The sequence below is a fragment of the Meriones unguiculatus genome, chromosome 7 (genome assembly GCF_030254825.1).
Source record: "Meriones unguiculatus strain TT.TT164.6M chromosome 7, Bangor_MerUng_6.1, whole genome shotgun sequence".
Taxonomy (NCBI): Eukaryota; Metazoa; Chordata; class Mammalia; order Rodentia; family Muridae; genus Meriones; species Meriones unguiculatus.
This window is the reverse complement of record NC_083355.1, coordinates 78,739,735-78,811,823: the sequence shown is the minus strand read 5'-3', so window position 1 is coordinate 78,811,823 and position 72,089 is coordinate 78,739,735.

Here is a 72,089-nt window from a genome sequence, read left to right as displayed (position 1 = left end):
CCTTTGCAACAACAAAACTCAAACATATTTATGCAAGCAGTCCAATTCATATCAAAACAAGAAGAGGCCAACGCAGCTGGGCTAGTTAACACGAATGAAGCAGTGAGCCAGTAACATCTGCCAAGCAAATGTGGAGAGGACTCCAGAGGCCATAAACCGAGAAGGCCAAGGGGAAGCACATAAGAAAGACAGAAAGAGGAAGTGAAATTTAGACGTGAGAGTGAAGACAGAAGGGTCTGCAGGTGGAATAGTAAGAAACTAACAAACACAAGGGGAGCACTAGCAAGAGATACATAGCCCAGGAAATAAGCATCAGATGAATGAATACATATTGTAAGAGTGGGAATTCAGACAAAGACCTGGAGGAGACAGGAGCTCCACGAGGAGAGCAACAGAACCAAAAATCTGGGCACAGGGGTCTTTTCTGAGACTGATACTCCAACCAAGGACCATGCATGGTGATAACCTAGAACCCCTGCAGAGATGTAGCCCATGGAAGCTCAGTCTCCAGTGGGTTCCCTAGTAAGGGGAACAGGAGCTGCTTCTAATATGAACTCAGTGACTGGCTCTTTGATCACCTCCCTCTGATGGGGGAGCAGCCTTACCAGGCCACAGAGAAAGACAATGCAGCCAGTCCTGATGAGACCTGATAGGCTAGGGTCAGAGGTAAGGGGAGGAGGACCTCTCTTATCAGTGGACTGGGGGAGGGACATGGGAGGAAAAGAGGGGGGAAGGTGGGGTTGGGAGGACTTGAGAAGGGTACTACAGCTGGGATACAAAATGAATAAATTGTAATTAATAAAAACAATTTAAAGCTTGAAATTAAAAAAGGGGGTGGGGTTCTTTATTTGAAGACCAGGCCTATGGCCTGGGAAGGTGCTGGCTGCCAGCCTCACTGTTCAGTCTGGCATGTGCCCATGGATGAACTGGTTCACTCAGATCCAGGTTCTGGCCTTCAGACTTCCAGGCTCAAAGGCTAAATTGAACCAACTATGGGATGGTGTCCAGAACTTAGGCTCACAAAGACAGATAAAACCAGGATATCATTTTGTATACACGACAAGCTTTCTTCCTGCAGGCAGTCTTTGAAAGTAAGCAGAACGAAGTCATGGAGAAAGGAATTAAACTACCAGACTACGGGGCATATGGCTTTGACATTTGCTAGCTGTGTGGCCTTGAGCAAGTGATTTAATCTGTGTCTATTAAATGGAGCATCCCGAGATCTACTCCTACGTAAGAGATCACCGCAAAATTAAGCAGCTTAGGAGGACTGTCATTTATTTTGTTCACATATCTGCTATCCTATACTACATGTGGTGTTAGCTGAAATGATCAAATAGGGACTGGATGACCTATGCACCTGATGTTATGTGGACGTTCAGCCAAAGCTGAGGGCCAGGATTCACTTACTCGCCATGGGCTTGTCTAGAGGCCTCTGGGTGCTCTTTAAGCCACGATGGCTGGAGTCCAAAAGCAAGCATCCCTGGAAACAGAAAGTAAAGGCTGCCAGCTTCTTACTCTTGGACCAGAGGTTGAAACTTGTCCTATTCTATTGTCCAAGCAGCTACAGGTTCAAGAGGAGAAGAGAATGTCACCCATACCTCTCCAAACCTCTGCTATGCTGATGGCACAAACCAATGAGAGTGTAAAAGTGTACTCTTCTTTAAATGTTTGTGATTTGTGCTGGTTATATTGCTTGTGATCCACACTGCTTTAGGGGACAGAAGAACACAAGATGCATGACATTCCCAAGCTATAGTAACATGTATCTATATGTGCCATGCTAACACAAATGCACATGTATATGATAAACATACTCAGACATACTGAACATGCTATTCTTATCTTTCCTAAATTAAAAGGAGGAAGAAAACTGAGTGTGGGAGTTCACACTTGTCTTCCTAATCCTGGGGAGGATGAGGCAGGAGGACCCTAAGTTCAAGACCAACCTTGGCACATAACAAGATTATACATGAAAAGAAATAAAAATTTAAAAGATAGCATTTTTTAAAAAAAGAAAGACAAGAGTGCAAGAATGAAATTTTTTCTTAAATATAAAGGAAAGGAAGACCAAGTCACACAAATACGACATACTAGAACATGAGGCTGTCATTCTTTGTGAGGGCTAATTTAAACTGGCCACTGTTGACACCCTCTCGGCCCCTCTGTCATCTGCCCATAGCTGCTCGGAGGACCAACTAGCATGCCGCAGCTGTCTCTTTCCAATAGAGCAAATGTTTGTCATTGAGCCCAGACTCCTTCTGTGTGATTGGACCCCCTTCCTCCAAACTCAGCTCCAGCTTTTGTAACCACATGATCCGCGGAGAAGCTAATGTGATAGACAGCCGTGTGGCTTCCAATGGTTTGGGCAGCTGGACCTCATACTCACATAACCAGCCCCAATTCTTTGTCCTTTTGTTGTCCATTGAATTATGTCCTTTCTCTAGAAATGCTGAAATTCTAATTCCAAGGACTCTCTGGAACCCCAAGGATCTGCGAATGTGACCTTCCTTCAGAAACGGGGTCTTTGGAGATGTAATCAAGTTAAGACGATGCCATATTAGATTACTGAAGCATTAAATCTAATCGCTGGTGTCTTTTCAAGAAGAGACACTGAAATTCACACACAGGCAGAGAACACCAAACGGGGTGAAGGCAGAGTTGGGGGGGGGCTGCAGCTACACACTGAGAAACTCTAAACATTACTGGTCAACACCGGAAGCTAGAAAGAAACAAAAACGGACTCTTGCTAAGGACCTTCAGTAGCAGGGTACTTGATGCCACACTTTCAACCTCCCAAACTCCGAAAAAAATAATTGTTTATTCTTCTACGCAACAAGTCCTGACAGTTAGAACATAAGGTGGAAAGAATGTAAAATATCATTAAAAAAATAATAGAGAAGATGAACCAAAAGAAGCATAGATGGAGAAGGCCAAGAAGTAAACCCAATTATCAAATATAACTCTGGAAGGTCACAGAAATGAATGATGACATCAGCCAACAGCAGGACCCTGCCTCTAAGAGCACACAATATATCCAGGCATTGTGTTGTGTTCTTTTCTTCATTTCCTCCAATATTCATAACAGTGCAAGGGTGGGTTTTCTCATCACCAAGATGAGAAAATCATCTGGGAGACGCTGTGTAGTTTACTAAGGGTGACATGACATTGGACAGTGAATGACACAGCTAGCCTCCAATCAGAGCTGTTTTGCTCAAAAGCCTTCATCTCTCCCAGGGTACCACAGGGCTTCCGATAACACAAATGTTAATGTATGCCAGGAGAGGAGGAGGACAAAACAAATGGATAATTTTAGGACAGTATATGAATAAGAAAAAGAAAAACCTAGAGAAAGAGTTTCATCATTCAAGCCAATGCAGAAAGAGAAGACAATGGCAGCTGTCTTCTTCTCCTCCTCCTTCTCCTTCTCCTCCTTCTTTCTTTCCTTGTTTTCTTATCTTAAACATATTTGGATGAACTGAGAAGCAGAAGAACAAACATTCCCAACTCACTTCTTTTATGGTGCTACATGCAGCATCACTGAGAAAGAGCTTCAGAGGAGTTCTGGAAAAGGTAGGCTTCAGGAAATAAATCAAAGTGACTACCAAGTCCAAACATTTAGCATCCCTCAATAAGAAGAGATAACTGAAAAGTTACTTATTTGACACATGTGCTAAAAGTCTCTGTGAATGGCACTGAGCCAAGAAGGCTTAAGAGCTGTAAAAGGAATAAAGCTACTTTGTTAGTAAAAAGGAAATAACTGATACTGACTTATCAAAATGAAGGATGCTTTGCTGAGGTCTATGTCGTTTAACAGAATTTTCTTCCATTAAGAAGAAATACATATATGAGAAGAATGATAGAATTGTTGAAAGCTCTTCTGGCTTTGGAAGGTTATGAGAATAGTGTGGCGTGTTTAAAAACTGATACAAAGAAAACTCAAAGGAAGGGAGGAAGCCAAAGTCTCTATTTTTAAAAAAAGTTAAATAAATGCTCCCAGCTGTGGTAATATTAAAATACTCTGAGAAATGGGGGAAAGAGGACTGAAGCCAGCACACGACAAATGAGAAATGTTTGAGGTAATGTCAGGCAATGAGAAGAAAAGGGAGTCCAGGAAGAAGGGAATTTCTTCCTGCAGTTGCTTACTGTTCAAGCCCAGAGAAAGTGCGAGAGCTCAAGAGAGACAGTGAAGACTAGAACGCAAGGCTGCATGCAAAACGTGAGCTGGAGAGCAGGAAAGAGCACTGGCTGCTCTCCTAGAGGGCAGTTCCGACCCATCTTTCTCACCAGACCCTCCACACTCGCTTGTAACTGCAGCTCCAGGCGCTCTAGCGACCTTTTCTGGCCTCTATGGGCACTGACAGGCATGTTTGTGCATGATATGTATCAAACACACACACACACACACACACACACACACACACACAAACGCACGCACAAATATAGAAGTAATAAATCTTTGAATGTTAGACATGTTTCCATCCCTGCTCCAAGTTTTGGGCTTTCTCTCTCTCTCTCTCTTTTTTTTAATTAAAATTTTATGGGCTTTCTTATAGTTCAATGTTCTTTCCTTTTCCTACTCTCATCTGTGCGTACCTCCCTCCCTCCTTTTCTTCCATTTTCTTTTTTCCATTTCTACATTTTACACAGCTCTCTTACCTCCGTCATGGCTCGGTTTCTCTCTAAGTGTAAAATGAAAGAAAAGGAAGACTTTCATGCCGTCTCTCCTTCTCTCAACTGGATGTCCTTGCAGGACACATCAGTGGCATATGGTAAGTTTTAATTTGATCCCTGGCTCATGGGGAAGGATCTAAACGTTCATGCTCATGACTGATTGTGTAAAATAACCTTGGGAGATAGAGACCAGATAGCCCTGAAAGAGAAACTGCCGACAGTATACAGGATGTGTCTGAAGAACTGTTTCAAAGCCGGGGGTGGGGGAGAAATGCCAGAAAGAGGTGGGCTAGTGCCGAGACATAAAAGAAAAAGAAATGACTCTTAATCTATTGAGTAAATTCAACTCAGAGAAAGGTCTCTTGGGTAGAGCAGAGTCAACTTTGGGGTCCCAGTGAAGACAATGCAGCCTGTCTGGGATGCAACCTTCAGTGGCACGGGAGAGAGGCTGTAATGAGTGCCACAATGAAATAATGAAACTTAATGACAGCTGACTGAGGGCAGAGGAAACACGGGGACAACCTGAGGTCACATCCTAAATGTACATCTATGAAGGATAGTTCAATTACAGTACGTCTATATCCTAGACCACGGCTAAAAGGAATGGAATGGCTGTGTACGCGCTGACAAGGAAGAGGCCTTCGCATGGCGTTCAATGACAAAGTGCAGAACACCACACAGATTAAATTACTCTACTTTATGAAAACATTTTATATGATTACATGTGCATAACTGCACCAGATACAGGAGTCTAGAAAATGAAGGTTGAGGGATAACTTATCTAGTGGAAGGAAAATGTATTTTTTTCTAATCTTGTGTTGGGGCTTCAGAGACTTTGTTCAAGCAAGCAGAGTGCATGTTTGGCATATACATAAGGCCCTGGGTTAAATGCCAATACAAAGAAAGAAAGAAAGAAAGAAAGAAAGAAAGAAAGAAAGAAAGAAAGAAAGAAAGAAAGACCATCAATGAAGATAAAGAGTAGCAATTAAAAAAAAAAAAGCAGGCTTGACAGGTCAACCACTTAAGTAAATACCTTGAACAGATACTCTAGTGCCTCAGTTTACCCTTCTATAAAATGAACGATAACCTAACATGCCCGTGAGGAGGCAGCATGTAGTTATGAACAGCACACATACATGACACTGGGTTCTGGGGCTTGTTCTCTAGAACTCCCCAAGTCTGTGGTCTCACAGGTCCGTGATGTTCGCAAGGCTTTGAAGCACAACCAGGAGTCATTTCTGAGAATTAAAAAACCCAAGCGAAGGACAGAGCCCATAAATTTGTCAAAATGAAGAGAACTTTCCTGGAATTCTTTCACACTGGTTTCCCCGAGACAAACTCGGAACCATTTTGAGAAGTTCCCAAAGTTCAGTAGGCAGCTTAACTGTCACTCTGTTTGCTTTCTGGATTTCTTACAGACAGCTTCATGTTGCCGAACCTTCTGATCCCAAATCAACGTATGCCTTCAGGTTTTGCTTGAGTTCTCAACCCAATTAAATTTAAAATGTGTGTGTGTGTGTGTGTGTGTGTGTGTGTGCACCTGCTTGTTTCTTGCTGAGTTATATCTGAAAGTTTTTGATTACTGTTATAAATGGAGTGTTTTTACCATTACATTTTAAGCCTGATCTTCTTTGCATACAAAGAGGCTGTGAGGATGAATCCCACCAGATAGAAAAGTGTTATCCATGAGCCAGGCATGGTGGTGCACACCTTAAATCCCAGCACTAAGGGGGCAGAGGCAGGAAATGCACTGTGAGTTTGAGGACAGCCTGGTCTACAAAGCTAGTCCAGGACACCCAAGGCTACACAGAGAAACCTTATCTCAAAAAATAAATAAATAAATAAATAAATAAATAAATAAATAATAAAAAGTTATCCATGAAGCGACAAAAATTAGAAATAGTTTGTTAAAGAAAAAAAAAATGAGAAGATTAAAGTATAGACTAGAGAATATAAAAATAACTCTAATTTATATGAGGATTCAGTATGTTATAATCAGAAGGGAAATTAATTAATCTGTAAATTACAATACAAAAATAGTTATCAGTTTAGAGAAATATAGATTCCCATCCGTTGACTTCACAGCAAGTTAATCTAGATTAATTAGGAACTCTAACAAAATTATTAAATCAGATTAAGTGGTGACTTAAAAACTAAAGCTATTACAGAAAGAGATGAAATTTTAAATTCATTTATTTTAAGTCATGGTAAGAAAAATGGATTCTTCTTAAAATCTAGACTCTATAAAGGAAAGTTAAATATTTACGTAGCTAAATCCATCAAAGCATCTGCTTAGAAAAAGTGTGTCATAAAGTCAAATGATAATAGACTGGGCTCATCATTGTAGCACATATAAAAATGGCAATTTTCTTTAGATTACAAAGGATTTACCCTAATAAATTAGGAGAAAATTTTGTCAGCTGACTGAAAACTGAATCATTAACACAGTTTGTACAGATGAAGTTTGAACAGCCAAAAAGTATCAGAAATAAAAGCAGGAAGAGCACAGTTCCTGCTGGCTGTGGAGAGCTCAGGGAATGCCAAACACTGCCTCCCCCATCCACAGAGCACGGTGGGTGGCGGACAGCTGCCCATCAACTGTAACGTCATTTTGTGGTTTCTTTTCTGAGATGGTGATTTGGAACAGCTTTTCTAGCGTTCTGATATAACACGATAAACTCTGCCTTCCTGCGCTCTTCTGTTGACAAGCGCTGCGTGCCATCAGCACAGAGGTCACTGCCAGGGTGCGGCTAGTTGTCTGGAAACATCTTCAGTTCCCCTGAACGGCCGCTTTCTCGGTCCTGGCACTCTTCCTTGGGTGATGTATACATTGCCTCTGACGTCGCCGTAAGTGGGATTTCTTAACTCTTTTCTGGATCATAGTCCTTCATGAAACTTTGTGGCATCTCTGTCCCAGTGCCCTTTCCATGTAGGGCCCTGCTTTGTATTTGAAACTTCTCTCTCAAAAGGTTCTTACACACACACACACACAAGTGCATACACACCACCGTAATCAAATAACAAAATACTTCAGTCCTGGTTTGCTTTTCTGGTATTGTACCAAAACACTGGACTAAACCAGCTTAGGGAGGAAAGGGTTTGTTAGCTTACAGGTTACAGCCCTTCATCGAAGGAAGCCAAATGTAGGAGCTAAATAAAGGTAGAAACCTGAAGAAATGAACTGAAGCAGAGACCACAGAGGAACAGGCTTACTGCCTCCCTGACTCGCTCAGCTACCTTTCTTAGCCCAAGCCTAGCTGTCCAGGGAAGGCCCAAGTTCAGTGTCTGGGGCCTCCTGCATCAATTAGCAACCAAGAAAATGCCTCACAGGTGTTCCCATAGGCCAATGGGATGGAGGCAATTCTTCAACTGAGATTCTCCCTTCTTTGGTATATGTAGGTTTGTGTCTCATTGACATAAACAATGCACCTTCCTACAAGGATCCATTTATTTTTCCCGTGATGAAAGTAATTCACTGGTCAATGTTAAAAAACTTGACACAGAAATATGTTATGTGGTGTTACTATTCATCTCATATGTAATTATATAAATCCATAAAATACACACACAGATGCCTCTCAACCTATAATAAGGCTACTTCCAAATAAGCCCATCATAACGTGGAAATATGTAAAAAGTGCATTTAGCAGACCTGACCTACTGAACCCCGTGCCTTGGCAGCTGTAGAGAGTCAAGTATTTCTGTGTGATCTCTCGGCTGAGTGGGGGCTGTGGCTGCTGCCACCTGGCCCCCCAAGAGAAGAGTGCAGCGAGCGTCACTTGCTTTCTACTGAATTCGTGTCACTTTTCAAATCACTATAGAGTTAGCAAAATCTCCAAGTTGAACTATCTGAATATAGAGCCGTCCATGAAATGTACAGGCCAGGTAGTAAATAAATATGCGTTTTGTGTATGTTTTAAAATACGTTGGCACGTTGTGTGCTTATATGTAGCAAGAATCAATGTTAACGTGTGTTTTAAGACTTAACACCTATGGAATGTTTAAGTCTGTGGTGGTCTCTCAGGTATCTCTTGCCTCTCGATTGAAACAGTTCCTCTGGAAAGAGGAGAGGGGCCAGTAAGACTCAGGAGATAAGTGAAACTCAGGAAGCTCCTGAAAGCTACAGGATTTACAAGGCCCCTCCCCAGAGTTGTGAAAGCAGTGAACAGTGCTGGGGAGAGAAGACTCTCCAGTCAGACCTGATGCCTGAACTCTGCGGGCAGAGTGCATGAATCATCAGCCGTACAGGGTGGCCTTTTCAGGGATGCGGTTGCTTTTAAGTCCCCCGTGCGCCTGTGACCCCCATAAACTCATCGGCTCGCTAAGCTGGACTTCAGTGAAATCATTCCTTTGGTCTGTTTTCCAGCACCTATCCGGGGTGAACAGACATGCATTCATGTCTCCCTAGGAAGAGCCTCATAAAAACTACTGAGCACTCTATGTGTATTGTTTTATTTGATTCTCACAATCACGGATCAAGTTAACACGCTTCCATATCCCGTCCGTGGCAGATGAAAGCAGGCCGCTAATTCTTTGGCATTCCTTCTGTAAAAGGGTGATAGTGAGACCCTCTCCACCCTCAATCTGTGTAGGCTCTAGGGTGGCTTTGGCCACTAGTTTTACAGGGAAATGATGTAGTAATATGCCAGGCTCAAGCCCTTAGAGCATCCTCCTCTGGTACCCTCACTTCTGCATCCTGAGCCTCTACTATAGAACGCCACCTAGAAAGATGGTCAGCCCAGTTTCCAGTCAATCCCATCAAAGTGCCAGACCCTGAGGGAAGCCTTCCCGGATCCTTGAGACCTCTAGCTGCTGGCTGAGCACTACCAAGGAACCCAGTCAGGCCACGAAGAGCATGAGGAGTGTCAGCAAGTATCTGCCCAAATACCTGACATATAAAATCATGAGATTTAGCCCACTGGGTATTGTTTTATTCCATGCAGTGTTGAAGTAATTGTTACATCAACGCGTGTAACTGGAACTCCCATCTCCCAGATGTAAATCACAGTGAGTGAAGTAACTTGTTCCGGATCACACACCTAATTAATAACCTCGGCTGAGATTCTGGCTGAGGCAGCCTGCCTCAGAAGCCTATAATCTTACTACTCCATTGAATTCTTTTAAAATGATAATGAACTTTTGGAGAGAGGGCAGAGATAACATCTTGATTCTTCTTAGCAGCCCCTCTAATTCCTAACTAATGAAGAATCTGTGCCCAAGGCCTATGTTCCCCCTCCCCCTGCTCCTTTTATTCACAGTTGCCTATTCGTGCATATTTTTGCATCCTTCTGAATTTTAAAATGTGGTAAGTTCCTTCAATGGTTTTTTTTTTTTTTGCCTACTTTTAAGACAGTGAAAGAGAAATCCCTGTTTCTCCTCTGCCCTTATCCTTGATCATATCAGCTAATGCTGGCTAATACCAAAAGGGCAGACTAATTCTGCATCTCAGTAAGTTGATTTCTATGGCATTAAATTCAGCCTAGCAATTTTTCAAGGAAACAGAGACCTTGGGGGCTTGGAAGTTTCTATGATAAGCTATCATCCCATCTACTTCATATCGGAGTGAATTATTTCCTGAAAAGAAAAGGGGAGTGGGCAAAGAGGAGACTTGATATGACCTTCTTGAAAGGCAAATAGATCTGTACCTATAACCTCTCTGGAGCCAAAAAGGCCAGGGGTCAAGGGCCCAGAGGAACTGGTCAAATCAAGGGATATACACTAATTAAACAGTGCAGCAACCTACAAGCTCTGTAGACACTATTGTTTCCAAGATATAATAAACAGCATTATATGTGACATCAAAGGAAGACACATCTCTGTGTGTCACTTTGTCTTTGAAGGACGTTTTCTTGACAAAGAGGGATAACAGCCACATGGCTCAGCATAATTTCCTGAGGGTCCCTTCCAAAAGATTTTTATCTCAGCCTCTTAAAGACTCATCGTATTAAAGAAAAGGATTCAAATGACAGACAGGCAACAGAAAGCTCATGAGCAACGCTCCTAAATATGGCTATGTAATTAATTCTTACGTTTTGTGAAACGTAAAACACAGACTTCAGAGACTTTAGATCGGTCCAATGATTCTGAAATAGTGACAGGCAACTCTTCTCTACTAGAAATAAGAACGTACAGGAATTGTGGTGTCAACATTTACGAGGTCCTGGGTTCAGTCTATAACAGCAGATGAAGGATTAATCCTCTGAAAGCCTCAGGTAAACTGCCAACCTCTGGATAGGAGCTTCACTGGCAACATCTGTTGGCTGCTAATGTCTTAGCCACTGTTCCATTGCTGTGAAAAGACGCCTTGACCAAGACAACTCTCACAAAAGAAAGCATTTGTGCATTTGTTTGTTTGTTTGTTTTTCGATACAGGGTTTCTCTGTGTAGCCTTGGCTGTTCTGGACTCACTCTGCCTCAAACAATTCTCATTTGTTGTGTGCTGCCTTTGGTCCTCCATACTCCACTTGTCTGAGCATTTCAGATTACCACAGCTGGAATCGTTATTTAATTTTTTTTTTAATACGAACTTTGTCTTCCTTCCTTCCTTCCTTCCTTCCTTCCTTCCTTCCTTCCAGGCTGGCCTCAAACTCAAAGAGATCTACCTGCCTCCCAGACTGGGCCACCATGTCCCACTAAAAGAAAGCATTTAATTGGGGGCTTGCTTAAATTTTTATAGGGTTAGTTCGTGCTCATCACAGTAAAAAACAGACAGGCGTGGTGCTGGATCAATAGCTAAGAGCTTTACATCTTGATCTGCAGGCATCAGGTACAGAAAGACAGAAAGACAGACAGACACAGAGACACAGAGCAAAACAAAGAGAAAGCCAGAGCCAGAGTGAGCTTTTAGAACCTCAAAGCCCACCCCTAATGACACATCTCCTCTGATAAGGTTACACGCCCTAATTCTTCCTAAACAGTCCACCAACTGGGACTAAGCACTCAAATATGTGAGATAATGGGGGCCAGTTTTTATTCAAACCACCACAATTCTGGGACACTTGTGATAAGAGGCCCAACGTACCTCTTTGAGTGTGGTATCCCCCACTTTGAGACTGTAGAAGAACTGACCTGCAGGGGGACCCTTCCGTCCACGAAGTTCCCCGCTTTGCACACTATGGCGACCCAAGTCCTCTGTACCACGGGTGATCAGTCGCCACTTCTTTGGAGAGGCTGTGGTCCTTCAGTTGCTCTGATGGAAAGAATAACTCTGCTTCTGGAGCCGCCCGCCTGTCTCATTTCCAAGTCATCTTTATCGATCCCAGTCTAATATATGCTGCCAAAATCGGGGGAGAGTTTGGGCATCCTATACCTCAGTCTCTCTCTTTCTCTCAACCCTCTCTTTTCTGAGACTGAAACCATTGAGAGCATGGCTGCCCACGAAGCTCACTACAGCTTAATGGCTACCAGTCATTTCTTCAAGACTCAGGGGTTTGGTGTGCCATGCAAACTCAATTTGGGTCTTTCCGTTCATCTGTCTTCCTCTGTCTTTCTGTCTGTCTGTCTTCTGACCTCCAGAATAGAGGCTCTTCTCACCACAGGCTCTATCCCCAACTCCGAGAATTCCTTGGCTTTTACTGCCTGATTGTCCCCTGCCTTCCAAGATGGGCTCCAAACTGTCTGTGCCCTTTGGCATGCCTAAAATTAAACTTCAACATTTTAGGTTTCACTGACCCCAGACCCACTACTCTTATTTCACACTCCATTAAGATCTGGTCCATATGTGAATTAGACAACAGTCTAACTGGCCTGAATTCAGTGACTTCCAAATCCTCACAGCCTTAGAAACCTCAGTAGGCAAAGGGTCTGGGGTCAACCTTCAAGTGTCTTTTTTAGCTTCTCTAGGCACTTCCCCTTATTCCTTCATTTCAGCAGCTCAAACTTCTAAACCCATTCCTTGAAACTCTCTTTCAGATGCTAAGCTGACAGATAACCCCTGTCTCTCTGAAAAGCAGAGCGTATTAACTTTCATTAGCAAATTTTCCTGTGCTCTTGAAGCTGAGACACTGGCTCTCCCTATGGAACGTGGCTTTCCCATTCCAGATGCACCGTCCTCCAAACCCCTCACCTCAGGTCAGTCCCCTGACTCTGCGATTGGGAAAAGGAAAGCAAGCAGCCCAATTCTCTCCCTGGAACTGGGCTAGCACCATTTCTTTGGAAGTTACTCTTCTGAAATCCTGGGAGAGCTCTCAGGCTGTGGTTCTAGCTAATCTATCGCCTTCTTTTGGATCTAAATTCTTCAAGACCATAGAATTCCTTCCTGCCTCTTTATTTTGGTATTTTGAGTGTACCTGCCTAGGTTATAAGTATCATCTGCTCCTATATTCATAGTAACCTACCTAACTAGTGTATCTTTTAAAAGAAAAGGATGTAACAGGCCACATTTGGTTTATAAAAGGGTAGGTTCCCCAGGGATTCATACCCTGATGGGTTTGCTTTACCATGTAGCTGAGTCCACCTTGAATGGTAAGCAATCGTGTGGTTTGCTGCCATCCTGGCTGGGGAGACTTCATCAAAGTAGAAGCAGCCACGTGACTTAGAGGCCATCTTTGCTAATGATAATCATAGAGAAGGCGAATTCCATGTGACTTCGCCACCCTCTTAGTGAGGGCCACTACATGCACAGGCCAAAATGGTAGCACCCACAGAACTTCATGTTTCCACTCAGTACTCTGGGAACTAAGGATCAAACATGTGACCTCCAAGGGATTTATTCTTGAGGTTTTGTTTTGCTTTGATTTTGGTATAGATCTCACACGATGCACATATATATCAGTCCTCCTATGCAGGGCCTGCCTCACCAGGCCACAAGGGAAAAGAGGAAGACCTCAGACCTGATGCCACTTGATGAGCTGTGGTGGGTGGGTAGGAAGATGCTTTCCTTTTCTAAGGAATAGAAAAGGGGGGAAAGGAAAAGAGGGTGGGACTTGGAGAAGAAGGAGAGGGCTATGATTGGTGCCTAAGGAGGACCTGAAGGTTCCTCCCACAGCCTCCCACCCTGCTACAAGCCTGCAACACAGGCACTTTGAGCAACATTGCCAAGTGCTACGTGAGCTTCTTTTTTTATTTTATTTATTTATTTTATTAATTATAGCTTATTCACTTTGTATCCCAGCTATAGCCCCCTTCCCCATCCACTCTCAATCCCACCCTCCCTCCCTCTTCTTCTTCTATGCCCCTCCCACAGTCCAATGATAGGGAAGGTCCTCTTCCCCTTCCATCTGACCATAGTCTATCAGGTCTCATCAGGACTGACTACTTTGTCTTCCTCTGTGGTCTGGTAAGGCTGCTCACCCCTCAGGTGGAGGTGATCCAAGAGCCAACCACTGAGTTCATGTCAGAGATAGTCCCTGTTCCCCTTACTAGGGAACCCACTTGGAGATTGAGCTGCCATGGGCTACATCTGTGCAGTGGTTCTAAGTTATCTACATGCATGGTCCTTGCTTGGAGCATCAGTCTCAGAAAAGACCCCTATGTCCAGATTTTTTGGTTCTGTTGGCACTTTCTCAGACAAATAGGAATAGTGCTACCTCAAGACCAAGCTATACCACTCCTAGTCATATATCCAAAAGATCCTCAAATATACAACAAGGACATTTGCTCAACCATGTTCATAGCAGCTTTATTTGTAATAGCCAGAACCTGGAAACAACCCAGATGTCCCCCAGTTGAGGAATGGAAACAGAAATTGCAGTGCATTTACACAATGGAATACTACTCAGCAATTAAAAACAAAGAAATTATGAAATTTGCAGGCAAATGGTGGGATCTAGAAAAGATCGTCCTGAGTGAGGTAACCCAGAAGCAGAAAGACACTCATAGTATATACTCCCTTATAAGTGGATATTAAACATATAATATACTAAAACCTGTACACCTAAGGAAGCTAAGCAAGAAGGAGGACCCTGGGTAAGATGCTCAATCTTCATTCAGAAAGGCAAACGGGATGGACATCAGAAGAGGGAGAAAACAGCGAACAGGACAGGAGCCTACCACAGAGGGCCTCTGAAAAGCTATACCCAGCATTGTATCACAACAGATGCTGAGACTTATAGCCAAACTTTGGGCAGAGTGCAGGGAATCTTATGAAAGAAGGGAGTGAGAGAAAAACCTGGAGGTAGACGAGCTTCTTGAAGGAGGCTGCTAGGGTAGGCCCTTCCAAGCCTCAGTGACTGTTATCTCCATCTGGTTTCTCCAGGCCCCATGTTCCCTAACTGAAATAAAAATGATCTCTTGCCCCTCCATAGTCATTTGCGCCACACATTTCTGCTAACGATTCAGCCCACTCTAACAATATGTTTACGAAAGATCTCCCTGTCATGACAAAAATGACAGCAACATAGTCCCAACAAGTGACAATGTACACAAGCTTGGTATATTAAAGTATTTATTATAGTTAATTATGTGTATTTAGACTGTCTGTCCACATGTGATTATGGTTTGTTAGGTTTTTTTTTTCGTCATGTACTTAGTACCAAATTGATATACAAATAAATGCTCATGTAATGAGCTGTTAATGTGGCCCAACTTCATTCTGTTCAAAGTAAAATAAAATAAAAAATATAATAACAATGGCTAACAATGCTGCATTTTTCTTTGTAACAACACAATGAGTTCTTAAATATTTTTTAATCTGCTTTTAAGACAAACACATACATAATCAGACGGTTCTGGTCAAAATGTTATGTCCTTGATCCTTACACTGATTCTGGTTCTATGGGATAGTCTTTATCACTTGAGAGTATAAATCAGCCTTAACGGATGATGGCTCCTGCTCTAAGATACTGGACAATTATCCTCCCTTAGAGAAGAATGACATGTCTGTGTTTTTAAGTGTTTCATATAAAAATGAAAAGTATATAGAAATACAAACATTTTTAGGATTTTAAGTAGCACTTTTGACCACAATGGCCTCTTTAAAAACAAACAAATGAGCAAATGGGGTTTTCAAGATCCTTACTTTATTCAGGCCCAGGTAAGAAGAAAAACCATCAATCACCTGGCATCTGTCTCTTAGAATATAGGGTTTCTGTTGGATCTGAAGTTATACAACTGCCATCAGCATACTTTCAGCTACACCAGACTAAAATGATCACAGCGAGACTTATTAAATGTTAACACGCTTTCCCAAAAGGGATGAATAGATCATCTCAGCCAGTTTTATACAGAGACAGAAAAGCAGAGAGACAGATAGACAGACACAGAGAGAGAGCTATGCAACTATAAAAGGTCCTCGTGTGTACTTAGTAAAGGGTTTTTAGTGTGCCTGCTTCTAAGCCCCCCACGCTCCCATCAGTCAACCCCTTACCAGTGACCTGTAATAAACCCAATAAGCTCACTGGTTTCCAGGGTGAGCTCTGGTTTGACATTAGGACCTCATGAAGGAGGTATAGACACTGCCTAGGGACACCAATGGTAAGAGGGCCTGCCACAAAAGATTTGTGAACTAGTCAAGTTCTGCTCAGAGGTTTGCTAAGCTAGGCTTCAGAAAATTCCTTACTTCTTCTTCTTAGAAACACAGAATTTGCTAGAAGATACATTCAAACTAGTACTAAGTGTGCACATCTGTGGGAAAGAAACATAATATAGTTGACCAGAAAAAGAGCATGGAATCCACTTTATCAGCAATTTTAATATAGCTCTTAAAAGAATATCTAAACATAGGCTTTCCATACCAAATTGGAGACAGATGTGTTTCTCTGCAACTTCCTGATGCCTAGCCTATTTCCGGGTGACCCTTAGACTTTTGGGGTGGGCTTTTGAAGTAAATGTCCATGCCCAAACCAAAAATCTTGATTAATATGGAATTCAACCAGCTTTTTCTTCTTATCTTTAAATTCATATTAGCCAGATTCCTTTTTTTTTTTTCCCAGACATGGTAAATATGGGCCACTCTCAAAAAGTAAAGCAAAAATACTACGGTAGTTTGCAATGAACGCTGACATTTCAAGCACTGATGCAGAAGCAGTATTCTAAACACAGGATCAGCAGCAGCCCAAGAGAAGTGCAATTGTCCATGTTATCTTTCCAGCCTGGACATTGAATAAACACAGTCTCATGTGGCTGAACACACATAATGCCTGGGCTGGTCAATTGTCGCCTAGCAGAAAGTCTACTGAAGCATTAATCAATAAAAAGGGTGCGAAGCTCGCACAGGATGGCTTCAGTGTGAGCAACGTTAGCCTCGGCAGGACTCACCCCTAAATGACCATTTCTTAAGTGCTTGAGAAAACACTTTGGCTCTTCCTTCACTGGGCAATCACTGTCCTTTGGAATCTTGTTTATAGTCTGCTAACAGGCTTTCATTTTCCCTCAGACATATTTTGAGGGAGGAAAAAAAAAGAAGAAGAAGAAGCCATCTTCATGACCCCGGTACAAATATCACAAATTCTAATTATACAACTACAAAGCAAGGCATTTTTGCTGTAATGTCTTCATGATGCCTTCTTAGAAAACCATTAATAAATCAGGCCCTTTGAGGGAGAGAATGCATTAGGAAGGTTGTTAAAAGGAACCTTTGATCAATCTAAGAATTTTTGACAACACAGATAATCATCTTCTAATGGACTTGTTTTCTCAATTCACATCTTTAGGATGGATAGCTTTTAAAAGGGAACACCTATAATTTTGGTTCATCAAGATCTCATACACCGTATTTTGTTTTGAAGCAGGCTTTAGCAATATCAAAAAGCTATTTGCTCGATTAAAAGTAATATTAGTATTAGAATGAATTTTATTTTTTAAATAACGATGGTGAAAATAAAGTTTTGTTAGAGACAAAGTGTGATTATAGGAAGAGAAACTATAGCTTGCCATCTCTCAAGCTTAACTTCTGATGATTTTTTTTTTCTGGCTCTGTGATTAACCAGCGTGTTTGCAAACTGAAAACAAATTCAGAAATTACAAGGAATAAAATTCCTGCTAATGGGATCATGACCAGATGAAGCAATCCCTTCACAGGCAAGGGAGGTCGTGGGTTTTCCTTTAAAAAGTGACTATAGAAGTATCACGTGATCAGCAACCCTGCCTCCTAAAAGTCAGGAGAGAAGAAATCAGCGACTGAGCAGAGCCAAAAAAATAAAAACAACCGAAAAGTCTATCAACAAATGAATAAAGAAAATAGATATGTTAGATCCCCTGGCACACAGGAGAAAGTTCTGGACAAGAATCATAGCTCAGAAGTGGAGCGCTTGTCAGTGTAAGCGTTCGATCTCCACTGCCGAGGTTGGAGTAGGGATGAGGAAAATTCTGACACAGGCTACAACATAAATGAATTTTGAAGACACTGCCTTGATCAAAATAAACCAGACACGACAGGAGAAACAGCATGCGATTCACCTAATGTGAGTTACCTAGAGCAGTAGAGTTTAGGTAAACAATTAGACGGACAGGCAGACAGACAGACAGGCTGGCAGATGACAGACAGATGCATGTCAAGTGCTGGGGGAGGGAGCTCCTGTTTAATGGTCCCAAGATTCTGGTTGTGTGAGATAGAAAGAGTTCTGGAGACAGGTGGGTGATAGGCTCCTAAACATGTGACGTCACCCTGTATTGTAAAACAGTTCAAATGGAAATTTTCATATTATGTGTATTTTAGCACAGTAATTCAGAAAATGTACCATTTTTTTTCCTCTGATGATCATCAATGAGTTTTACATTAGAGCTGCATAGAAAGGAAGCTCACATTCCCAAAAGTGGTGCTAGTTGGCTCCTAAGCACAGGGGAACGGTACTATCTTGTGTAGCTGGAGACTCCAACTGAGGAAATGGTCTCTCTCTCTCTCTCTCTCTCTCTCTCTCTCTCTCTCTTATCCTGGCGGTTTTGATCCAGATCTGCTTATAAAGGACTGCTTTGGGGCAGTGAGAATTTGAGAGAACTTCACCGTTTTTTTTTTTCACTGTAAGATGATCAGAACAAGACCCAAGACTATTCGAGGGCAAACAAGAAAGAAGGCCTTTAGAAAGCCAAGAGCGTCTGTCATCTCTGCCAGGAGTGGATGGTCTAAGCCAAAGGAGAGCTTGAGTGGACACGACGCTAGCTAACAGCAGACGAAGGAAGGGATCGATGTGTCAGCAAAGTGTCGCATTTATACCTTTAACATGAACACTGAGCCCAGGTGTATTTAAAACTGTGTAAGAACGTGGAAATAATCAAGAACCTTCAGTTATGCGGAAAATTAAAATGCCAAGGCCTTATGTTCTCACAGAGAAGGGTTGTGAGGCATTTCTGCAGCTGAACATGGAGCTGTGACTGAAACAGTGGCCAGATGAGCTCAAAGGGACATTGACAGAGGTCCTCATAAATATGTCATTGCTCTGCATTTGAATTTTAAAGCGACAGACAGAAAAGAAATTGAAAGACAGCATCACACATGGGATAATAGCACGGCACCAGGATGTATTATCAGTGCTATACATTTGCACCTAAGTGTATAAGGACTATGATTTACCAAGTGGTTTCAGGCTGTTTGGATAAATCCTAAGAAGAACAATTGCTAGTCTAACAGAATATCAGAAAGGCAGCTGGAAACAAGGAGAGCAAATTGCAGCACATGCTGATTTTTAAACCCCCAGAGGCTGACTGCAGAGACAGTGTAGTTCTCAGGATGTTATATGAACGAACAGTTTCAACTGTTCACCAACTATCACTTGGCACCAAAATTCCTGAATTATGTAAAAAGCAATATTGACCCAGTGAGCATAAAAATAGGCTGGGGAAAAAATAATCTGTACCTGGTGATTACATTAAGCCTAGAATTGACAAAAGCCACCTAGGAGGTCCTAGCTCTAATAGACACAGCAGAAAATAGCAATTCCTGGGGCTTTACACAAAACAAGCAAGTACAGGTATGCAGTGGCTGACGCTTATTTAGAAGAAACCTCCACATATTAAAGTCTGCCTTTAAAGCAGTCTTGAAGGACATGAATGTGAAGTGTGTTGTAGGTAAAGAACCTACAAGAAGGAAAGCAACCCTCTGCTCTAAAGTCACTGGACATGGGCTGGAAAGAAACTGGTTTCTTGGCAAGAGCCATTTCTGAAAGGATAATCTAATTTTATATTTGGCATTGAGAACTGTGAAAGTATAGAGCGTGTGTGTGTGTGTGTGTGTGTGTGTGTGTGTGTTAACCCAGACTGATCGTGAACTCAATGTATCGAGTATGACTTTGAATACCTGATCCTTCCTCTGAGCTTACTGGGATTACAAATGTGTGCCACGCTGCCCAATTTCCAATTTTATGGGGTTAAGCCTAGACTTTATGGACTACTAATGGAGCTACAGCCCAGTCCCATTGCTATTTAAAAACAAACAGAAAACAAAAACAAAAGCAACAAACAAACAAAACAGAAAAAGGCAAAAGTACAATCTTCAAGTTTCACCCCAACTGCAATTTGTAACTTAAAGCAATTGCTTGGGGAGGAAAAGCAATTTTAAGACACGGAGCAATAACAACACAGCATCACACATTTATCTTTTTTCTAATAATAATTTTTATTTTTTTATATTAATCACAGGTTATTTACTTTGCATCCCAGCCATAGCCCCTCACACATTTATCTTAACAAGTTATCCCGGATGAAAATAACATAGTCAGTCCTGAAAAAAATGATTAAAATAGTCTGTTTAGAAAACAATACAAAATTATATAGAGGAGAGCATTAACAAACATTTAATGTTAACTGAAGCTAATTTTGATTTTCTTGGAAATAAACATTGCTACATAAATTTAAAACGGGCTAAACTATTTAAACAAAGGAAATTGATAAATTACCCAGGATCCAGTTGAGTAGAGATGTTTGGCAGAAGTTCTATTCGCTCTGGTCTCAATAAAAATCTTATTAATAACTTGGACTAGGGAGCAAGCAGTCAGTCATTGATATCAGAAGTTCTGCTTTAAATAGACAAAGATTGCGCTCAGATATACAAAGAGCTGCAGGGATTGGATCTAAAGCCAGGAAATTATAAGCCCGAGTCAGCTTAGAAAAATGCAAGCTACCATAGCATGAGAAAATAATTTGAAACTAATTTAATTCCATGAGAAAATATGGCCGTTGGAAATGCCAATGAGACTCTCTAAGAAATAATAGGCGGAATATTAAGTAACTACTTAAAGTACGATAGGAAAGGAGAGGAGCCAAAGCCTCCCAGTGCCATTTCCATTTGGCACCGAGGGCGGCCAGCCATAAGCAGCCGCGCGCGATTAGATAGGGTGATATTGACAGGCCTTTTCCTCACTCCCCAGCCCAGCCACATCCAGCTCAGGCAGCAGGAAGAGAAGCGCGAGGCAGAGGGTTGCTAGGCTCTGTCTCCAAGCAGCGTCTGATTTCTGTTTGCCTTCGTAGATAGGAACAGAAACCTAGCCTGTGGCGGGCTTGATGGAGAGGCAAACACCAGGCCAACAAATCCTCCACAGAGCAGCGTAGGTCCCTGACGTGCGCCGAGCTCTCAGCCTCCCTGTGGTTTCTCGGTCTTTACAAAAGAAGGCGCATTGAAACCAAAGATCTTGCTGTAAACTTACGGAACGTATTACCCTCGGTGGGAGAGGCTGAATGCACTTGTATTTGAGGGGGAAAACCGTAAACTGTTTGGGTTCCTATTTCTAATTAACGTGTTCTAAGTGTTTTCAATTGTTAGACACAGTGCCAAGTGCTTTCCATGTCTTATCTCATTTAATGCTTGGAAGAGTTCCTCCCGAGAGGTATAACCATTATCACCCCTTTGTAGCCAGTCAGGGTCTCAGAGACGGATTCAGGTCTGGGGAGAGAGCTCAGTTGGTAAGGCTTGAGTTCCATGTCTCAGAGCCACACTGTTTTTTAATTAAAAGCCAGACGTGGTGGCTTGCATTTATAACCTCCATGCTGAGGAGGCAGAGGGAGGTGGGTCCCTGCAACCCATTAGCCAGCCTAAGCTACTTGGCAAAGAGCTACAAGGCCAAAAAGAGTCCTTATTTCAAAAGACAAGGTGCCACACAGTTGTGACTTCAACACTCAGAGAGCGGAGGCAGGAGGATCAGACGTTCAAAATCGTCACTGGTTATATAGCAAATCTGCAGCCAGCCTGAGCACACAAGGGGGAAAGAGAAGTCAAGGTCACCTGAGGAACAAAAGCCAAGAGTGCCCTCTGGCCCGCATACGAACACGCACACGTGCACACATCATCACACATACAGACATGTTCATACAGACACGAGAGGGACACACAGCTACTGAGGGAGGAAATCCCTAGACAAAGCCTCTTTGCTGCTCAGCCAGGGGGCAGGCCTGTGGTGCGCTTTCTTTATTGGTGATTGGTGTGGGTGGGCAGAAGCGGGGGAGGCGGGGCCGCCCTTCAGAGGGTAACCCTGAAGAGTTTACTAAAGCAGGCTGGGCAGACCACGAGTTGCAGGCCAGCAAGCCTGGCTTTTCCATGGCCTTTGCATCTGTACCTGACTCCAGATCCCTACCTTGGGTTCCTACCTTGGTTTCCCTTCCTGATGGACTGAGATTGGGATACATAAGATGAAATAAACTTTTTTTCCTCCCTGAGTTGCTTTTGGTCATGGTGTTTTAGCACAGTAGAATGCCCAACTCAGCCTTCTTGCTCTGTGCATTTGGGGGTGGGTGGGGTGGCAGGCTGATGAGCCAGGTCGGCCAAGTGACTATCCCCTCCCAGAACTCTGAATTCTGAGCATGTGAGAAAGGAAAGGATGGCGGTAGGCACACTCCACACATCTAGCCATATAGATCTCTGCACTAAGGTCTAGCACGCTGCGGTTCCGTCACCCACTCTGGAGACTTTTGTTGCTTTGCAGTTTCCAAGCATCTCCTTCTTTCTATTAGAACTTTTAGCCCCAACTATTCTTACAATGAATCCCCTCCTTAATTTAAAATAAAAGGCCCGATCTGTTGCCTAACCCAGATGCATAAGTGGCAATGCACTGAGGTGAGGAAAGGATAGAGCATTTCATGGCATTTCAAATCCATCTTTTCAGGAAGGATCTCCTCAGGTGACGCCCTTGTCTTCCAGCTTCCCAGGCACTCAAGCCCTGTGGGTCTGTGTAGGCACCAAGTCACACCTTCACCCCCAAATCCCTCCAGTCTCTCCTCTCAGCTCCACTAACTCCTAATCCAGATGTTCAGAGTCACACTGTTGATCATTGAATTCTACAGCCTGTTCTGTTTGTCTTGTAGATGTTTGACCTTCCAAAATGAAGGCTTTGGAGTGCCAAGTTAATAAACCTCTCTCAGATATTGCACATACTGGTACAGAACATATTTTCCAATATGCCCACAGCTGCCTGGGTGAAAAGTATATATGACCTGCTGAGTTGTCATGGGTTCCCTTACTGCTCTGCCCTTCTATACCCAGATGTGGAGACACACAGCAAAGCACACACTTATCTTCTGTGCACTTTGCTTTTCACTCACACAAAAAGACGACCACAAGTCATTGTATGCCAAAAGCCAACGTTTCCTTAAAAAGAATAAGAAGGGGTCCATTTGCAGAATTTCACACCCTGAAAGTTTGTCTTCATGGGGATGAAAACAGCCTGGAGCTATTCTGAACTTTTCATTCCACATATCTACCTGTGAGAAAGCCGAGAGGATGCCCAGCGAGCTCTTGAGAGTGACACCCTAGAAAATGATAAAGCAGGAACTCTAAGGCAAGTCTTGAAAAGAGCAGGCGAAGTCTAACAGATGTCCCACGAAACTACTGCAGGAGGGCTGGGGAGGGAAACCCCAGGCCTTCTCAGTGTGTTAGTCATCAATCACGTGGCTGTGCATGGTAAGCGAGGCAGAGTGCCCGTGTGTTTGAAACAGAAGAGGGATGAAGGATGTCATCTGCGTGAGAATGGTCCGTGTTTCCTCAAAGTGTGAAGAACAAAAAAATATGACTCAGTTTCTTTCTTGACATCTTAGCCCTAAAAATGTAGTTGGAACATGAGAATGTTCTCAGATATTTCATGGATTCTAAAACATGCCAATAGAAAGATGCTTATGTTAACAGAGCAACATAACATTTTTATCCTACATGGAACCAATGCCTTAGAATTAAAATAATAACAAAATCACTTACCTAATTGCAACAGGAGTTTTTTTTCTCCTTGCTCTGTCTTGTGTCTCACTACCATTTATAATTACAAAGTGTTATATTTATATGTGGCTCGTTGAGCAGCTAATATAATCCAGTAAACAGAAGGCTTTCCTGACTGTTGGAGGCCCATGGGAAATGAGCTCAGGAGTAGAGACCCTCTGACCTTGATAGTCCAAATCTCACCTGCAGATTTCCACAAGACCTCCAGGAGGCTGTCCTCTCATGCTGGTCTCCTGCTGACAGGTGGACCATGTCTCATCTACGTGCGCGAACCTAGACTCCGGATCTAAGCTTGGCAGAACTCCTCAGAACTGCTCTCAGAGCTGCAGATAGAAAATCTGGAATTAGCACTGTTAAAGGTGCCTCTGCCTCGCCAGCTCCATATTACGCTGGGGTCCCCCACTCCACAGACCCAGCCTGAGTGCCCTCTGGTGCTGTCTGTCCTAAATGGAGTTTTTTTTCTCTCAGTTTTAAGCAGAGCTGCCTTGCTTTCCTTGACACAAAACATTGACACCGGCCTGCTCTCAACCGTTGTGTCTCACGATCAGCCCAGAGTTGTCATTGTCAGTGTTATGGAATGCTTCCCTAAAGCAGGTAATCCATCAAGGAGGAATTCTTGTGACAGACATTCGAAGATTAAAAAAAATTCATTTCCTTTATTAGAGAAAATAAATGAAAACAGAAAACAGTGCCATCCCCTGTCTGTCCCCAACACACACAGAATGCACACCCCAGTGCCCCTGTTAAATGTCTAAAAGCCATATAACACCACGTTCTATTTAGAAGTATTTTTTTTTTCTTACACAAATTAGGCACGGTAAGAAACTAACAACAATAATGATGCAGAACAAGTATGACAATGATACTATGAGAAGATTGCAGTACTCCGAGCCTTGCGCTTTGGGAGCACTCTTAAAAAGAAGAGTAACCTTGAAACAGTTTGATGGCTAGCAAGTGACTGCTGGGAATGATTTCTGTCCCAAGCAGGATAGAAGGCAATGGGGTCAGAGGCCACAGATTTTACCACACTACTCAGAACAATAACTTAATTTAAAATTTATGAGTTGCTGTGGTGGTGTGAAAGAAAATGGCCCTCATAGACTCGCATATTTGCATGCTCAGTCCTCAGCTGATTGACAAGGATTGAGAAGTGAGGCCATAGGTATGTCCTTATTGGAGGGGGTCTGTCATGAAGTTTCAAAAATCTATGCCAGGCCCAGTCATTCTCTCTCTCTTTCTCTCTGCTTGTAGATCAGGATGTAAAACGCTTAGCAACTGTTCCAGCACCGAGCCTGCCTGTGTGCTGCTGTGCTGTCAAAATGGTAATGGACCCTCTGTTTCCTTTCTTTTCCATTTCTTTCTTTCTTTCTTTCTTTCTTTCTTTCTTTCTTTCTTTCTTTCTTGTTGGTTTTTTAAGACAGAGTCTCTCAGTGTAGTCTTGGCTGTTCTGGACTCACTTTGTAGACCAGGCTGGCCTCGAACTCACAGAGATCCACTTGCCTCTGCCTCCCAGAGTGCTGGGATTACAGGTGTGTGCCACTGCGCCAGGCTTGGACTCATCCTCTGAAGCTGTAAGCAGGCTGCCAATTAAAAGCTTTCTTTTATAAGAGTCGCCTTGGTCATGGTGTCTCCTCGGAGCAACAGAACAATGGCTAAGATAGTTGATCACGTCTAGAATTTTCCATTTACTAATTTCAGATCGTAATTGACCGTGAGTCACTAAATGCTCAGGAAGCAAACACACAGATGAGAGGAGGTACTACATTAGAGAAGGAAGGAAAGCCGTCATGGGGAGTTAAGGGAATGTTACCATTCTTGGGTGTGGCTCTATACTTTCGAAGGGCCTAATCACCTAGACCATCAAATTATTTATTTACTTTACTTTCTGAGACAGTTCTTGTATATGTGTACCAGGCTGAGCCTCGACTTGCTATCACAGGGAAAGGCCTTAACCACTTCTTCCGCCTGCCCCCACCTCTCTCGGTGCCAGGATGGCAGGTGTGCCCCAGCCTGCCCAGCTTACTCAGTGCTGAGGACGAGGCTTGGTGCATGCTAGGAAGGTGCTCCACCGACTGGGCTACGTCCCCAATCCTAAATTTCTTGTTTATGTGCGCATTTCCATTTACTTTTATTGATATGGTATTTGTATGAATTTATGAGGTACGATCTGATATTTTGACTCACACAGTAAGCATTGGCCAACGCCATTGTTAATAGTTAAACTTACAATTTCTTTATAGTAAGAACATTAAAAATCCTCTATTCTAAGTATTATGATATGGTTGATGTATTATGTTTCATTATATATATATATATATATATATATATATATATATATATATATATCGTTGTCCCACAGAATACCGTTTTTAACATAGCTGTAACGTTGTGCCCATTAAACTTTCTCCTTCTCCCCTCCCTACTGTCTTCCCTACCCCTCACAATCAACACCCCATACTCCACTTCCATGAGATCAGCTCCACATGGGTGAAAGATTGTCCACATGAGTGAAAGAGCAGTGTTCATCATTCTGCACCAGGCTTACTGCATTTACAATAATGTCCTGTGGGGCTAGAGGGATGGCTCAGTGCTTAAGGGCACTTGCTGCTCTTGCAGAGGATCGGGATTTGTTTACCAGCACCCACACGAGACAGCTCACATCTACCTGCAACTCTATTTCCAGAGGATCCAACACCCTCTGCTGGCTTGCAGGGGTGCTGCATGCGTGTAGTACACATATAAACAGGTAGTCATTCACACACACACACACACACACACACACACACACACGCACAAGACCTCAGCTTTCACTTAAACCCATGGTGACCCCCCATAGACATACCCTTGTGTCTAGCAACCTGCTCCTGGAGTTTTGTTTTGTCTTTAATACAAAGCAAAGTTCTCAAATTTGTCTGTATGTTTGAATCACCTGGCTTTTTTTTGTGTACAGCTGTTGCTCTCCTGATGTTGCAAACACACCACTGGACAAATCGTTCTGAATCATAATTTTAGAGCACTATGGGAAAGATTTCTTAGAAATTGAAAGGTGGTAAATACCCAAGAATGTAGGCCTACATACACATATACAAGACACAGACACATAAACACACACACACACACACACACACACAAAGCAGGGAGCAGAAGATAATGTCCTCAAGACAATAGCATCCAGGCTTTATATAGCAGCACGCTGCCTTCTAATTTCAGTGTGATGTGCGCAGAATTCCTTCTTTTCCAGTGCCAAATCCTGAATGAAACATGCAATAAAAATCGCTGCCTGAAACACGGTGATAGCATTCAATCCCCTGGCAACACATTAGAAAGGCTTTCAGCTTTAAACCCAAGACTGCCACACTGCTGCTCTGCTCATGAAATTATTTATTCATGCTTTGCTTTATAAGGTCCTTTTTATAAGCTTTCTATCAGCTAATAACGGGCTGGAGCACTTACGTTCTCAGCCTGACAGATCCCACATTTATGAGCCTGAGGTCCGATCCTGGCAGAGTGGCTGCCTGGAGGGAGGCATGGCGGCTAGCTGAGTGGGTTTCAGCATGGGGAGGGGGCGGGGCCCGAGGGTTAAAGTGTTGTGACCAGAGGGATGACATGGGGGCCTGGAAGGGGGAAGGCAAGATGGACGACTCAGTGGCTTTTGACAAGCTTGCCCTGAAAGACGAGGTGGAGTGAAGAAAAAAAAAAAAAAAGATACGAGGACTCAGCACAGAAGAAATAAATCTGTCCACCATGTACCAGGGACCATTCATCAGCCTCAATACGGGTGACAGCTGGGCTGGTTTCCCTTGTCACTATGAAAAGATGGGGAGAGGGTAGGGGCTTACCGAACAAATTAGAAATAGAAGCAGATTAACAACTTAAATTACACACTTAGACCGAAGTAATTTGAAGTACTTTAATATGTATTTATTCACGTGCAATTTATCTCCTCATAAGGCTAAAGCACCAATGAGGAGAGAGCTTTATTACACCCGTTCTAATTCAATCACCAAAACAGGACTGCTAGCTTCTAACCCTTGAATGGACCAACCCCACCCTAGCTGTTCTGACTCAGCTAATTCCCGCTATGGAGAATTCTCAATGTGCTGAACACAATCATGCACTCCTAGACGCTCACTACTGGGGGAGCCTGAGACAGGGGCGTCAGGTCAAGACCAACTTGGGCTCCAGAGTGAGACTCCATCAGGGTGGGGGCAGAGGAAGGGGCAGAGAACAAACAACCTTATCTCCTCCTCCTCAGCTCAGTTATGAAGTTTGCTTGTGTGTGCATTATGTGAGGGTGTATTAGGGTGTGTGTGTGTGTGTGTGTGTGTGTGTGTGTGTGTGTGTGTGGTGAAACCATGTGGCACGGGATGAGTGTGGTATGTAGAAGAGTTTGAGGTGTGTGTTTAACATAAATGATGTATGGGGGTATGGAACAGGTGGTGTGTGGACATGTGTGTTTGTGTGTATTTAGTATGTGCTATATGTACTGTGGTGTGTGTCTGTGGTATGCATGTGCATGTATTGTGTGCGTGTGCGTGTATGGAATGTATGTGTCACATGCTTCCATAAGTACTTCACAAGGGATTGAAGGCTTTTTTGTTTGTTTTTACCCTCTTTAACTAGTGTGTACAAAGAGCCTGATACTAAGAAAGCGCTGTGAATGCCATGAGAGTCGGTATCTTCTTAACACTTAATATTAAGATCATCACTCAACATCGGTGATAACGAAACAACAGTGAAGGGAGGCAGCAGCCTAGTGAAATATTGATAACTGTGGGTAATGTTAGGATCCCTTTGCTTGTATTAATATTAAAACAGTTTTAAAGTGTTACTGATAAGATTCCCTTACAGTATGATTCTGTGAACATAACTGACCTAAAACATTATTCCATATGGCAATTCCTCAGCAGGGTGATGCCAGCCCTTGATCTTTACTGCTATAGAAAATGCTTATTTTTGCCTTAATGTTTCCGTGAGGTTAGATCACTGCTCCACCATTCAATGCGGCCCTTCTTTGGTCCCTTTGCTTTGGTCCACTGGCCTTTCTGCTCTTCGGTCATATGTTTGAGCATCTGCACTTGCCTTCCTCATCTTCCGTGCCTTTAGACCATTCCAATAAAAGCTGCTCTCTCCAATACAGTCCTCGCTTTATTTGTTTCGGGAAACAGAGCCTCGTCTCAGGTTGTCTTATTTGGGGGCTCATTAGTCTGTAGGTCTGTGTGTTTGGGGTCCTCTACCAGAAGGCAGAGCCTATTGAAGCAGTCTTTTCATGGATGTAGTCCCAATGCCTAAACCAGTGCCTTGACAGGCGGAGAAACTCAGCAAATATTTACTGAATTAATGAGTGAGTCAATCAATACGAGATAAATAGAAGAAAGGAGCAAATGAAAAACTAAGGCTTATGGAGACTAACAGGCTTCACGAAATCACTCTGACAATGACTACCGAAAAATAAAATAATAAACAGCATGGGTCAGTATTAAGCTATGCAGTTCTATTTTGTTGGTTCTACTGCCTCTATAATGGAGAGCATCTCACAGGCCTGGCAAGATCCTTCCTTTTGTCCTGAATAATGACTCATAAATATTGTGACATACAGAAAAAGCTCAAATAGTACGGCATGAAATGTAAGAGGTCTAACAAAGGAACTGAATGAGAAGATGCTGTGTGAGATAAAGCTTGTGAAAGTAAACAAAGACAAAAATTATTCTTAGCTGAGGAGCCGTCCGATAGTCATTTATACCTGGCACTGGTTTAAATAAAAGAGAAAACCAATCCTCAGTGTGTTATGGCTCAAATATTTGTACACTGCTATTATCATCACATTAAAAGCAGCGTAATAACTTCAGTGCCGCCAGAGCCAACTAAATAAGTGACTTTACCATTAATCATTGGTGGAGGGAGAAGTTCACAACAGGCATAAAAATATTACCAAATAGCAAAACAAGCCTGAAAAATTGTAAAAGGATGAAAACTGTTCCTTCTTGAAGAGTCTTTACAATAGATAATTAAGGCTGTACGATCTTCATTCTATTGCAATCAGCCTTGGGTCACCTTTGCAACCTATAATGGCTGTTTTGTGGGTGGCATAATTTAGCTCAATAAGGCCTCCATCCTTCACTGTGGTGTTTGGGTACTATGGTATTTGGCTACCTCCCTGGGAGATGGGGCGGGCTGGAAGTTAAGAAGACAGACATGAGTTTCCAATCCCTTCCCACCATTTACTCACTGGGCTAGATTGCAGATATTAGCTAAATCTTTAAGCCGTGGTTTCTCATCTGTGTGGAAATGATACTAACAGAATCTCCCCTATGGGGATGTAAAGATTTGGGAGGGAAATACATACTCAACGCTCTTATTTCCGTGCCTGGCCGGAATAAGTACTGGGGCATGCTGCTTTTAGATACAGAACAATAGAGCAGAAAAGCTCAGATGCAGACAGACCTAGGCAGGTATGCGCAAGGGTCCCCTTACTCACTGTTTACAGAACTCAGAAAATGCAAAACTGTCTTCCAGGAAGTAATCCTGTAAACGTAGATTTCTTCATAGGAGAAGGAGTTAAAAGACTATAAAACTAGACTAGACCTTGTTAAAGGAAAGTGGTTGGTTTTGTTTTGTTTTGTTTTCCTTCCAGGAAAACTATCATAATGTATGATGTCATGCTGAGTCTTGAATCACATAGCAAAGGTATTTAAATTCCAAACAGAAAGAAAAATGAAGTTCTCCAAAGTGACAAACACAGACCAGAAAGATGGCAAGCAGAAATAAAGATGTTTTCATTCATGTAACACAGTATGTGCCGTGAGAGTCTCATGTGATTTGTATGTGTGGTTGCTATACCACGACCTGGTCCATAATCTCAATAAACACGGAAGAATGCACATCAGAATTGCATAGGAGAATGGGAATTCATCTGTGGTTAGAGCACTTACCTAGCAAACACAAGACACTGTGTTTGGCCCTGCACTTGGGGGTCAGGAGAAACAAATATCCAAGATGTAATTGCAAATGACCAGAGATTTTAAGTTTTTTACCCTACCTGCAAGTTAAGAAGTAAGCCGTTAATAGACGCTGGAGAAAAACACCTGAAGCCTGAGTCAGAGACTGAGGACACTTTCTTGATCAGAGCAAGAGCAGTAAGTGGAGTACTGGTACTTGTGGGCTGTTCAGAGATCAGGTGCTCAAGCCCCAATTCTGAGGACATTTCAAGAGGGTAAGATAAAGGCCTCTGTGTATAAGGAGTTACATCCTGGGAGGAAACGTCTGTCCTGGGCCAAGCTGTTTCTACAGGTAGCTCCTCCAGCCCACCCTGTCCCCCAGAGCTAGGCCCTGTCTTTGTTACAATAAACAAAAAGTACGCCTGTGTTTGCTCACGAGGGAGATGGTATCTGCTGGGCTGATCACTGTGCAAACATCCTTAGAAAAATCATCTGGAACAAAGTTCCCGGTGGTCTGAGTAGCAGATCGCCCCCGGGAGGCAGAGCCAGCAGTCTACTGAAAGTCAGCTTTCTTGAGACGAAAAGCGTCCCTCCTCCTGATCTTCCAGATGACGTGAGGCCGGAAGGCCTACGTGGTGCAGCTGCCTCCGCCGGGGTCTTCAGAGTGGGTGAGTGATACCGTGGATGAGGAGAAGTGACTGGCAGTCTGTCTCACCGGTGCACAGTGAAAATCAGAAGGCTGTTCCTAACGATCCCTTCCTAGCTGCACCGTGCTGCTCTGGAGAGCAGTGTCATGGTTGGGACAGCCCACAGGGCCACCATATTAACCACGGCTGCTCCCAGCCTTCCGGGAGGAGAACACGTGATGCATCCCTTTCTTTGAAGGAACACCCTTGTCTGATTGACATTCCTGCTTCCCCTAGCACTTATCTGTGAGTGTAAAGACGTCCGTGTCTTCTCCTATACCAACAATAGGCTTTCCCCATCTCACGGAATCATTTTCTTACTTGCAATTCCCTCCTCTTGGACGACTTTAGCTTGTGTCAAGCTGGCATAAAGCCAGCCAGTGATCTCAGACTCCAGAACTTTGAAACAACACCGGCTGCTTAGTTGTGTTGAACTGAATAACCTCCTTGCCTCTTGCCGACTATAACTGTGCTGGTCATGGTGGTTGCAGAGAGCCCCTCCCCTGAAGGCAGAAGTAGCTTATGGGATTTTAAGCGTGTGGAAACAGGAACCAGAAAAAGAGAAAAAGCCCCAGACCCTCTTTTGCCACAGGTAGCTTGGCATGGATGGCAGGAAGTGACAGTGTTAGGCGAGTCTGTGACCTGCCCCTCCTCTCTCTAAGTCCTGCCCTTCTCCTGCGTGTCTCCTTTCAACACTAGACACTTCAGTCCATCCTGTCAAGGCTGTTCTTAAAGCAGAATCAGATAACTTAAATCTGTCCCATAGTCTCTCTTTAGGGAGCTTTTATTTCGTAAAAAAAAAAAAAAAAAAAAAAAAAAAAAGGTGAACTGAAGAATGAAATGCTCTAGAGCCCAGCTATATCACAGTCCTACTTATTTTTTATTTTCCAGACAGTGCTGCTAAACTGCCCAGCCTGGCCTTGAGTTTGCCATCCTCTTGCCTCTGATAGCGAGGATTCTGGATGCGCACCACCCCATCTATCCAAGGAGACTTACTTTTTAAGTCCTTTCTTCTAATAAGGAAATGGTGTACCATCCCCAGCTAAAAAAAACGATCATAGGAGCCATTGCATGGAATGTGCAGGTCCCAGAACCATCCTAAATAAAGCATTTGTCTTCACAATAAAAACAATGAAATGCTGAGTAACTCATCCAAACTACTGAGGGCCAAAGTCACACAAAAGATCTGAGACAGACCTAGGATGTGGCCCTAGGAAATCAATCCAATGACACTCTGGGCTCTTGGACAGCAGATTGTGAAAGAATAGTGATGCTTCATAGGCAGCTGGCCACACCCTGTAGGTTAAACTCAGGGAGCACTTACAAAGCAATGGCTCTTTGATGCGTGTGGCAGGAAGAAGAAGAGCAAATTAAGTTAGGAAGGATGAAAAGTAACTCCAAAATACATAGTCAACTCTCCATCAAACCTTCCATGCAATGCAACAAGAAATCCCTGATCTACAGTGATCGACCCCAAGAAGTCTTACAAAAAAACCACACAACATTGTTGACAAGGAAAGGTTGATTCTTGAATATTTGGAAATATATTCCTAAAATAAAAACAAGTTACATCTACAGCAGATGAATGGTGAATGAGCCCAAGCATTGCAACTCACCATCAAAAAGCCAGAAAGCCATCTTGCGCCTGCTACATTCCCTTCTGAAGGGACAGCTTCAAGGTACTTGTGTGTATTAGTTACCCTTCCACCACTGTGATAAAACATCCTGGCAAAGGCAACTTAGAGAAAGAGGAGAGGTTTATTTTGGGCTTACCATTCCAGAGGGACAAGAGTCCATCACCATCAAGGCAGGGAAGTATGGCATCAGGAGCTGCTCAGAGTTCACATCTCAAACTGCATGCAGGGAGGTGACTGAGGATAGCGGGGGACTTTCAAACGACGAAGCCTGTCCTCAGTGACATAATCCCCAAGGTTACACCTCCTAAGCCTCCCCAAGCAGTGGCACCAAATAGAGATGAAGTATTCAAATGCCAGAGAATACGAAGACATCGATCCAAACTGCAATACTGATTAGAGAGGAGCTAGCCCAGATTCTGCATTCCAGAGCAATCCCTTGCTGCTCACGCCGTGTCACCTCAGAGCACTGTGCTTGGCGATTTCTAATCGTCTACTTGTATTCTGGGAAGAAGGCTTGAGAAGCTCCTTTTGCCTCAATTATACCTGTTGCTCAGTAACACTCAGAGTTAAGGAGTTAGCCCAAGGCCAGACATGGTAGCTAACATACGACCCGAGTACCAGGAGGCAGAGGCAGGAGGATCTGAGGAAGCTGAGTGCCAGCCTGGACTATTTGGTGGTAAGTTGCAGGACTCTGTCACAGAGTGTGTGTGGTGGGGGTGGGGGCGTGGCCTGATCCAGATGCAATTTGCAACCCTCTCAAAGCATTTACCATCCATAAAATGCAGCTTCTGGTTCCACTTCCTTGTGCACCACTCCTCAGATGTAGAACCTCATGATTTCTCATGCTCCTAACAGTACCTCCTATGTCACAAACACACACACACACACACACATACACACACAGAGGGGGTGTGGAGAAGGAAGGAAGGTTCTCAGGGGTTTAAGGAGCCTTACAGATAATCCAGTTTGTTTGCATTGCTTAATTTTACAGGTAGAAAATTTGAGGTTTTGAACTATGCCCCATCTAGTCACCATATTAGATTTCTGTCTTAGGCTCCTTGAGCTGCTACAGTAATCTGTTTCTCCCAGCTCTGGAGGCTGGGAAATCCATGACCAAGTCACCCGACAGTGGTTAGGCATCTAGTCAGGGGCTGGTCTGCTTCCAAGCTAGGACCTTGAATCCACCATCCAGAATGAGTGAAGGCTGGGTTCTCACATGGGAAAGAAACAAAAGGGCAAAGGGGTCTCATTAGTTCCCTCTAGCACCCTTTTCTAAAGCACTAACCCCTTCCATGAAGGTGGAGCCTCATGCCCTAATCACTCTTAAAGATCCCACCTCTCAATTCTATCCGTGGGCAGTGACGCCCACCGTCAACTTCGGGAGAGACACGGGCGATCAAACCACAGTGGACTCTGTCACAGAGAGCAGTTTGTCTCTCAGTCTAAGTCAAAGGAGGAACAACTGCTTACTGGAGAGACCTTCAAGGCTGTTTACTTTTCTTTCGGATTGCCTCAAGACAGTTGAGGACAGAAATGGAGCCAAATATCAGATGTAACCAAAATTACAAGCTCTGCCTGTCCTCAACCTCTCTCTGCAGCTGTTCTTCTCTCGCTCAGTCAGCATACTTCGACTTTCCTGATGACCTTTTTTTTTTTTTTTAATTAGGAGTAGCTTTGCTAACCTGACCTAGTTTACATGTCCGTCCTTTGACCAAATCACCTGCAGTGGTGAGTGGGAGTGGGAGGGAAATTCACAGAAACTGGTTGTGGAACTTAATCTTTATTACCAACTTGGCTGGATTTGGGGATGACCTGAAGGCGTATCTTAGGCATGCCTGTGAGGGCGCTCCCAAGATTTAACAGGGAAGAGAAGATCATGTTGAACAAGGGCTGAGTGCCCAGACAGAAGAACGAGGAGCAGGGAAGTCTGATAGGCAATGGCGCCCATCCCTCTCTGCTTCCTGACTGTGGCTGCCATGTGACCAGCTGCTGACAGTTCCTGCTGCCATCCCTTGCCCACCACGACGTACCTTGGGACCAAAGGCAGCTAGTTCAGCACCAGGCCTTCTGCAGCCTCTTCTTCCCTTCGCTTCTTCATAATTCCCAATCCCCCCCCCCCCCGCACCATGCCTTCCTCCTTTATTTCCTTTGATTTGCCTCTTTTTATTCTTTAAAGATCCTGTTGTCTCGGTGACACAGTCCCTGTGTAACCACGCAGCCACCATGTCTTGGCAGACGATGGATTCTTACTGTTGATACACTCCCCTGCTACGCTCCCGGCAAAAGGTACGTGAACACATAAACATTTATTCTGCCAAATATACTCTCAACACACAAATGTACATTTTTAAAGCCAACTTTAAAAAAAAACTTTAAAAATTAAGAAATCCCACGTGAGAGTAATTTCATAAATGTTGTGAGCCTTTTGTTTCCAAAGTTTTCGCACTTTTTATTAAAAAAGAAAAATCAAAGTAATAAAAATTACAGTGCCGCTATCTTCCACCCCCTGAGAACTGCGGGCATTTTCATACAGCATTTTCAACTTTTAATTAGGGTCTAGAAACCCTAATTCTCCAAAATTTTCCTTTCTGAACAGGCTGCATGCCTTACAAACCACATCAGTTGTCTCGGGGCTCGACTTTAATCAACATTCAAGTAGAAGGGAATTATTATCTTCAAAGAAGCAGTGTGGCTTGGACTGAGGAGATGGCTGACGTTAAGCGCATTTGCTGCTCTGGCAGAGGGCCTGAATTTGGTTCCCAGCACCCAAAAGTGGCCCACAGTTGTTTCTAACCCCGATTCCAGGGGCTCCAATGGCCTCTTCTGGGACCAGGTACACTCACACAGTACACACATATGTATGCAAGCAGACACTCTCATGCATATACATTTTTTAAAGCAGTAAGAGATAGACCAGGGATCCGTATGCTCACCTGACTTCCCAGATAATGTTCAGGTTCACGGCAGACTTCAGCATATAAGATCCCCCATTTTCAATGGAACTGATACACAAAATCCTGAAGTTAGTTAAAGCGACTGTCAAAGCACTGTGCACTGTAACATATATATAATCATATATATAAATGACATATATATATAATATATATATATTCGTTTACATGAAACATGTATGGGCTGCACAGCTTTTCTGAAGCAAGAACATCTGTGAGCAAAGCACAAAGAAACCCAAACTATGTGTTCATAGCAAAGAGGGACAGAAAACGTTAGCTCCTTACAAAAAGTCACCTTCCGAAATGTGAGGAATGGCTCGGTGGTGGTGGCGCACACCTTTAATCCCAGCACGCGGGAGGCAGAGGCAGGGGATCTCTGTGAGTTTAAGGCCAGCCTGGTCTATAGAGCAAGCTCCAGGACAGCCAGGGCTACACAGAGAAACTCTGTCTCAAAAGAAAAAGGAAACAATTTTAAAGAATATTGTGCAAATTCCCAGGCCTTTAATTAGCCCTAACGTCACTATTAATTAATTGCATTGAGATTCGGCTTTAGCCCAGAGTCCTCAAGATGTCTGTTTATTAGGCACAGTCTCGTGTGTGTGTGTGTGTGTGTGTGTGTGTGTGTGTGTATGCATGTAGAAGTTAGCAGTAGATGTCAGGCATCTTTCTCTGTCGACCTCCATCTTCCTTTTTTGAGACAGACTCTCTCAAGGAACCTAGCGCTTTCTGATTAGAAAGGTTAGACTTAGCTTAGACTGGCTGGCCTGGCCAGCTCCAAAGATCCTCCAGTCTCCTCCTCCCAGCACTGGGGTTTCTGGCCTGTGTCACTGGGACGACGGGATCATTAAAGGATGAATGAGCCAGCTTTTAGTGTGGGTGCTCAGGATGGAACTCCGTCTCTCACGCTCACTTGGCAAGCATCTCACCAACTCAGCCATCTCTGTGGCCCCAGTATGCACATTCTTTAAGTTCTTGGTCCCTTAAACTTATGAAATCCTGCAAGATTCCAATCAAGATAATCCCTTAACATCTGCTTATCTCCAAAACCACACCAAGTTTTGCATAATTTTTTGAGGAGCTGGCAATCCACTTGTCTTAAACTAAAGTCTGTTTTGTTTTTTGTTGTTGTTGTTGTTGTTGTTTGTTTGTTTGTTTGTTTCAAGACAGGGCTTGTCTGTGTAGCCTTGGCTGTCCTGGAACTCGATCTGCAGATCAGGCTGGCCTCAGAGAGATCTACCTGCCTCTGCCTCCCACACCACTGCAGGGCTTTAAACCAAAGTCTTAATTATCACTTAGCAACTTTGCTGGAAACAAAGCGAGCACAAAGCTCACCATTCATGGCAGCAAATGAGGAAAGGACCAGAAGGAGTCCTTGTGTGCAGCAAGGCACCACCATTCCAAGTAGAAAGAACCATGAAGAAGCTCTGAGGCTTGTGGCCCTGAGGCCACTGTCCAAGAGCTGAGTGTTGGTTGCCTTAGAACTTACAGAGCTTTGAAGTGGGTAGAGAGCGGCTCCCTTGAAAGCCCTTGAGAGCACAATTCTGCCATCCTGCTCTGAGCTCTTAAATTATGCATTCTCAGACAGTGAATATCTGAGATGTGGCCACAGCTATTTAGAAACACTTCGGAGCATGTGAGCACAATTTCATGCTGCATCGTCAAGGGTTCTTACGAAATTATACGATTCCGATTCATCTCTCTGAACCTCAGGCAGTCCCTCCAAAATGAAGAAAGCGCCGTGTGACTTACCAGTGAGCCCCGATTACTTGGGCTTTGGGCTGGCTTTTAATAAAGGCTCCCCAAATTAAATGTATCCCTTAAGACGACATTAATTGGCTAAAACAGACAAGTCCCCCATGAAACAAGAGGTGTGGCGTCATTAAATGGCTGACTTCACTGAGCACAATGTTCTTTCCATTACTCTTTTCTGACTAGTGTCTTTCTGTCTTAGAGATAGTAGATCTCTTCAATTCTTCTTGTTCTTCTTTCTCTCCAGTGACTCTGCTGAAGCAGGAAGTCACGGAAGTTGATTCCTTGTTGAAGAAACCCCCTCACTGGCCAGCAGTCTGCTCGCCTCTGGGAAGCTGGTCAGGTCGCATGCTTCAGCTCTGCCCTAATGTAACACTGCTTGCCGTCCTGTTCCATGCTAAGGCCAGGATGCAGGGGTCACAGGAAGTCCAGAAGCCATTCCTAAGGAACTCAGCTAAGCCTCTTGGCAAAGGGTTTGTTTCCAGACACACAGAAAAAGGAGCTGACCACCCAGGATGGATTGCCTAATTCGTGTGTAAGAGAAAGACTAATGTTGTCTCGTGCATTCACTGAGGAATATTCCAATCGATCCTGGATTCCCCGAGGGTCACCATCCTGACTCCCTGGGGCCTGCTGATCAGGGGGTTCCGGCAGCAGGCGTGTGCAGACACACACACCCCCTGTTGCCCCGGGCACTGCAGTCCTCCTGGGTGAGAGGGGCTCCCTCCTTCTGTGTCTGGCTCATGGAATCTCTGGACAGTGCTGTCACTGAACACCGATTTATCACATAGCACAGTGGTATGGTTTTTACTTAACGCTTTTCTCTTTCCCTGCCTCTCCTGCCCTCTCCCCTTTCCTCCCATCCCCTCTCAGGAAGTTTCCAGGAGCAAACAGGAGTCCGTGCAGGACCCCTCTTCCACTCTCACAGGTAGAGCTTTGCTAGGAAAGTTCTTCTTCCCAGGCGCATATCTCCCCAGACCAGATCTCCTGGGGGTTCTGGAAGGTGGCCATACCCAGGTGTACCCCCTGCTGTGCATAAGGCTGAAGCCCTTGTTACCTTTGGTAACAGCTCACCCACCAAGAAAGACTCCTTGAAAGTCATCAGACTTTGGCTCGGAAATAAAGTCCTCTTGCTCAGAACACATCATAAAGAACAAAGAGAATTTGATTCAGGAGACAGAAGACCACCCAGGGCAGGCAAATAACGAAAGGCTGAGAGAACAGAAAAGGGGAAAACACAGGAAGGAAATGTGGAGCTGTGAGTTCTGACCAGCACAGGGATTCCAGGGAAGGATTGGCAAGAGTCGAAGCAGCTTTCATCCCTCACAAAGATACATCAGTCACTCCCAGGGAGACCAGGGCCCAGGCTTCACTCCATAACACTTTGCACAAAGGGCACATAAACATGATAGGACCTGCTTTTTACTGTAATCCAGGAAAATCAGGGGAGGGAGAGGGACAAGGTATATTCATTCTACTGCTCCACTTCCTCAGACTCAAAGCCCCAGCAGTTTGATTTTGCTGATCATAACAGGCTGTTGTGTGGTGGTGCTGAGGGTTGCAGCCTGCCAGCATTTGGTCCTTTCTGCGGATTTAATTATTCCCTGGTAATAACTTCTCCCTATTTCTATGAAGAACAGATGACCAACAATACCAGCTCAAGGCCCTATGTGCCATGCAGGAGGCAGCCACAGTTTCTTCCAAACACGGTTTATAAATGTCATGTCCACGTTATTACATTCTCGCTGCAAAGCTCTAATATCAATAATAACAGTCTTTCCATTACAAATATTTAAATAAATGCTTTCCATGTGAAGCAGGAGTCATTATTATCAATATTTGGGTGAACAAGAATCCTGATGACAGCTCCAACAGCTGCGTTCAGCTTTGGCTCAAAAACCAAAACACAGAAAAGCTCCCCAGTGAGAAAAAAGGCAGGGTCTGATGAGTTCCACTCGGCTCTTCAGTTACAGATTATTAAAAGATGAATTATAAAATTGGCACAACAGCGGCCGTACACATTCTTTCTGGCCAGCATCATCTCCACGGCTCTGACGGTCACTGAGGAATCTTCAAATCACAGAACAGTTCAGGTCTAACTCAAACGGGCAGTGTTTGTAAAGCTGCCACACACCGTCAGCTCACAACGTGAGCTTCCAGGAGCGGCGTCATTACTCACCGCAGACAGCCACGTGCAGTCACCGAGGGGACCAAGACAATGCAGATGACACAAAGAGCTGCTCTATGAAATGAGACTTGAGAAGATGGAGGCCAGTGGGCAGTGCTTTCAGAACATCTAATGAGTGGCTGTGGGCTAGAGCGTCTTCCTAGCCAGATACAGGGTTTGGGCAGTGTACGACTGGGAATTCTGGGTAAAATTTCAATCACATATGTTGAGTCTGTTAGGATGTTGACCGTTTCCAGTACAACGCAGCTAGTCATTTTCAGAGCGCCTGCGTTAGGACTTATCAGGGAAAACAGAAACAAACACACCCGTGGGGGGGTGCATATTATATTTATTTTGAGAAAATGGCTCAGATAATTATGGGGCTGGCAAGTCAGAAACCACTAAAGCAAACTGGGAGGCCAGGAAGTCAGTGAGAGTCGATGGTGTGGTCTTGACCTTGAAGTCTATAGCCCAGGCCAGAAAATGGGAGGGGCGCTCAGGCCAGGCTTAGCCATGGCCTTCTTGGAAGAAAATTAATTCTTCGGAAAACCTCAGCCTTTGCTTAAAGGCCTTTCACTGGTTAGATGGGCCCAGCCGTGTTGTAGAAGAGAATCTGCATTACCCAAAGTCTACTGACGGCAAATTGTCAGTCATTTCTAAAAACAGCAGCACAGTAAAATCTAGACTAGTATCTGACTCGTGAAGGATATAGAGCACAGCCCAGTCAAGCTGACATATAAAACTGTCCATTATTCTAGCATTGCTGTAAATGTAACAGCTGAAGATGATGAAAGTCGTACCATTTCGGATCTCAACTGAGGAAAGCTGAGATCTCCCGACTCACATTTGTTGACAAGCCATGGTAGCCTCCAGGGCATGAAGACATCAGAGGTCCTTCAGGGTAGAAGTGGGTGGGTGCCCGGGGTTTCCGTGAGTCTGTGCTGCCTGCCTCCCTCCATCCTAGCGTACTTAGAAGCAAGAATGCTTTGCCCGAAATCCTAACTCACCCGTTACGTGATCCTCAGTTTGTTCTGCAGGCTATTTTCCCACCTATGCGGGACCCAGGGACCCCTGTAATTAGAAGCATGGTTTTTTCCCCTGGATAGGAAGCTACCCTTGACCATCACAGAAGGGGCAGAGAGGACTGTGGGAAAAGAGCTCTCTGCATCTCCTCACTCAGCCTTTCAGTCAGCATTCCCAGGTGCGAGGATGTAACAGACTTTCCTGGAGCCAGCTCAAGGATGCCACAGTATAGAAATGAAAGCAACGCTGAGTTGAGGGTGACTCCACAGTAGCCGCCTCCGCCAAACTTAACAGGCTAACTCTTCTTCAGCACCCTCCCTCGGATACAGCCCAGTGACAAATCGTGATTCCCTGCCTTCAAGTCTATTGTTTTTATACCCCTTACAGGGGATATTAATTACTTTTGTGAGGCTATGACCAAAATATCTGAGAGAACAGTTGGAAGGCGGAAGGACTAATTACAGTTTCACAGGGTTCCGTTAAGAGTCTCTTGGTTCCCTGTGCTTGGGCAGTTCATGGTGGTGAGAGCATTATAGGAGACTATTCACTTCCTAGTGGACAGAGAGCAGAGCACAGAGAAGGGACTGGGAGCCATGTAATTCCCTTAAAGGTGTGACTCATCTCCTCCAGCTAGGTCCCACCTCCTAACCTCCCAAAATAGCACCAGCAGGAGGGGACCTGGCTTTAAACCATGAGCCCCTGGGAGACATTTTATGTTCAAATTCTAACAGAGGGAAAAGCCTTTCAACCCTCCACACAGTGAACTGCCAGTCCTCTAGGACTTAACCCTACCAAAGAAATATAAGGTCTTCCACAGCTGTCACCGTCACCAACACCTTCTCGGCTCAATGTTCCAAGGTAGTGTTGTCCAGTAGCCCAGGCTAGGCTAGTGTTGCTCAGTCACCCAGGTTAGGTTTTGCTATTTCAGGCACGCTTCCCATGGTCATCTCTCCACAGTGCGGTCTGATGACAATATGCCTTCCCAGTTCTTCCTCTAAATAACTTTTGAGAAGACATTCACCCATGATATAGACATACTTATCCCAAGACCAAAAGTAGTTCTGAAAAGCAGGATGCCCCAAATCTACATTAAGAAAGAAAGCTGTTTTCTTCAAAGAGAAATAAATCTGCCAACATGTCCTCCGCCTGTCACAACAGCAAGAGTCCTGTGTATTATGGATCATAAAGTCTTGTGTTCCCCTGTTTGTAGTCTCTCCTTTCCTGCTGGCCTCTGGGAATGACAGAGGCTAGGTCAGATCACAAGGGAGGGGTACAGCGCAGGCTTGAACAGCAAGATTCCTGTCTCCGAGTGAATGCCTAGGAGAGTCTTTCCCAGTTGTGATCACGGTACATGAAAAATCCATGGCATGGAAATTCACACACTACAATAGGGAAAAATGGGGGGTTATGAAAGAGGCTGCTCCAGGCCAGTCTGTCATCCCCAAAAGTGGTTGCTACAATGTCTCAGCAGGTGTATCGCCTGCATGCTGTACCCCAGGAATCAGTAAAGCAAGAAGAAAGCCCTGTTCACGATACAAAGAACCCAACCCGACATCCCTGTTCCTGTGTGTGTGTGTTTACATGTTCACACCCCCTTCAATCAAGCAAAACTCTTCAGGATGATGAACCTTTCCTCTCCCAACATTTCTGGCAAGGAGAAAGAGAACAAACTCAAGACAGATTTTTCTCACCATCATCAGCAGAGGCCAAAGATCTGGGCTGAAAAGCTGGTGGCTGAGACCCATAATCCAAAGATATTTGCCCTCCGACCTATTTCCAAGTAGAGGAGTTGCAGTCCTAAACGGCTGACTGGAGAGCCTGACTGCTCTCTTGATGGAGCGAGTGGGAAAGCTAGCTCCAGCCACACTGCTCTGAATGCTTCTGGTGACCTAGCAGAGCTTGGTCCCATCAGCACTTGGATGGAAATGGGAGAAAATTAAGATAAATCTAACCTAATGGTCCTTTTTATTCCACCTGCTAAGATGAAGAACAACAGAGGATTTGAGTCGTAAACTTCTCAATAAACATGAAAAAATCCTGGTACCTAAGCACATTTCACCCAAATCCTACTTTGTGACTGCCAGTGCAGAGACAAGCGCCTTCATTGTTTTCCACTGAAGCCCGGTGCCGAGCGACATGCCTGGCACACAATAAATGCTCAATAAATATTTATCGAAACAATGCGCTCTGCAGATTGGAAGGCTGGATACGTTTGACAGTATTCATCCCAAATCGAGGAAAATGAAATGCATCCCGCTTGTCAATTACAGTTTAAGGCGATTAGCTGGCAGGAGGCAGCTTTCCCGAAATAAGATTCCAGGCAGCAATCAATCCATCTGTCAGCTAATGATACAGATATTAAGACATAAGAAGCGTCTGACGAACTCGCTGTGTCCTACCTCCCGCCTGTGTGGAGAAGCAGCTGAAGTGTCATTATCTGCTTACGCCGTGGGACAAGAGTCCTTCAGCCCCTTCTGTTCCCTCCCTCCAAAATCTGTTGAGAAAGTAGATGACCCCCTCGGTAAAGCAAACAGACCCTCACGCTGTTTACACTAGAGGACATCCCGCTGGTCAAGTTCTTCTCCAGCATCCACAGTGCGTCAAGGCTTATTCCCCATTCTCCTGCTGCAAGTCGATAGTTCACGGGATGCACACAGTTGGGTTACAATAAAAGCGCCACCGTTAAAAAGCTTGGTCTTTTAGGTAACTGTTCCCTTTTCGTTCTTAACAATTAGATTAGAATTGAGCTGAGATCTGGACGTTTAAAAATCTGGGACAAAAGAAGTTGTTTGAGCAAATACATAGTGTAAATAAGTACAAGTGTCCTGTTGTGAGCGCAATAAACTGCATTAATCCCACTCGTGAGAACCTCTGCAGTGACTATTTGTGAAGAAAAGGGTTTAGGCTCCTGAAGAATGCAAATTATTCTTATCAGATCACGCCGAACTGGATCCCTCCATGCAAGCTTTGCTGTTTACTTTCAATCTTGTTTCCTTTAAGGATGCACAAAGGATGCTAATGCTGAATTGTTTTTAACATATTCTTTGACATTTTGTTTTTGTGGCATTTGGGTCATGCCAAATGAATACATTGCTTTTCTGAGGAAATACTATATAAAGGAGCTTGTGAGAACAAACAAATATATAAAGATGAAATGTTCTCTTCTACCAAAACATACAACCTTTTAACAACCATTTGCTTTTGCCTTTCTTCCTTGATCAGGACCACGGTGGAAATAGTTGACTGAGTAACACAAAGCAAAAAATGCAGAGTGAAGGAGGCATTTGCTGTTTCTCATCATGAGGATTCTGATATTCGCCTGGTTTATCGGCTGTGCGCTTTGTAGATTCCAAATCACAAAATCAAAGAAAAAAAAAGAAAACAAGAGGTAGGCTGCTGTGCCTCCGTCCACAGAGACAGCTGGGTTTCCATAACCTTGGCTCTGCTACCTGGCATTCATTTAGAGCACACCACTTGTCCTGGCTCGGTGAGATTCCGGAGTTTTCAACCTTACAGTGGCGGAGGGTAGCACACGGTCCATGTTTTGCAATCAGATGCTGCCGGGCCTAGTGGCTCATATCCATAATTGCAGGATGTAAGAGGCTGATGCAGGAAGAAGTTTCAGTCAGCTTGGGCCACATAGCAAAACGCTATCTCAATGAAGAAAAAAAAAGACAAAAGTTTGCATGCTGAGGACTGTCCATTTCTTGTGGCTGCTTGTCCTCAACCTCAGGGTGACTAAAGGAGCTCGCAACGGAAATGAGCTGTGTTTGAGAAATCAGCTAAGAGAGCTAAACAGGACCATGTTTTTATGTTTTGTTTTATTTAAAAAAAGAAAGAGAGAAAGAAAGAAAGAAAGAAACAAACAAACAAACAAAGAAACAAAGAAAGAAAGAAACAAAGAAAGAAAGAAAAAGAAAGAAAGAAAGAAATGGTTCCTTAATAGTCCCAAATAGGAGCAAAGAAAGATTAAGTTGAACAAAAGGATGAGATAACTTGGCAAAAGGCAAACTAAACTCACCTGGGATGTGAGATGAACAGTGTTCTTCCAGAAAGCTTAATGGGAAAGAGTAGACGTGAAAGCAAAATCACATTGTTCTGCACATGTGTTTCCAGCAGAAGGACAGATGCTGGGCACCTTTCTATACCTGCCACTACTCAGCTGAGCCTTGTTTACAGGGTTAGCTGGCCTCGTGGAGGTCTGTTTCACTCCCAGGCTCACCCCTAAGCGAGTCCTGAGCATGCTGTTCTGCGAATTCCTCACTGACGCAGGGGCAAGGCTAGCTACAGGGGCAGATCACCAAAGTCCAAAGGACGTTAGCTTGAACCCTACATGGAAACAAACAAAAATAACCCTCTGGCTTTTTCACTGTTGGAACTCCATAGAACACCATGTCTTAGCTTACTAGAGAACACTTGAAGGGAAAGTTGCCCCTGAGGACGGCCAAGAAATCTGTGTACACTTTCTGCATTCACGTCAGTGAGAAAGGCTGAGTCGAAAACTCAGTGAAGGACTGATGAGAAAGCCTCAGTGGAGCAAAGAGAGTATTGAAGTCAGATTTCTCTAGGAGTTCCACCTGGAGGGTGGTTGAGAGACCACAGAACAGTGCCGACACAAGACACCGAACACTGTAATGATGTCCTAGTGATCAGATCTCTCATGAAATCATTTCTAGAACTGAACAATGGATCTTCTCCCACACAAGGGAAAAGGGTGACTATTAGATTTGTGGGTTTAATAAGGCAGTGACTCAGACTGAAGATCTTTCCAATTGTGATCTAAGTCCAAACAAACAGAAGGCACAATAGAAAATACGGAAACAGGCATTCCATTGAGTATTTAGAGATATAATCTAGTCTATCAGGACTGAAGAGTTACAATGTCTACTTTCTAATCTAAGATTTCTTTTTTAAAAAAAATGGGTTCCTAGTAGGTTTTTAATGAGACATGATAGAATTGTAGGTTTTCCTATTTAAAAGCTAAGAACAAAATGTGTTCAATAGAAAAGTTTGTCCCTATTTTCTTTGAATTTTGAAATATGTGAATCATTTAAGGTAAAAGCATTCATCCTCGATACTTTTATAACACAACTTTATTGGTAAATATTGAAACTCTCTCTCTGAAAAACTGCATGCCCGCAATTAAGTCAATTTGCTTCTCTCAAAGAGAACATTTTCTGAAACCAACCCCACCCTTCCACAGAGGCATAGAAATCAACACAGCCAAGGTCATTCTCCAGACCATTTCTCCTCAAGGAATACTGCTAGAGATGTTCAAATAATTTAAAACATGTTGGAATATTTTACAAAATTACCGGTTCCGATGACAGACTTCTGCCCTAGAACTGGCAGAGAGGAATGTTCACAGATATGTGAGGACAGCTTTAATGGCCTCTCACTTAGCAAAACTACAAAACTTTGGGAAACCTGCTTCTTTAACCAAACCAAACCAAACCAACCAACCAAACAAACAAACAAAAAAACAAATGACAAATATCCTTTCGGTAGTGATACCAAATTGCTAGTTCACCATCTTTTATGAAAGATACAATCAGGATTGATGCTCAAAGTCCCCATGCATTGCTTGTTATAGCCAAATAGAAATTAATATATTAAACTCAGGTTAAACAGACTACTTTTTTCATAGCAGTGTAAATAAAAATAATATAGGAAAACAGTTATTAGTTACCTAGACATGGGTTAAAGACTAGAAATTTTAGGCAAGTTTTAATTTGTTTTTTGTTTGTTTGGTATTTAAAATCAAACTTTTATACTATTTATTTTTGAAGAATCCAAAGCTGAACAACAAACTGTCATGAAAAGTTAAACACACACATACATACACCTGTAATCCTAGCACTTAAAAGGCAGAGGCTAGCAAATCACTGTGAGGCCAGCCTGGTCTTCATAGGACTTGCATCTCTGCCAGGGTTAAAAAGTGAGATCATATCTCAAAAAGCAAAATGGAGAGAGAGGGCAAAAGAGAGAGAGGAAGAGAGAGAGGGAGATGAGGAGGGAGGGAAGAAGAAAGGAAGAAAATTTTATCATAGAGCCAAGTGTAATGGAAGATTGCCTAGAAATTCATAATAAGCTCTGGGCTAGCCAGAGCTACATAGTAAAACTGTGAATGAAGGAAGGACAGACAGAAAAACAGTCACTTTCATCAGAGTGTGTTTCTTTACATGTGTGCTCGTGTAGGACAGAAGAGGGCATTGGATTCCTGGGAGCTGGAGTCACAGAAGGTTGAGATTTGTCAAATGTCGGTGTTGGGAACCAGATCCATGTCTTTGGTACAGCAGCAGAAAGAGCTCTCAACCACTGAGCCATTGCTCTGCTCGCGCCCCCCCCCCCATTTTTTCTCTTACAAATAGTTTATTTGAGTAATGTTCTCTAGGACACAAGATTTGCATAAACTCTGTAAAGCAAATAAGTGAGGCAGGTGCACAGCCTGAAAAGAGCACTATGCTGCCCCACCCCCACTCCACAGTTCTCCTGTCAGTTTCTACACACGGTAGCACACGGTGAGCTGTCTGTCTGCTACATTCCCCCTAGACCCCAGCTCTTGGAGAACAACAGCCAGGCTCACTCATCATTATTCTCACAGGACCTGGCCCTCAGGAGGTAGTCAGATATCTACTCAGCAAATAAGAATCATGGAATCCACTTTCTTTTACCCTTACACCACACAGGACTACAGTTAAAAACTTACAAATGAGTAAAATAGACATGTCCAGGCTAGAAACAAGAGGAATGGGAAAAATCCATGAAGAATCTCTCAGCTCACCCTTCATGACCAGGATAATTAATTGATACAGAGACTTTTAATAATCACCTTCTTAATTCTCTCACAGACTCGTGCATTCTAGATGCGTAGAAATGAATTTAAAATGTAAAATCAGTACCTTGAAGTAACAGCACTCTGGTTAAGAAAGGCAGATTCTGTAATCACACAAATTTAAATATGAAAAGGGCTTATGTAGCACTCTTTTTTAAAATTCTCCTTTATTTGGGGTGTTTAGGCTTCTACCTCCTTTCCACCAACTCCCCAATCTTAAGTAGGAAAAAGAAAACGTTAGTGGGGAGGGGGCCCAGACCCCTTTACTTCTCCCTGCTATTTAGGGTCAAGGGGTTCTTTTAGGGCTCTATCCCAATCTCATCAACCACAGGTGCAGCCAGCAGTCTGCAGCACAGACCGCCACCCCTGCTCTTTCTAAGCTCTCATATTTCTCCTCTCAGAGCCCTCTCTCTGGCCACGCCCCTCTCCAACATCTACTCCACCTATGAACTGCTGGAGCACATGAAGGAGCTGGTCCCAGTGGGATCTCCATGGCAACGACTGGATGTCAGAGAGGAGTCCCACTGAGGATCCAGTATTGATAGTGCAGCGGAAGCCAGAGGCCTGGAACCAGACCCATGACTCATTCCAATGAACATTTGCAAGTAAAGCTGTTTGGGCAAAAGCTGTACTGTGTGACGCTCTACAGCTTCCATGACAAGATATGTTTTTGTTTGGTTAGTTCTTGTAGAGAAATTTTAATCCAGCAAAATGGCCACACTGGCAAGGGATCACATAGAAAACCCTAAGTCTGTACGATCCAGCTAGCCTTCAGACACACCCTAAGTACACACCTTTAATCCCAAACAATGACACCTAACTGAGGGGCAGGCAAAGTGCTTAACCAGAGAAAGATTTGACAGAATGAGTCAGAGACAGGATATGCCCAACACGGACAACAGACAGGAAACAGAGGGGGATAAGGAAGAGCAGTACAGGAAGAGAGAGGAGAGTTGAGTCCAGTTAAGCAGCGCAGGTGAGTTCATTAGAGCTCCATTCAGTTTGTGCAGTCGGTGTAGTTCAGTTTGTGGAGTTCAGAGGAAGTTTTTCCAGTCAGAGCAATTCACTCACAGGCCAAAAGGAGCCAGTTTGAGGAAGCGCCAGATTGATTTCCAGAGTGGTTGTACAAGTTTACATTCCCACCAGCAGTGGAGGAGGGTTCCCCTTTCTCCACAACCTCTCCAGCATGTGTTGTCACTTGAGTTTTTGATCTCAGCCATTCTGATGGGTGTAAGGTGAAATCTCAGGGTCATTTTGATTTGCATTTCCCTGATGACTAAAGATGGTGAGCATTTCTTTAAGTGTTTCTCTGCCATTCGATATTTCTCTATTGAGAATTCTCTGTTTGGCTCTGAACCCCATTTTTTTAATTGTATTACTTGATTTGTTGCTGTTTAACTTCTTGAGTTCTTTACATATACTGGCTATAGGAATAGCGCTTCCTCTGGATCCAGCTATACCAAAAAGATCCTAGGCATATACCCAAAAGAGGCTCAAGTACACTATAATGACATTAGCTCAACCGTGTTTGTAGCAGCTTTATTTGTAATAGCCAGAACCTGGAAACAACCCAGATGTCCCTCAACGGAGGAATGGATACAGAAATTGTGGTACATCTACACAATGAAATATTACTCAGCAATAAAAAACAAGGATATCATGAAATTTGCAGGTAAATGGTGGGAACTGGAGAAGATCATCCTGAGTGAGCTATCCCAGAAACAGAAAGACACACACGGTATATACTCACTCATATAGACATATAATATAGAATAAACCTACTAAAATCTGTACACCTAAAGAAACTAATCAAGAGGGAGGACTCTTGCTAGAATGCTCAATCATTATCCAGAAAGGCAAAGAGAATGGACATCAGAAGAAGGAGAAAAGAGGGAACAAGTCAGGAGCCTGCCATAGAGGACCTCGGAAAGGCTCTGTCCTGCAGACTATCAAAGCAGATGCTGAGACTTATGGCCAAGCTTTGGGCAGGGGGCAGGGAATCTTATGAAAGAAGTAGGAAACAGTAAGATCTGGAGAGGACAGGAACTCCACAAGGAGAGCAACAGAACCAAAAAAATTGAGCATAGGGGTCTTTCCTGAGACTGATACTCCAACCAAGGACCATGCATGGAGATAACCTAGGACCCCTGCACAGATGTAGCCCATGGCAGTTCAGTGTCCAAGTGGGTTCCATAGTAATGGGAATAGGGACTGTTTCTGACATGAACTGATTGGCCTGCTCTTTGATCACCCTCCCCCCCCCCAGGGGGGAGCAGCTTTACCAGGCCACAGAGGAAGACAATGCAGCCACTCTTGATGAGACCTAATAGACTAGGATCAGAAGGAAGGAAAAGAAGACCTCCTCTATCAGTGGACTTGGGGAGGGGCATGCGTGCAGAACTTGGGGAGGAAGGGAGGAATTGGGAGGGGAGGAGGGAGGGAACCACAGAGGGGATACAAAGTAAATAAAGTGTAATTAATAAAGAATTTTTAAAAAATGAAGACAGTTTGAATCAGTCAGCTTGGAGAAGAGTTTGAACCAGAACAGCTGAGTTGAACCAGCCAGCCAGAGTTCAGAAAGAGTTAGACAGGGTGAGTTTACTCAGCAGTGAGTCTCAGAGGCTGAAACATTCTAGGCCTAGAATGGCAGATGGAGTCTGGAAGCTGAAGCCTTCCAGATTGAACAGAGGTTAGAAGTTTCCAGGCCTAAGCCTAGGAATAGTTAGAACAGAGAAATAAATGTTCTGCGTGCAGCCCAAGTAGTTTATCAAAACAGTTTAGATACGGCTCTCATCTCATCCCCTCATCTGAGGAAATAAAAACATTTACAGGTTTGGGGAGGGGTTGCTTATTTTGGAGTTTTTTAGTTTTGTTTTTAATTTTTTTTTTTACAAGGGAGGTTACAAGGGCAGAGGGCAGATATCAGGGGATGAGGACAGGGGTGGCATTAGAGTTCTTGGTGTGAAATTCACAAAGAATCAACAAAATGTGTTAATTAAAAAGTAAATGTCTCTGTAAAAAGGGTCTGTAAGAAAGCCTATAGGGCATTTTCCTAATTTATGATTAATGCAGGAGAACCCAAACCATGCTGGTCTGGTGGTCCTGGGTTCTAGAAGAACTCATGGTAATCAGCTCTCCTCCATAGCCTCTCTGTCAGCTACTGCCTCCAGGTTCTTGCCCTGTTTGAGTTCCTGTCCTGGCTTTCTTCAGTGATGGACCACAATGGGGAAATGTAAGGCAAATAAAACCTTTCCTCCTCAGGCTGCTTTGGTCATGGAGTTCATCCCAGCAGCAGAAATGCTAAGATAAATTTCAACATTAGTTTTGGATAGGGCACTCAAACTACAACAGTGTGACTTTAGTAAGGTTAATGTCGCATGTTGATTATAATTGTTCTATTAGTTAATCTTGGGAGAGAAAAAGAACAGGATGTGGGGGTCTGGGTTTTTTATTAGGAAGGTGCATCGAGGAAAAGAAGAAAAGCAAATGAATGAAGTAACAGCACACCAATAGGCTTTGTGACACCGCCGCACACATTCACATCACCCCGGAAGACAACCAACAAGTCACTCAACAGGCATGTTCACATGACACAAGAACTTTACAAGAAGTGGTCCAAGGTGGAGTTTGCCCTCCTATTTGTCGAGCTCCATGCCAAGAAGAAACCAACACCCAGTCAACTCCTTGCTACATGATCAGGATCCAAAGAAGTCCCTCAACCTTCATGTCTTACATCGAAAAGGTTCTGTCTATCCAAATTGAAACAGATACGGGAAATCCCGTGACTGTGGGGCACCAACCAAGAAAGAAAGCAGGAGGCACCATGATCTGAAAAGCCACATGAGGATTGTAGTACAGGTCCACCAAACATTATCCAGGGTCAAGCGCTCAGAATCCACTTTCTCCCCAAAGACCTGGCATTTCTCAGACCAGGGAGATTCCATGCAATACAGAAAGATTCTCCCAAGACCCTGCCTTGCTTTACGAAGTCTTCTGAGGTGATGGCTCTGGTCCAAGATATACATTCTCCTTTTACATTATCTTGGAGGCTTCTGGGCATCTGTCCAGGCTACTATTTTTCTGTTTCCCAAAGCTAAATTGCTATTTCTAGGTATAGACAGGAACACTTCAGTGAATTGTTTAGCTTGGTTTGTTTTCAGAAGCTCTTATCTATCTTCCTGGTTGTACATCTATTCAGGGAACTCGTGCCAAAAACTGGCCATCATTGTCCTTTCACCCAGCCTCCTGGCTGACTGTTGCTAATTAAGTATTTCAGTCAGCTCTAGCCTCATGACAGATGAGCTAAAGCCACATAAGCACTGGTATGACCTTGCTTTTAAAACAAATGACTGACCACAACTTTGAAATTACTTTCTCCATCTGCTCCTCCATAATAAGGCTAAATATCAAGAGACCTCACAAATGTCCAGGGGTCATTCACTTTTCAACCAGAAAAAAAGCTGCATTAACCAAACTTTTCCAGGCTTTGGTCTACTCTGGTAATTGCTGTGCGTTTGCCATTTAACTCCTACTTGATGGAGCAAGCCTACCTGTTGTCCTGCCACTCATTTGAAAGGTTTAATGTTGACATCCATCTATCCAAATCACATCTTCCAAATCAGACTTATTCATACAAAATGGGCAGAGATTCACGAGCATTTCAGATTTATCTGCCATTCTCATTCATTTCCTGTTGTAATGCCAATCATTAGCTTTGGAAATTGTTTAAATATATTCTTTTTATTTATTTGTGTGTGGGATGACCTGTGTGTGCAGGTGTCCTTGGAGGTCAGAAGAGGCCACCAGATTCCCTGGAGTTAGAGTTACAGACATCTGTGACCTGCCTGACCTGGTTGCTGGGAACTGAACTCAGGTCCTCCAGAATGTCAGCAAATTCTCTTAACTCCTGAGCCATCTCTCCAGCCCCACCTTAGAAATTTTAAATTAAGAAAATACTTTCACGTCTCAAACAGATGCAGAGACCCCATAGCCAACATTCGGCAGAGCTTGGGGAATCCTGCAGAAGAGGGGAGAAAGGATTGTGGGAGTCAGAGGGATCAAGGACACCACAAGAAAACCACACAGGATCAACTAATCTGGGCCCATAGAAGCTCAGAGAGACTGAACTGCCAACCAGGGAGCCTGCATAGGTCTGACGTAGGCCCTCTGTGCATGTGTTAGAGTTGTGTAGCTTGGCCTTCTTGTGGGTCTCCTAACAGTGGGCGCAGAAGCTGTCTTTTGACTCTGTTGCCTGCCTTTGGGACCCTTTCCTCCCACTGGGTTGCCTCATCTAGCCTTAATAGGAGAGGAGGTGCCTAGAGTTGCTGTAACTTGATATGCCATGGCTGGTTGAGGCCTAGGGCAGTGAGGTGGAAGTGGGTTGGTGGTGGGGAGAGACCAGGAGGAGAGGAAGGAGGGAAACTGCAGTTGAGATGTACAAAAACAAATTAAAAAATAAATACTTTCCTGTTTCAAATCCACTAGACAAGAAAGGTCCAAGAACATTGAGTGGATTGGTTTTGGTTTTGTCTTGTCTCTTGACAAGATCTCCTGCATCCCAGACTGGCTTCAAACCAGTGGTAACCCTCAACTTCTGGCCCACTCCTTTTCGCCTCAAGAGTCTTGTAATTCCTGAACGCACCACCACACCCAGGTGGTGCTGGGATCAAACCCAGAGCTTTTCAAATGCCGGGCAAGTGTTCTACCAACCGAGCCGCATGCTCAGTCTACACTGGGTGTTTTGAAGTTTACACTAAGTCAAGTGGCACCGAGTCTCTGAAGAAGAGCCCCTGCGAAAAGGAGCAACTCCATCACAGAGCTTACCCAGCAAGGGTTTTGTTTCCTTTCCTTTCCTTTTTTTTTTTTTTTTTTTTTTTTTTTTTTTGTGTGTGTGTGTGTGTGTGTGTGTGTCAGACTCTGCTTTGATCCGTTAGCCTTCATCGGTTTGGAGGGCTCACGAGATCCTCCGCTCATGTCATGTACATGCTCTGCTCAGTCACATCGTGTCGTTTATCAAAAGCGTCTGGCCTCCATCTACACCCTGGTTTAGTCTGAGCTATTCCTAAGAGGTCTGCCCTTGCAAGGAGACTGACTTGCTAGGTTATTCTTGAAATGTCTGATCAGGTGAGTGATTGACAGCTAATGCTCCACCCCAACCCCTTTTCTCCAGTATTTCCTTCTCCTCCGATAACAACTTTCTACTTTGTCCCACTGTACCCAAAAGTTTGTGTCTGATGATCTGGACACAAGATAGGACCTTCAGTGACAGTTAATGGACCCAACCTATAACTGCGATCATAGGCAACAGGACAGAGAAAATTTTGTAGGAATTACAGGCGCAGTACAGTCCTATTCGCTGTCAACCTACTGAGCCACCTGTATACCTCTTCCTGTGGAGCCACTGTGTGGAGCTCCTCACCCTAGCCCCACACTCTCCCACCCCAGGCACCCCGACCCACTTCCTGAATCTCCCCACAGCCCGGCATCGACAGAGAAAAGCAGCCTTCTACTTCAGCCTTCAAACTAGCATCTACCCTAGTCTCCCTTGGCAGGTCCACACCACTTTTAAAGCCATTTGACCAGTGCCACCAAGAACATGCACTTAGAAGCCATGGCCCCAAACCATGGATCCCTAAAGGATATTGAGAATGCTAAGGACGGCCACTCCAGAGCAGATCCTCTGTCCTTCTAAACATCTGTTTCCAGTTTTCCTTGTCACTCAGCTGAATACCATGGGCTCTTTCTGGCTGCTATTTTGGATTGGTCCTCGTTTTCACAGTGTCTATTGTGATTTCAATTAATCTTTCAGGCCAGCATGTGTAGCCATTCTTTGAATATAATTAAAGCAAAACAAAACCTTCTCTGAATTGATTTAATAGCCTGAAAAGGGAAAAAAAAAAAAAAAGAGTCCATGAAATTTTCTGAGGCGTCCAATAGCACTATCAAGTAAAGGCAGAATGGAGCCAAGAAAAACTTGAAAGGGTGAGAATTTGATCCAGAAAATAATTAAAAGCAATATGAAAGGAAGTCCTGAAAGTCCCCCCGAAAATTGGACTACGGCGAGAGGAGGTAGACAAAGGCGAGATCAGCTTTCTCGGCCGTGCAGAAGCAGCGACTGCCTCAGCTCTGAAACATCTCCAGGAATGTGGGTGGCTGAGCTCACACAGCCCAACACAACAGGCGGAGCTGCTAAGGGAGCTGGCTTCTAGAGGGCCAGGGACTTCGCTTTGTCTGCAGTAACAACAGAAGCTACCCCCATCAGGTCCCACCAACACGATCGCCCAAATGGGAGCTGAACAAGAAGGACGCCAACACACATGCCAAACTAGATGGGAGAAAATACCACAGAGGCCTCACCCCTACAGAGAGAAGCACAGGCAACTACGGAAAGCTTGGAGTTGGAGAATTGGCCTTCCCCAAGGAGCAGCATACCACTGGCTCTCCAGTATCAAATGCTTAGCTCTGAAAACACACATACAAGTAACATTATATGGACCCAACAAAAACGTTATATTTGGGAATACATATGCATATACAAATACATATATCTATGCAGTAACAATTGATGCAAAAAGAGGCCATGGACTTGAAGGAGAGTGGACAGGGGCATAGGAAGGGTCTTGAGGGAGGAAACAAAAAGGAAAAAAATGTTATAAATAAATTACAATGTCAAAAATATACAATAAAGAGAGAGAGAGGGAGGTGGTTTCTGGACAGACATAAAACATACCATTCTCACCAAAGCGGTATTTCAATGGGGTCTTATTCCCTCCTACCACCTCTCTCTCTCTTTCAAGACAGAGTCTCACTACATAGCCCAGACGGGCCTCAAACTCGTGGTAATCCTCCTGCCTCAGGCTCCAAAGTGTTGGGATTCCAGGCATTCATCACCGGGGCCATATAGTGTTATGGCTTAAACCCAGTGTTCCATGCATGTCAGGCAAGTGCTCTACCAACTGAACTAGATCCCCAGCCCCTAAATAATTTAACATTTTAATGTCAAAATGAAGTAGTTAAGGGTGTGGCTCAATGGTTGACTACTGACTTTAGTGTGCCCACTGTCCTGGATTCAGTTCCTAGTACTGAGAGAGAGAAAATTAAAAAGATACACGAGCTACTTTTCCTGCTGTTGTGATAAAAACAGCTTGACAAAAAGGTATTGTTAGGGGAAAGGGTTTACTTTGATGCATAGCTCCAGGGTGGAGTCATTGAGGCAGGAACCCAAGGCAACTGCAACACCGCACCCACAACTGGGATACAGGAACGAATGAGTCCTGGCGCTCCGCTCCCTTCGTCTTTTCCATTCAGTCCAGGACCCCAGGCTGTGGAATAGCACCGCCCACTTGCAGGCTGAATCTTCCTGCCTCATTTGATCTAATTTAGGCACTGTCTCACAGGCCTGCATAGAGGCTAGCCTGATCTAGATGAACTGTTATTAGCATGTCCAAAGGCCCATCACTTAGGTGATCGTAGCTCCTGTCCAGTTAACAACCAATGCTAACCATCACAAAAAGAGATAGAGAAACACGTGCTGGAGAGGGACAGCAGGTAGGAGAACGGGACCACCAGAGCCGGTGGTCGGCAATAATGATCCTTGAGGGGTGAGTGTGAATCAGAGGGAGGATAAGGGTTTCACAAAGAAACCTTTGGAACATAACCAAGTTTGACACGCTTGGGCACCTGGAGCCCACCGGTGTGGAAGAAGGTCCGAGAGGCAGGCGGGAGCCAGGGAAGGATTTGAGCTTTGTTCTGCACAGAACAGAAATAGATGTCAAAGGACTTAAGCAGCATTTTCACTGTGGACTCTGAAGTGATTGTAAGGCAGCATGATCATGAAAAGAAAAGGAGCTGAGAACTATCGTTCTAGGGAAATGGCAGTGGGGATGGAGAAGTGAGAGAACTCAGTAAGAATGCAAAGGGGTGGGCTGGACTCACTATTAAATAGGAACTCATATCCACTATTATATGTGCATTTCAGAGTAATGATCATTAAATCTACCTTAAGTGGAAATCTTTAGAGACAGGATAATGGACCCATGTTGGGGTCCAGGATAGATCCAGGATTAAATCCAGGATCAGTTCTAGATTCACACCAATACATTGTATGGCATAATTCTAGAAATGTTAATAGTCCAGGGCATTCAAAAAAATCAAGTCAAGGGCTATAGTGGCCCATGGCTTTAATCTCAGAATTTGGGATTAAAGGCAGAGGTAGGTGGGTCTCTGTGAGTTCGAGGGCAGCTGGTCTACAAAGTGAATCCAGGGCAGCTAGGGCTACATAGAGAAACCCTGTCACAAAAAAAGGAAGAAAGAAAGAAAGAAAGAAAGAAAGAAAGAAAGAAAGAAAGAAAGAAAGAAAGAAAGGAGGGAAGGAAGGAAGGAAGGAAGGAAGGAAGGAAGGAAGGTAGGTCAACATATTCCTACTGAGAACAATGATACTATTTTTTGCTTTCTTCTAAAATTTAACCCTATATGTTTCCATGATCTCATTGGTTATGACATCAAATATAATGACACTAATACTCCATGGCCCATGAGGAAGCCTATGTGCAATGTCTGAAACTGTTACTTCCTACTCACAGACCTCTGATAAAGTCAGAGCACAACAATAGTAACCGAAAATAAAATAGGATGATTGTAACAATGTGCTGCATCAAGAATTGCAAGACTGTGGTCTTTCTTTCTCTCCAGGCATCTTACTGTGCTTTCTCCCAGGCTTTAGACGTCCCTTTGCCATATGAGAACTGCTTCCAGCGTTACTGTGCTATTCAGTTTTTCCACGGCTGCAACAAATGCATGAGGACGTCAGCTGAAGGAAAAGGGCTCACTATTCCGATGATGTCAATCTGTCACAGCAGTGAGGATGTGGTCACTCACGTCACGGCTGCCAGAAGCAAAGACAGCACGCCTCTATTCTCAGGCTTTCTGGTTTTCCCCATTTCATTCCATCCAGCCCTCCAGCCTACAGTCACCACTCAACAGTCAGGGAGGATCTTTAGCCCTTACTTAATCTCCTCTGGAAATGCCCTTACAGACATGCTTTACCAGTCTCTTCCCAGTCCAACCAAGCTGACAACCAAAATCCACCATCATGCTAGTCTTGTACTTTGGAGATATTGTTACATGAATTAAGAATTATGTGAACACTGGGCTGGAGAGATGGCTCAGAGGTTAGGAACTGGCTGTTCTTCCAAAGGTCCTGCGTTCAGTTCTTAGCAACCACATGGTGGCTCACAACCATCTATAATGAGAGCTGGTGCCCTCTTCTGGTGCACAGGTATATGTGCAGGCAGAATGCTATATAAATAAGAAATAAATATTTTTTAAAAAAGAATATGTGAACACAAGAACTTCAGTTTCACAACAGTTGATTTAATAATTCAGTTACCAAGTAACTACCAGGTAGGGAATGCATACATTGTGGATACCCTGGATGAAAGGAAGATTCCCAGGATGCACAAGACAGAGTAGGACAGAGTAAGATTCCAACATACTACTCAAAAGTGTAATTTAAATTCTATGCATTTTTTAATTTCTATAATTTTCCATTTTAATATTTCTAGTAGAGTTAACTCTGAGGAACTAAAATCACAAAAAGCAAACTACTGTAATTCTGTGTTCTTAAAACCTCTAGCATTCTCTTAGCAGCTAAACCCAAGGTCACCTTGACTTTCATTCCCACACATCCTTTCCACATACACACACCCTCATCAATACTAAAATAAAAAGCAATAGTCTTCAGTTTCTCACATCATGCTTCCTCAGGTCAACACAGTGGCTTTCCTGCCAGCCAACAGCAATGCTAACCAAGCAAAAAGAGATGGAAGTTTATTCATATCTACTAAAGCAGCAGACTAAATCACATCTGTCCAAAGTCAGTTCAGTGCTGGCTAAACTGGGAGAAAGCCCCTTGTTGACAACTGTATCTCAAAATCACAGGCTTGTGAGAGCTTGGTTTCAAAAGCTCTGACTCCCAGAACTCTAAAGGAAAACTCAGAGGAAGCCAAACACAGCAGGAAATGTGGGCCCTGCAGGACCAAAACCAAAATGCATGACGCTCTGGGTCCTCCTCATAGTCACATGGGGGGACTAGTGAGCACCCTTCCAGTGGACAGGAACCGGGCAAAGCTAAGCTGGTCTCAAAAGCGCACATCTCAGAACCAGCTTTTCCCTACTTTTCAAGTTCTGGTTTTGTTATCGTAATAGTTAGCAGGTATCCCTGTGGCTGGGGAATCAGCCTCATTCTAATTCTCAGGGAGCGACATCTTCCAATTTGTTACATCCTTTCTCCAGAGAATTTATCACAATAAACTGTGTATCACAAGTTTGTCCTATTTACTGAGAGCGAGATTCCGTTGATCGGCTGTTGTGAGGTTACACTGTGTTTTACAGGTAGAGTGCTGGGTAACCCTAACATAGAGTTATATACTGCTTCAAGTTTTCATTTTTTCCCCTATTTAGTAATCTTAAGAAATATTTAACAAGAATTATATTGCCTATGGCTACTGTAATTTCAAAACGTGTAAGTTTTGCTTTCCAACAAAATAAATTGTCACTTGGCAATCATATCCATAAAAACCAAACTATTTGGAACATCTATTCCCCTGACATATTCATCAAGTCTACCAAATAATTTTTACTCACAAATGACACCAAATATTCATATTCTAAACTTTTTCTTTTTTTTTTTAATATGGAATTTCCATTTTCGGTCCCAAGACTTAATTTCATTTAGTCGTGGTACTTACATTTCACTAAGTGAATCCAGAGACCAAGTGGTCAAAGGTCTGTTTAAATACACAGAATGCGACATAAATATTTCCACGACCACTTGATTTACCCTAGCTCTCGCTCCCCTCCCTTTGTGCCCCAAACAATTCCTTCACAAATCCCCGAATTTAATCCAGGAACACTGATTATTTCTAACACAGAGGCATGACTAAGCAAAAACAAACCAAGCGTTATTTCAAAAGAAAAAGCCACACAGAAACTAACACTGGAGAATGAAAGTAAATAGCCAGAATGAGACGTGCCGCGGGTGGGCATGTGCTGGTCAGGGGACAACCCGGTGGGAGACGGCCCTTTCTCCATCTTGTGCATTCCGGGGATCAGCCGCGGGCTGTCAGGCCAGCTTACTGGCCCTGCACGCTCATTCTCTAATGAACCTGCAAACCTTTTTTCCAGAAGGTTTACCACACCAGCGTGGCACCGGTGACCCACTTTCTCACACCCTTGCCCGCCGCCTTCGGTGGTGTCACTAGCTTTAATTGTAGCCGTTCTCTGAGGCAGATGTCAATATCTCACGGAGGCTTGATTTATTTGCATTTCCTTAACAGCCTGGCATGGGCTGCCCTATAGAACAAAGGAAACTCTGTGGGGTCCATGAAGCAGCTTGAGGTGTGGAGGTTTTCCAGTGGTGCTCAGTATACTCAGAGGGGGTTTAAGGATGAAGCGAGTGAGTCAGAGAAGAGATGTGGCTGGGCTGGTGTAGATGAAGGCGAAAGGGTCTGGGAGACATGATGACTTCAGGAAGAGCAGGGGAACAGATCTCAGCTACGACTGGGAAGGAATGAAGCTCTGCGGGCACGCTGAGTTTAAAGATCTTAATGAACATTCTCTTCACGTTCTCTAATCCACCTCAACGGGGAGCAGGATGAAGAAAAGAAGGAAGGAAGAACAGAAGGGAGCGAGACCTGAGTCTAATTTATCTTTCTAGAGGGTGCAGTAATATCCCCATGTGGACGTGTTAAGAACTTCAGGGTTGATTCAAACATTATCCTAAAATTACTCATGCAGCACCACGGATGCCATGATGGAAGTACCACGTAGGCCCAGGAAACGAGCACACAGGCATGGGGCTCGTGGACCATGCCTACAGAGGAACAGGCCCAGAACCGCCGAGACGGAGCATGTTCAAACTCCGGAAACCTCAAACTCAAGGTTTAACATGTCATTCTGAGAATGGAAGGTGTGGGATAAAGCTCTCTCCTGTTTCTCTGCCTGCCTATGGAGCACGCCACACGACCCCCAAGTGGCTGCCGGCGGTCAGTCACTCCTCAATCGTTATCTTTCCCCACGCAAACAGAGTATCGCCAGCGTCCTCAGTCCCAGCTCCTGACCACCTCCATCCTCAAAGCCCCGCCCCACTGCCCAAGGTTTCTAAGTCCCTGTTTCCCCCGTAATAAAGTGGGAAGCATCAGCTAACTTAGACGGGCTGTTTACTCTGTGCTGTAACTCTGGGGGTGGGGTGGGGGGCGGGGAGGTCCTCCCTGAAGAATTCGTCGCTGGAGAACCACGGCAGAACCCACGCACAGTCACCGTTGGAGCTTGCCAGACCCCTGTGAGCTTCTGCTCTTCAGGTCACTGCTCCTCTGAGGGAGCGAGCTATCGGCTGTTCCCAGAGCAGCCCTTCCATTCACTCTAGTCAGGTCGGGCCTCTTGTCAGTTTTGGAGCCCCGCGCTTCCCGCTGCCAACTGGCCTGGTACCGGCAGCCCAGCTGAAAGAAGTGTAACACCTCTTGTGGAAAAAAAAAATTTCTCCCACACCCCCAACTGGACAGAAAATCTTGTGGCATGGACCTCACACAGACACACATACATACATTCACACATACACATACACACACGCGGAGACCCACATACATATATGCGCAGAGAAACACACATTCATACATACATATGCGCTTACACAGACACACACATACAAGCACACACAAATTCATACACTCAGAGCTTTCACAGAAACAAAAGAGCAAACAAAAGTCTTTGGGGATTCAGTGAGAAGATTCCTGTTGAGCGCTTAGTTTATACGTGATACTGAAGGGACGATGGACATCAGTATCGCCCACAGAGGTAAATATTCATATTAATAAGCCAAGTAGAGAACTAGCGAAGTTCCCATAACAGAAGTGGTGTGATAAATTCAGAAACAACATAACCCAGATCTCCCACTCCTCCACAGTGAGCCAGATTTCAACTACTCTGCCTCACTGAGAGACTTAGACTCCAATGCACATTTGATTATCTTATTCATTGGACGCGATTTCCATAACTTCAATAAAACTGTGACTGAAATGAGAGAGCACTGAAGAGGTATTACAGACTCTTGACTTTGCCTTATGTAGTGTTTTTGACGAGCTGTACGAACACGAAACCATCAGCGAGCAAGATGAAACACCACGAAGTCAGGCCCACCTGCTCCCCCAGAACATCAGCGCTAGAACAAAACCAAAAACATCATGAGAATTCAGTGTGTCTTTGGACAGAAACTGGAGTGCTTGTTCTCAGTCGTAAGCAGAATGGAATTTCACGGCCATAGACGGGTATAACAAGGAGGCAGCGTGATCTTGTGTGGGGAAAAAAAACAGTAAAGCTGCAGGTCCAGCAGCAGGTTCTGAAATTGCTCTGTCAAAGCTGAAAAGGCAGGTGTATTAAGACAGTGGGAGAAAGATTTCTACTGTGACTAGAATGGTTGAGAACCATCATTATGGAGAACAATCACTGTGATGCAGTGATTGAAAGTGTTAAGTACCAGCACCTTAGCAAGGCATCCAACACTATGCAGAATGACAGAGGGATCTGTAGGGCATGGTCGGACAAGTCTCCAAGGCACCTCAGTGGACCTCCTTGGTCCTCTTTAGCCAGAGAGCTTTATGTGGCTAAAACAAGATTGCATCCAACTATGATCACCAGCCAGAATAAAATCTAGGATGTGCCTAGAGGAACCAGGGATACACACTGACAAAACTTTTAGCTTGGTCTAAAACTTGGCATCATCTCATTCTTTGGGAAATCATAAGCCACAGCCAGGTTCTGTGACGTCGCTGAGTCCTCACTAACCTGGTCTCATCAGGTTGTTGGTGACTTTGTGAAAGTGATTCAGGCTCATAGTTTGCTTCGCTTCACATAATTGAAGTAAACAGTCTTATTTAGGATAGGTTCACAGTCAGACTATGCAGGTGACTCTAGTCAGTCTGGCTAAAAGGACTCCTTATAACCACTGACATGGAGGTTAAGTCTCCAGAAAAGCAAACGACGTTTAGATGAAGGAAAATTAAAGGCTGACTGAAGGAAGTATCATTGGTTTGCACCAACAAATGTGCTAGCCAAACGGCCATGGCGGCCTGTGAGACTAAAAAGCATCTTCTTGATCCCCAAATGCAAACTGACAAACCTTCTGACCAGACATAACTCGTCTGTAAATGAATGACTGCCAACAAAGACCTGCCAGGCAGAGGTGTTGGCACCAGAAGAGACACCCGCAAACAGAAGCCAACATGGCAGCAAGTGGGCACCTGGATCATTTCTCCACAGAAGGGTACCAACAAAGTTGCTTCCTAGAAAGGAGCAGGGTGTTTTCAGGCTTGGGAGGCAAGTATGTGGTCCCAAATACTGTGCCTCTCCCCTTGAACCTGGCCTTCACAGTAGAAGCCAGACAAAGAGAGAAACAGCCCTCAAATCAATGCTAGGGATTGTCAGGCAGGATACCCAGGATATCATGCACGTCAAGCACCAAGATGATTATCACAGAGATTAACAATATGGCAAACCAAGACTCGACAGCTAGAGCCCCATAAAGGAACTCAGCGTTTTGCCCATTGGTTTTATCCAATGAGAACTAAGATACATTGAGTCATTTTTTTAAATCTTCCAAAAATACTATTATTATGATTATTACACCATTTTTATCCTTTTAAAAATTAATTTACAAACATGACTTTTTCCTTTTTCCGCCTCTCTTTCAGTGCAATAACAGTTAAATCCTAGGTCTTAACCAATAACCTGTATATGCAATAAAAAAAAAAGGAATGCTACAGAAGGGGAGCTAGCAGTCTAGTACAGTCAACTCTCTTACTGAATATCAAAGCATTTTTAAAGTCCTACACCGAAGCTGTGACGTTCAAACAATAGGCTTACATATAGTTGCATATGGAGGGATGTTTTCATTTTTCAATTTAACATATCTGGGTTCTACATGGAAGATTCAGCCCGGACTTCTTTGAAACGTGGTCTTGTCCAACTAAATCTAAGATGCAGAGTTTAGAAGCACGTACGCCAATGTTTACACAGTGTTTGTTGTTTTCCATTTTTCAACACAATTATGTTCACTGTGCAGGTGTGATTATGCACACTCTTATTCTCATCCTTAGGTTGACAAAACTTTTCCCTATGTTTGAAGGATCGTGGACAAAAATGGCCACAGGCACGTAGGTGTGTGTGGTAGAGTTGCAAAGCCTTCATCTGTGTAAATGTATCCACGCAGTCACTCTGTTTCCTTCAACTGTGTTTATTGCTCATTCCTTAGCACAAACTATCCCATTGTTTTTTATTAATAAGTAAATATGTTTGAATGTTACAGAACGTAAAGAGAAGTTAAAGGAACCATTTTCTTTAGCTGCGAACTCCCTCCAGTCATTTACTCCTGTCACTTCTGTGAAGTCCTCGAGGCCTCACAGGCTGAGTCAGTGAGTGAGTCTGGAGCCAGCTTCTCTCTGACCCTGGCTCGCCTCTGCTGCTTGCTGCTCCCAGTTCTAAAACACAGGCTTAGAAGGTAGTCCGCAACGCCACCTTGCTGGAAACAGAGCGTGGTTAACAGAATTGGCCCCCGGAGAGATGTAAAATCTGCCTTGATTTTGGCTAATGTTACATAATCACCAATGAACTGACCATTTTCTTCTTTAAACTTTGGATCTGATTTGAAAATATTTGGAAGTGAAAGCAAAGTTCCTGTAGCAGAGCTTCCCTCCTGAAATAAACAGTAGGTTTGGAACTACACTCCAGAAGTCATTCAGAGCAAAAGGACTGTAAAGCATTAAAGGGTTTTTGTTTTTTTTTTTATTAGCCAATAATATAAAATAGCAAGGGCTGTCTTCTGATTGTGGAATGAGATGGAACATGATAAATGCTGTTCTCCGCAACATGTCAGAGAAGTGGAGTGTCCCCTCTGCCAAGACGAGGAATTGTCTGGAAATGATGCATGGTGAGCAAATTTATAGCCTCCCCAACTGCTCTTCAGCAGTTAGTCTGAAGGAGCTACTCTTGGCAATCCAAGAAGTCTGGCTTTAAGTGGATTTAACAGCACCGCACAGTCCCAGCACAGCCCTCCCTGAACCTTTCCCATCTGGCGGCGAGCACAATGCTTTCGATTTAAAGACCGTCTTGACTCTGTTCTCTTCCGAGTCCGTTTACAATTCACTCATTGACTCTTTGCAAATCCCCCAGCTTCCTCACTGCTGCTTTTCCAGAAGGCAGTTTAAATGTTTGCAGATTAGTAATCTGCCCAGTACCTGCTGTTGAGCCAAGGTTTGACTAAAGCAGTCATTGTTAGGAGGCAGCGAACAGAGTGGCTTAGGGATTCGTCCTTAGAGAAGAAAGTCAATAAAAGTGAATATACAATTGTGCTTGGACATCCATGGAAGCAGGCAGCTTTGTGAGATCATTTACGGGGGGGTTCCACTGGAAATCGGGGAAAGCAGCAAGTTCCCCGAGGAAAAATGACTGATAGGAAAGAGAGCTCATTAAAACCGTGCTGGGATTGGGCAAAGGTAGCTTGGTGAAGTTTTTTGTTTTGGTTGTTGTTGGTTTAGTTTGGTTTTGGTTTTTCGAGACAGGTTTCTCTGCGTAGCCTTGGCTGTCCTGGACTTGGTAGGCCAGGCTGGCCTCGAACTCACAGTGATCTGCCTGCCTCTGCCTTCCAGAGTGCTGGGATGACAGGCATGCATGACACCCAGCTCTTGGTGAAGTTTTTAAAGGTAATCTATTAAACCTTCCGGAAGGAGAATCAAGCTCAACACAAAGGAACCATTTCCCAGATCCTCTACCCCACCCCCAACGTTGTTGGCATCTGTGTTGGGCAAGAGATATTTCAGTCTTAGTGCCTGCCTGGAGGAACTTAGCACAAAGAGGAATCTAACAATATGTGCAGAGATAAAGGGTATTCTGCAACCTTGGTGCCATTACTTAGTTCCCAGCAATTCTGTTCGGGCTGTCAGCGCCTTGTGAGTTTCGTTGGGAAGCCCTGGTCTCCCGCAGGCTGGTCATCACCATGCAACTGACAAAACAGAGCACTTGGATCTGAGAAATTGAAGACCCACTTACCGCAGGCGATGGATGACTTCTCCGGGTGCTTCCCAGGAGATCTTGCCGTGGCTGCCCCCCTCTGCCCCCGCTCTGATGTCATCTTCCATCCACTGTTCTAGACCAGGGTTTCTCGAGCTTTAGTGTGCTTTCAAATTACCTGACGATTCCTGATCAAATGGGAGCCCTTCAAGTCTTTCAAGCCAACCGACACACTGCCTTATCCTTGTTGCACACAATCCAAATTATTCCACCTTCCTTTATAGGTGGACTAAGGGAGTGAATGTGCTGATGGTGATGAGCAGGTTTGCTCTCGTGAGCCGTTTACGAGTGCTGTCCTCGAAGGAGTCCGAAGCTTTCTAAGAAAGCGGCAATTGGTTAGTAATGTCTGCCCTGTGTATGAGAGGGGAGAGACCCGGCAGACACCATTAAAAATCCTATGCAGTGCGTGGAGTGGTGGTTCAGTAATTAAGGGCACTCGCTGCTCTTCCAGGACTGGAATTTTGCTTCCCAGCCCTTATGTCCCAACAGCCTTTAACTCCAGCTCTACAGGATCCAACGCCCTCTTCTGGCCTCCACAGGCACACACACACACACACACACACACACACACACACACGCACACAAACTTGTAAATTAAAAATGAGTCTTTTTAAAAGTCCTTCATGGGAACTTTCTAAATGTCTTAATCTTCGTGGATCTCTGGATTTTAGAAAAACGTTAGACCTGTTGGATGATGAAACCAAGCCAGCCCCAACCCCATAGTCACATCTGTGTGTTCAGACGATGAGCATGACAGCAACCATTGTTACGAGCAGACTCTGGAGTTCAGGTTTTCTCTAGAGAAGCTTTGAACACAACACATACTTCTGGCTTGCTGGCCCCTACCAGCGGTGTTACAGCTTTGCCTTGCGGTCAGGAGAGAAGGGATGTGTCATCTATCACATTGCCAGTATCTCCAAAGGCTGCTGTGAAATAAATTAGTTGGATTTCAATGGGACATGGAAGAGATCCAGGCCGAACATGAGGAAGTTGTTGAAATATGGGATGGGTTCCTCCCTTCTGAATCTCACCCCCCCCCCCACTCCTTGTTCTTGTTCTTATTCAATTCAATTTAATGCCTCCTAAGATCCAGCGGAAACCAGTCGCTTAAATGTCTGGAGTTAAGGCACATCCATTTGATGGACACTTTTACAGCCAAAAGGTTGTCAATCAAAATGTGAGGTAATGATGATATCAAATACTCATGATCTAAGGTAGGAAGAAAACAGAATGTGAACCCGTGAAGTGAAAATAGTCTCCAAATGCTCTTATTTTGAAAGAATTAGTCTATTTATAGAAGCAGTGTTCCTTAACTTTCTGAGTTTGCTATAATAATCACAAAGCAATAAGTCACAAAGAATTTATATGGTTTAAGTGAATATCATTAATGATGGAATTAACACAAACTAGAAATGTGGGCTCACTTATAACCTTATTACTAGCATTTCACATGCTAATTTATTAGCATAACTATATTTCAAGCTTTAAAGTAAAAGAATATTTCTATATTGTGTATTGGACTGTGAATCTCAAAGGGAAATAGATGGGTCTACAATTAAATGGCATTATATTAACTCAAAACAGTTACAGAACTTCAAAAAAATCCAATATGATGAATACGTCCTCCCCGCCCCAAAAAAAATTTAAAGAAGAATTTTCCAAAGAGTTGGCCCCACGGTTTTTAGCTGATTATTTATATAGAACAAAACAGCGGCAGATTCAGCCATGAATGAGAAGACAGCATAAGCGTAAAGGAAAAGTAAGACTTCCATTATATAGGCTCACATATTCCAAAATATAAGTCAAACTGTAAGTCAAACACAGATGCCAAGCAGAGGTGTGCTTGGGCCCGTGGGTGGAAATGTCAATCCGTGCAATAGTAGACGAGCCAGTAAAGGTCTCCGAGCTTCAGCATCTTAACCTGTAGACTGGACACGATACACCTGCCTTCCTGGGTGTTTGAGAAGAACAAGTTAACACTGACTGAAAGTGAGCGTTCACTACAGTGGGGGGGGGCAGGGCACCGAGTCTCCCGGATTCGTGTACATGCCATGACCATGGGGTCACTGAAATCGCCACCAAACTGATGCTGGCAGACTGTATCGGGTGAGTCACTGGAGCTCTGTGGCCCTGTAAGGCGAGCAGTGTGGGACAGACAAGGGCATCTAGCACCGGCTCCCTGCACGTGATCCCAACATCCAGCTTCAGACAGACAGCTCTTTTACCTGTAGCCAAAATTCTGAAGGGGTCCCGGCATAGCACTCACCTCTCCTCCTTCCGTCTCAAACTGGAAGAGCACTCTGTATCAATGCTGCCAGCCCCTGACCCCAGCTCTTGTAACTTGTCCACTTTTTACATTGTCATCAAACCCTCAACTGCCTGTCTCTATAAACTGGTGATGGCTAGCAACTGATACAAAATGTCCTGCTCCTATTTGGTTGTTCATATTTCTTTCAATTCTGATCAAAGCCATCTTTAAATGGTGTTAGAATGAGCAACAGATATCAATATGATACATTTATATTTTACAAAAAAAAACAGTTTATATTTGGTCCATATGTGGTTTAACCTAAATAACCCTCAGAGTTAATGTAGCTCAGCCTTGGGTATGAATTACATTCAAATGAAACACAAATGTGACTACATGGACTTTAGGTACTACTGTCACTATCTGTGTGTATTTTCAGACAGATCATCTAAGAGTTTTATATAGGTACCAAGGAAAAATTTATCTGAACATTATCTTTAGGCATCAGTAGTTGTCTTTGAAATTCTACACCAAGGATAACTACTAAAAATGTTCTCAGTCTCTCCGTCTCTCTGTCTCCCTTAATCTCTCTTTGTCTCTGTGTCTCATCATGGGTAGAGGGCATATCTCATCACAATTCTACTCTTTGCTGACTTTTTCTGCTTGTCTCTGAGCCCTTTCCCCCTATTCCCACGAGGATGTGACCACCAAGACTTACCATCTCTGTAGGCACTGGCTGGGGGATTTTATGTAGAGAACTGCCAGCCCCATGTCACCGGGTCCTCTCTCAATCCCCTGGGAATAAAGCAAATACCGTCTAGGAATGTGTCTGGCTTTTCTTCCATATATAAACATCACGGAAAATCCTGATGAATAAAATTTTTCTCTTCACCTTGGTAAGAACATTTTCTGGTCTCAGGTATCCTTGCCTGAGGGGGGAAAAGCCTCAGCCTTTGTACCTCAAACCTCTAGTCTAAACAACTCTGAGGAAACACGTCGCTAAACGTAAACATTGCCCAGGAGGAAGTGGGCCATCTCCCTTGGAGAGAAGACCCAATCTGAAGACAGAGCAGAAGTCATACCAGATGTCACACTAATGAATGGCATCGGGCTCGGGGTTTATTTATCTTACAGAATAGTTTGTACATGGAAGAAAAATCAAGATGTTGTCTTTTCCTTTCTAGAAACAAAGAGACAGACATAAACATTTTTAAGTGGACAGCAAACAACTTACTAAATCAAGATAACACGGCAAATCCGTGGCCCACTCTATGGATAAAAGTACTAAAAAGAATATCAGACTCAGACTGGTTGCTTTCTTTATGAAGTTTGGACTGAAAGTCATTATGTCCTACGTATTCACCCCCAGAGTTCAGTTCTATTACACGGAATGGGGAATAATTACATGAAATTGCAGGATAGGCCCCAGCCAAGAATAATCTCATCAATTTTCAACGTCACTCTCACAACACAAAGCATAAAGGAAAAGAGAGCCGTAGAACTGTATAGACTTTTTCTCAAGGTCTAAGTGTCCATCAAACACATAGAAGATGACCCTACGTTTCTTACAAAGGGCAAACTCAACAATCAAGAGAGTGAAGGTGCTGACCAGAACAGCAGGCCAGAGGAACTTGATAAGCCAACAGCCTCAGGAGCCAGTCATGAAGGACCAAGATGGACAGCCCTCCTTTCAACCAGGAACCAGGTTGTATGCTCAAACAGTTTCAGCTACAAGGTAGGCTGAGCCAGAAGGATCACTGGAACTCTGGAGTTCAAAACCACCAGAGAAACAGAAAACCTTTGTTTCAAACAGAAAGAAAGAAGAAAGGAGAGAAAGGAAGAAAGAAGCTGAAAATTGTCCTTTCTCCTCTAAATCTAAATTTAAAGGAGAAATTGTAAGATATCTGTTGGCTCTTTAATGACGGGGAGAGAAAAGAGAGGTAATCCAGTTTGAGACCTGTAGGTCTGTGATACTTATAATGCATGGGGAGCTCACTCTGTGAGCCATTGTCTGGGCTACAAGGTCACCACAAAGGTCATCCCTAGAAGACTTACCATGCCAAGAATTTCTACCAGACAGAACAATGCACAGAGGTTGCCTGCACCCCACGTCTTCAACTTACACAAATAGTCTCAAGCAGGGCAACCCTACAAAACAAGAGAACCCTTCCCTTTCAGTTCCCCGAGGCTTGAAGGGAGAAGCGCAGGGGAAGCGTGATATTAAATTTGATGGATGTGATTAATAATGAGAGCTGTGATCAGGCTAAGGGGGGGGATCCGCAGCACAGATGGTGCCCACCTTTCCTCTGAGGAGCGCAGAAAACCACAGAAGTGGAGCAGGACTGAGGTTGCCCCTCTACCCAAGCCTTTAAAGGGCCCTCTGACTGGAAGAGTAGTATTGTGGTTAACGCCTGGCCTCTGGCTTCAGAAAGCTCCCTCTGGGTGACATTTCCTCACTTAGAATTGTCTTCATCCTTACTAGATTGAGTCGTCTCATCTCCTGCTAAGAATGGGATTGTGTGAGGATTCAATGAGATAGCACATATGAAGGACTTAGCACAGTGCCTGGCAAGTAATTTGCACGCAATAGATAGTGGCTTTGAGTATGTGCTCAAAGACCAACGTCAGCATGTGACACAGAGGCACGTGTTTACTGGGGCACTAGCCATAGCAGGCAAGCTAATGGGTCAGCCTAGGTGCCCACGGATGGATAAAGCAATGTGATTCACACACAGAAGAGTATCTATCGTTTAGCCATTAAGAAAAATGAAATTGCATAGTTTGCAAGGAAAAAAAAAATGGACAGAACTGGAGATCACCACCTTAAGCAAAATAAGCCAGACTCAGGAAGACAAACATTGCCTACTTTATCTCAGAAGCATAATCTAGAGATTTTTTTTTGGTAAGGCATGAAAGTAGAAAATATCTATTTTGGAAGAGGAGGAGGAGGAGCAGCTGGAGAAAAGGGTACAGGAGAGAGTATTTACTCCGATGTTGACTATAAATACAATAATTTAATATCACCCACTCACTTCTTCTAGAAGCCACCTCCCCCTCTGCCTCTCCTAAGAGGCCAAATTCAGACCAAAGTGGAAAAATCCAGTAAAATATAAAACCACATGAAGTCTGCTTTGTTCAGTTATTAACATCATTAATGTCAAATTATGCCACTTGGGCTGGGCTCCCATAGACTACCTAACAAAAACCTCAGCGGCATGAACAAAAAACATTTATTCAAGTTGTTGGGTAGGGTAGTCCTACTGACTCCCAAAACAATACAGGCTGTCAATCTTGCCCTCAGTTACCTCTTAAAGGTTGAAGATAAGTTTCTATTGCTGAAGTTACCATGCAGTTCAGACACAGAACTCAGATGACTCAAGCTGAATCTAAACTGCAAGCCTCCTTCTTCTGGTAGGGCTTCCACAGTCATGGAAAACTCTATGCATGCTGCCAAGAGAAAAAAAAAAAACAAACAATCAAAAGTCCTATCCAGCTGTGATTCCTATGAACCACAACAGTGACCAACATGGCAAGGTATCTCTAAAGGTGCAGTAGTGGTACTCATATCTTTGTAGTAACCAACAAGTGTCTAATTGGGCACTCAACAAAAGAAAAAATCATGCTTGGTGGTAGAAATCTAGTCAGCTACCCTGGGCTAGAAGTCACGGGTCTTAGAAGAGAACCTACTACCCCACCACTTGTGCTAGACCAGCATAATTACTAACTATATTCTAAAACTTACCCAATATTCACAGGTGATTGTAGCTCTCACCTCTCGTCAAAAGCATTTCATATATAGTTTCTCGTTCTATGAAATGCTTTTTTCTCTTTATATGAAAAATTATCTCCATTTTACAGCAAATGGAGATAATTAGAAAGAAAACCACAACTGATCACAGTGCAGAGATCAACAGATCATAGGAAGCCTACCCCCATCTACAACACAACTAAGAGTTAGGGAACACTGCAGAAGAGGGAGTGGAAAGATTGCAAGA